This window comes from Rutidosis leptorrhynchoides, chromosome 3, assembly GCF_046630445.1.
Source record: "Rutidosis leptorrhynchoides isolate AG116_Rl617_1_P2 chromosome 3, CSIRO_AGI_Rlap_v1, whole genome shotgun sequence".
Lineage (NCBI taxonomy): Eukaryota > Viridiplantae > Streptophyta > Magnoliopsida > Asterales > Asteraceae > Rutidosis > Rutidosis leptorrhynchoides.
This window is the reverse complement of record NC_092335.1, coordinates 173,161,411-173,233,499: the sequence shown is the minus strand read 5'-3', so window position 1 is coordinate 173,233,499 and position 72,089 is coordinate 173,161,411. Positions and strand designations below refer to the sequence as shown.

The 72,089-nt window shown below is 34.4% G+C and overlaps 3 protein-coding genes across 3 annotated transcripts; all 3 read right to left on the bottom strand.

The window, feature by feature from the left end:
- Positions 1-30,170: 30,170 nt before the first annotated feature.
- Positions 30,171-31,849, bottom strand: LOC139900616 (probable ascorbate-specific transmembrane electron transporter 2). The gene is made up of 4 exons (XM_071883382.1): positions 31,691-31,849; positions 31,465-31,513; positions 30,623-30,822; positions 30,171-30,434 (listed from the first exon to the last, which is right to left on the bottom strand). Exons 1-4 carry the CDS (start codon positions 31,847-31,849, stop codon positions 30,171-30,173), a joined length of 672 nt encoding a protein of 223 aa, XP_071739483.1.
- A 1,445-nt stretch (positions 31,850-33,294) lies between these two features.
- On the bottom strand, positions 33,295-37,563 carry LOC139897012 (mediator of RNA polymerase II transcription subunit 27-like). Its single transcript, XM_071879652.1, has 7 exons — positions 37,209-37,563; positions 36,365-36,530; positions 34,403-34,841; positions 34,246-34,305; positions 34,073-34,141; positions 33,822-33,865; positions 33,295-33,729 (listed from the first exon to the last, which is right to left on the bottom strand). Exons 1-7 carry the CDS (start codon positions 37,501-37,503, stop codon positions 33,570-33,572), a joined length of 1,233 nt encoding a protein of 410 aa, XP_071735753.1. The 5' UTR covers positions 37,504-37,563; the 3' UTR covers positions 33,295-33,569.
- A 4,330-nt stretch (positions 37,564-41,893) lies between these two features.
- On the bottom strand, positions 41,894-46,148 carry LOC139897011 (T-complex protein 1 subunit alpha). Its single transcript, XM_071879651.1, has 16 exons — positions 45,991-46,148; positions 45,835-45,899; positions 45,175-45,264; positions 44,969-45,055; positions 44,772-44,831; positions 44,638-44,688; positions 44,401-44,496; positions 44,168-44,233; positions 43,872-44,089; positions 43,687-43,783; positions 43,374-43,595; positions 43,160-43,264; positions 42,922-43,050; positions 42,745-42,848; positions 42,569-42,659; positions 41,894-42,211 (listed from the first exon to the last, which is right to left on the bottom strand). Exons 1-16 carry the CDS (start codon positions 46,061-46,063, stop codon positions 42,128-42,130), a joined length of 1,638 nt encoding a protein of 545 aa, XP_071735752.1. The 5' UTR covers positions 46,064-46,148; the 3' UTR covers positions 41,894-42,127.
- Between the last annotated feature and the right edge of the window lie 25,941 nt (positions 46,149-72,089).

The window sequence follows — 72,089 nt, the reverse complement described above, 5'->3', positions numbered from 1 at the left end:
ATTTTGTTCATTGGTTTGTTTCTGAGATGTGAAAAACTGCGTTTGAGTTTCAACTAGCTTCGTCATCATATCTTCTAAATTCGGCTTTTTATCATCGGTTTGTTGTGGTGGTTTGTTTTGAAAATTAGGTCTTTGCTGATTATAAGTATTATTGGATACTTGTTGATTGCTAGGACCTTGTTGGTTGTTGTATGGAATATTTCTGTTATAATTCTGGTTTTGATTGTAAATCGGTCTTGGCGGTTGATAATTATTTCCAGGCCTTTGGTTTATGTATGAAATATTCTCTCTTTGTTCCATTGTTAATTCAATACTGAGACAATCTTTTGTCAAATGTGGTCCTCCACACTGCTCACAACTAATTCGTATTGAGTGAATATCTTTAGTCATCTTTTCCATTCGTCTCTCCACAGCATCTATCTTTGCGGAAATGGAATCTAAGTCATGGCTAGAATCGGCTCTAGCTGCTTTAGATGATCTAACGATGTCTTTTTCTTGGTGCCACTCATGTGAGTGGGAAGCAGTATTATCAATAATTTTGTAAGCATCAGTTTCGGTTTTCTTCATAATAGAACCACCAGCTGCTATATCTATGTCTTTTCTTGTAGTGATGTCGCATCCTTGGTAGAATATTTGTACTATTTGACAGGTGTCTAAACCATGTTGCGGACATCCTCTTAACAACTTTCCATATCTAGTCCACGCCTCATATAGAGTTTCATTTGGTTTCTGTGTGAACGTAACAATTTCTGCTTGAAGTCTTACGGCTTTAGATGCAGGAAAGAATTGTTTAAGAAATTTGTCAACTAAAACGTCCCATGTATCAATCGCCCCTTCAGGTAACGATTCCAACCAATCTTTGGCTTCTCCCTTTAAAGTCCAGGGAAATAACATGAGATATATCTGTTCATCCTCCACTTCTCGGATTTTAAATAGTGTGCAGATCCTATTAAAGGTACGTAGATGTTCATTTGGATCTTCCTTCGGCGCACCACTAAATTGGCATTGATTAGTCACCATGTGTAGAATTTGTCCTTTGATTTCATAATCTGGCGCATTAATGTCTGGATGAGTAATTGCGTGACCTTGGCCAGTGCGTTTAGCTCTCATTCGGTCTTCCATACTTAAAGGTTCCAGATTCTCCATAATTGAATTTGTTGAATCGGTATCACTAGATGATTCTGATTTAATGGTTCGTTCCTCAACAATCTCTGTTTGAATAATTGGTGGCTCCGGAGGAAAGTTTAATGGTTCAGGATCTACGAACCGTTCCTGAATATTTTCCGGATTCTCAATTGTGAGGTCGGGTTCAAAAAATGGATTATCGGAAATTTGAACTGAAGTACTTGGTCTACTGGATGACGATTCTAAAGAAAAATCAACGGCGGTTATATTTGCTAAATGTCTTGATCTAGTTACAGGTGGTGAACGTACAAAAGGTGGTGAACGTCTTGCTCGGTGCATTCACTGAATATCCTATTAGTTTTTAAAAGGAAAGAAAAATTATAATAATTTATCCAACCAATAGACTTTTCTGATTTTGCCCACGTTTCGAATAGCCAAAAGATGCAGCAGAGGGGCAGGATTCGTTTGGTCTCACTATAATTGAGGACTGTTTGGCTCCAATAACCCGGTCCACGTACAAATCCAACTATTACTACGAACCAGAAAATTTTGATGTCTATTAATTTAACCACTCAAAATAAATTTTCGTAATTTTAAGAAATTTAGATAAGAAGTAGAATAAAAATCTATGTCCTAAAACTAGAATAGCGAGAAATAAGAAAGAAAAAGAGTTCGTCGAAAAAGGTCGAAAAAGAAAAATGGTTGAAAAATAAAAGGTGACGGAAAAATAAAAGAAACTTATAAAAACTTAAAAATACTTGACTAACCTAACCTTATTACTACAACTAACTTAAAATTATAATCGCAAATTGATATTACTAATTGGAATGATAATTGATACATAGGTAAAAGTCGTCTAAAAATATTAAAGCTTACAGGAAAAACTATATCCCAAATGGAAATAACTTAAAAAGAAACTAAAACTTAAAAAGGCGTCGCAAAATTCTAAAGTACCTAAATCTTAATCTAAGAAAAAGTACTTAAGGAATTCTACGGCAAAGCCTAAAAATCTAGGAGTAAAAATAACTATAGCAAAAACTAAGTTTAAAATTAAATATTAGCGAAAAATACAAATATTACGTTAAAACGATTGAAAAGGAACAAAATATAAAAATATACAAAAAGTTGTAAAAAGTACAATTTTTATAAAAATATTATTTTTATATTATTTATTTTATTAAACTATTAATTTTACAATTTAATTAAACTTAATAAACTAAAATATAAATTAAATTAAACTTAAATTAAACTAAAACTAATTATAATAATAATAATAATTAGGGTTTATAATAATAATTAATTAATAATTACTCCGTGATTAATTGCAGTAGGGCTTCTGTCGGTGTCAGAATTACTCCGCGAGTCACGGTATTTCAAACAACAAACCCCGCGAGTCGCGGGGTTTCAAAATTCAACCCTGGAACAGTTTAAAACTCGACGTTTTTTTTTTTTTTCTGTTTTCTGTTTTTATATTTTCTGTTTATATTATCTTATTAAAATATTTATGTAATCTAAATAAAACTTATCTTTAATAACTAAGATAAAAATAAAATACTTTATAACAATAAAAAAAAATAGATTTATATATATATATTTTTTTTCTTTTTTTTCGGTTTTTTATATTTATAAAATATATTTATAAAATAAATTAAATAAAACTCATATTTTTACAAAATAAAACTTATATTTATCAAACTCCTAAAAATACATAAATTTTTGTTTTTCTTTTTATATTTTCGAATAATTAAAACGTATTTTTACAAAAACGAATTTTAATAAAAGTTAACTAAAATTTTTTTTTTTTATTTATATTAGTGTTGCGCTTCCGGCTTTTAAGAGAGTTCCCCGGCAGCGGCGCCAAAAATACTTGATGTCGTAGCGTGGGGGTACGAAATAGTTTATATTTTTACTAGGAAATACTATTAAATACGATACAATTTTACACAAGATATTTATTTATTTAGAGAATGGATATACTTAAACCTTGCTACAACACTTATAGGCAGTGTACCTAATCGTACAGTAGTGTAGTTTTTAGTAAGTCCGGTTCGTTCCACAGGGAAAATCTTTAAACAAAGCTTAACGCTATATTAGTTTACTTTTATTAAAATACAAATATATATATATATATAAGTAATATTATTATTATAAAGGGGGGTTTTTACCGTTTAATGACCGGTTTGTCGATTTTAAAACTTTAGTCGCAGTTAAAACCAAATGTAAAATATTAAAAATGAATACAAGACTTAAATTAAAGCATAAAGTAAATAACGATAATGAAATTGCGAATAATAAAAGTGCGATAAAATAAACTTGCGATAATTAAAAAGTACGATAATTAAAAGTGCAATTAAATATAAAATAAAGGAAATTAAATATGAAATAAAAGAATTATGCTTATTTAAACTTCCGTAATCATGATGTTTGACATGTTGATTTTTGTTTTATGCCCATGGGTTAATTGTCCTTTGTCCTGGATTATTTAATATGTCCGTCTGGTTTTTGTCCATAACAGTCCATCAGTCATAAATATAAAGTGCGAGTGTCCTCGTCAAATTATCCTTATACCCGAAGTAAAATATTCCAACTAATTGGGGACTTAAACTGTAACAAGATTTTAATACTTTGTTTAATAATTACACCAGGATGTCGACTGAGAGTAACCCAAGGTTTTAATATTTTGTTATCAATTATACCAAGTGTCCTTGTACATAATTTCACCCCTGTTTTAATTATTCTAGTGGCTATTAATCCATTCCCGTGTCCGGTTAAATGAACGATTATTCGTACATATAAATACCCCGCCCATCGTGTCCGATTGAGTGTATATGGTAATTTATAGGGACGCCCAATTGTAAATCTTTATATTAACATTAACAAACTATCATTTAGTTAAACAAATATAAAGCCCATTAATAGCCCATAGTCAAATTTCCACAAGTGTCGTTCTTTTGTCCAAACCCCAATTATGGTACAAAGCCCAATTACCCAATTTTAGTAATTAGCCCAACATCATGATTACTTCGTTTTAAATAAGCATAATAATAACTTAGCTACGAGACATTAATGTAAAAAGGTTGAACATAACTTACAATGATTAAAAATAGCGTAGCGTTACACGGACAGAATTTTGACTTACACTCTTACAATATTCGCTAACATACCCTTATTATTAGAATTATAATTAAAATTAAAATATAAATTATAAATATATATATATATATATTTTACGTATGAGAAGAAGAAGAAAAAGATGATATTTTACGATCAGAATGCGCGAGCTTTATAGGGGGTTTCTGAATTTGGGGCTCCGCGACTCGCGGCCTTTTTGGCCTTCAAACTCCGTAAGTCGCGGAGTTTACTTTTACAGCTCAGAGGAGTTTGGCTCTTTGTTTACCGACGGTTTAAATATAAATATAATATATTAAATAATTATAAGAATTATTTAAATATTATATTATATTTATGTGCATAGTTGACTTGTAATTTTTAGTCCGTTGCGTCGAGCGTTGAGAGTTGACTCTGGTCCCGGTTCCGGATTTTCGAACGTCCTTGCGTACAATTTAATATCTTGTACTTTGCGTTTTGAATCTTGTACTCTTGTAATTTCGAGACGTTTCTTATCAATAATTGGAACCTCTTTGATTGTCTTTTGTACTTTTGAGCTTTTTGGTCGTTTGCGTCTTCAATTCGTCGAATCTGTCTTTTGTCTTCACCTTTTATTATTTAAACGAATATCACTTGTAAATAGAACAATTGCAACTAAAAGCTTGTCTTTCTTGAGGAATAATGCTATGAAATATATGTTCGTTTTTAGCATTATCAGTCCTCGCGATCCAAGCCGCATGACAAGAAGGAAGATAAACCAACACAAACTCTTCGGGCTCCCAAGTAAACTCGGAACCCTTACTCCGTCGCCATTGAACTTTGAAGGTCCTAACCTCTTTATGCCTCAACTTTTTAACCTTCTCATCAAGTATAGCAATCGGCTCCTCAATATACTCTAATTTATTATTTAGCTCAATCTCGTCTAATCGCACCCAAGATGAATCATCCGCAAGACACTTACGGAGATGGGAAACATGAAATGTATTATGGATCCCCGCAAGCTCTTCGGGTAATTCCAACCGATACGCGACTTCACCAACGCGAGCTAAAACTTTGAATGGCCCAATAAACCGAGGATCTAACTTTCCCCGTTTTCGAAATCGAATAATACCCTTCCATAGCGAAACCTTAAGCATTACCATGTCGCCTTCTTGAAATTCGATCATTCGTCTACGTTTATCGGCATACGAATTTTGTCTATCTTGAGCCTTCCTCAAATGATCCCGAATAATATCAATCTTGTTATTCGTCTCCAAAACCAAATCGGTACTCCCGATTTCCCTTTGACCCACTTCACCCCAACAAATTGGAGTTCGACACCTTCGTCCATATAGCATCTCATAAGGTGGCATCCCGATACTAGTATGATAACTATTATTGTACGAGAATTCCACCAAAGGTAAGTGCTCATCCCAACTACCACCAAAATCAATAATACACGCCCGTAACATATCCTCCAAAGTTTGATTCGTACGTTCGGTTTGACCGTCCGTTTGAGGATGATACGCCGTGCTCAATTTCAATTGTGTGCCCATATCTTCGTGAAACTTTTCCCAAAACCGAGATGTAAAACGAGTATCTTGATCCGAAATAATAGATATAGGAACTCCGTGTCCAGAGATGACTTCCTTGATAAACAACTTAGCCAAGGTCTCCGACGATATTGCTTCCTTAATGGGAAGAAACAAAGCACTTTTCGTCAATCGATCAACTATAACCCAAATTGAATCAAATTGGGTCCTCGCCGTTTTAGGTAACTTTGTGATGAAATCCATGGTAATGTGCTCCCATTTCCATTTCGGGATTTCTAACGGTTGTAACTTACCATACGGCTTTTGGTGCTCAGCCTTAACTTGCAAACATGTAACACATTGTTCAACATATTTTACAACATCACGTTTCATGCCCGACCACCAATAATCTTTCCTTAAATCAAGATACATTTTCGTCGTGCCCGGATGAATGGAATACTTTGACTTATGTGCTTCATCAAGTAGCACTTGTCGATAATCACCCATCTTCGGCACCCACACTCTTCCTTGAAAAGACAACAAACCACGCGAGCCCATAGTAATGAACTCCGATTGCCCCACTATTCGTTCCGCATGCTTGTTGTGAACGTAAGCCTCTATTTGAATCACACTAAGTTTTTCAAGAAAATCGTTAGTAATAATCATACGTAACAATCCCAATCGTAACGCCGGGTGATGACTCTTTCGACTTAATGCATCCGCGACCACATTCGCCTTGCCCGGATGATAAAGTATTTCACAATCATAATCTTTTACCACATCCATCCACCTACATTGACGATAATTTAAATCTCGTTGATTAAAGAGATGTTTCAAACTCTTATGATCCGAATAAATCGTACTCTTGACACCATACAAGTAATGGCGCTAAATTTTCAACGCATGCACAACCGCCGCCAACTCAAGATCATGAGTCGGATATCTCGTTTCGTGTTCCTTTAGTTGTCGATAGGCATAAGCGATGACCTTACCTCTTTGCATTAGAACACACCTGAGCCCATTTAACGAAGCATCACAATAAACCGTCATGTATTCCACTCCTTCCGGCAAAACTAACACCGGAGCTTGACACAACTTCTCTTTTAGCAATTGAAAAGCAATTTCTTGCTCGTTCTCCCAAGTAAATCTCGCGTTCTTCCTTGGTGTTAAAGCTAAGGGGTATAAAATACTATTAAATTTTAGCAGGAAATACTATTAAATACGATACAATTTTACACAAGATATTTATTTATTTATAGGATGGATATACTTAAACCTTGCTACAACACTTATAGGCAGTGTACCTAATCGTACAGTAGTGTAGTTTTTAGTAAGTCCGGTTCGTTCCACAGGGAAAATCTTTAAACAAAGCTTAACGCTATATTAGTTTACTTTTATAAAAATACAAATATATATATAAGTAATATTATTATTATAAAGGGGGGTTTTTACCGTTTAATGACCGTTTGTCGATTTTAAAAACTTTAGTTGCAGTTAAAACAAAATGTAAAATATTAAATAAATAAAAGACTTAATTTAAAGCGTAAAGTAAATAACGATAATGAAATTGCGAATAATAAAAGTGCGATAAAATAAACTTGCGATAATTAAAAAGTACGATAATTAAAAGTGCAATTAAATACAATAACAATAAATAAAAATGTGATAATTAGAAGTGCAATTAAATATAAAATAAAGGAAATTAAATATGAAATAAAAGAATTATGCTTATTTAAACTTCCGTAATCATGATGTTTGACGTGTTGATTTTAGTTTTATGCCCATGGGTTAATTCTCCTTTGTCCTGGATTATTTAATATGTCCGTCTAGTTTTTGTCCATAACAGTCCATCAGTCATAAATATAAAGTGCGAGTGTCCTCGTCAAATTATCCTTATACCCGAAGTTTAAATATTCCAACTAATTGGGGACTTAAATAGTAACAAGATTTTAATACTTCGTTTAATAATTACACCAGGATGTCGACTGAGTGTAACCCAAGGTTTTAATACTTTGTTATCAATTATGCCAAGTGTCCTTGTACATAATTTCACCCCTGTTTTAATAATTCTAGTGGCTATTAATCCATTCCCGTGTCCGGTTAAATGAACGATTATTCGTACATATAAATATCCCGCCCATCGTGTCCGATTGAGTGTATATGGTTATTTATAGGGACGTTCAATTGTAAATCTTTATATTAACATTAACAAACTATCATTTAGTTAAACAAATATAAAGCCCATTAATAGCCCATAGTCTAATTTCCACAAGTGTCGTTCTTTTGTTCAAACCCCAATTATGGTACAAAGCCCAATTACCCAATTTTAGTAATTAGCCCAACATCATGATTACTTCGGATTAAATAAGCATAATAATAACTTAGCTACGAGACATTAAATTAAAAAGGTTGAACATAACTTACAATGATTAAAAATAGCGTAGCGTTACACGGACAGAATTTCGACTTACACCCTTACAACATTCGCTAACACACCCTTATTATTAGAAATTAAAATTAAAATTAAAATTAAAATATATATATATATATATATATATATATATATATATATATATATATATATATATATATACTTTACGTATGATGAAGAGAAGAAAGATGTGTTTATTTTGGCCAAAACGCGTTGAATTTATAGGACCTGGGCTGGATTTCAGAGCCATGCGATCGCATGGCTTTTGTGCCTCCAGGCCATGCGATCGCATGGCCAGCTGGGAGAAGTCACATATCTTTGTTTTCTTTCTTGCCGACGTTTATAAATAATAATATAATATATAAATAATTATAAGAATTATTTAAATATTATATTTTATTTATGTGCATAGTTAACTTGTAATTTTTAGTCCGTTGCGTCGAGCGTTGAGAGTTGACTCTGCTCCCAGTTCCGGATTTTCGAACGTCCTTGCGTACAATTTAATATCTTGTACTTTGCGTTTTGAATCTTGTACTCTTGTAATTTTGAGACGTTTCTTATCAATAATTGGAACCTCATTGATTGTATTTTGTACTTTTGAGCTTTTTGGTCGTTTGCGTCTTCAATTCGTCGAATCTGTCTTTTGTCTTCACCTTTTATTATTTAAACGAATATCACTTGTAAATAGAACAGTTGCAACTAAAAGCTTGTCTTTCTTGAGGAATAATGCTATGAAATATATGTTCGTTTTTAGCATTATCAAATATTCCCACACTTGAGCATTGCTTGTCCTCAAGCAATATAGTCTTGAAATACAAGAATCACTTCTTTATTCTTCACACTTTGTACATCAGTGATTTCTTTACGGCGGTATAAACAATGGTAGTAACGATGTGGTTTACAGTCCCACATGACTATAAAATTTAGATCCATTAAGGAAATTGGATCTTTATGAAAACATTTGATCTTTTAAAAATTAAATCTAGTTTTTACCCTAGATAAGTTTTCCGAAATAACCCTTCACCGGTGTTTGCAAAATATTTTTGTGGGCTTGGTGGGTTTCAGATTTGAAAATTTTAGCTCAAAACTTGCGGTTTTGTGTCACCCACTTGCTAACCTTGTATTAGGAAAGCAACACGTCCAGTTTACTTGTCCCGTATATTACCTTTCAGTAAACTACCGTCCGGTTGTAAAGGAAAGCGTTGAACAAGCAACTGTTAAGGCAATGTCCCCTGACATGCTTTTAATTATGGTCCATAACGTGTCGGACGCAATTACTATCCTTTGTAGGAGCAATAGTAAAGCTCACCCTTATAATTTGTCGGTCTGGCACAAGGTCCTGTCTTTGACCATGCTATGCAACCACCGTTCTTACGGTTGACACCCGATTTGGTTCAGATGACCTAATGAATTCCCGGTGAATTCCTAGGATTTTACGTTCAATGGTAATGAACGCATTGAAAATGGGTTTTCAGAAAACAAATCGGTTTATAATTTTATCAAAATATTTTCTCGTTCAAGCTCGAGTTTAGATATCATTGAATTCCATGAGTTTGAATTCTCAATCTTTAAGGTCAATCTATAGGATTAAGTAATATCAGGCTTAAAAGCTGATTTTTAATCTTTAAGGAGATTATCCTTTCTGGGGATCTGATTCATTAGTCTTATCCAGCTAATTTGCACGGTGCCCTCCCCATTTTACAAGACAGATCCTCTCATGGTTAGGATAAGTCTGACCACTTGGCGACCCTGTTTGATGCTGAGGTCCGTGGATTTCCTGCTGATTTTAGTGATGACTTTTCTAGGTTTTTCGTCAACCTACAGCTGGTCTGGACGACAACTTCATGACCTAAATCAAGAAGCGCGTTTCTTTTTCGGAAGACTTTACTTCCTTTTAATGATGAAATTGATTCATCGTGTAGATCCATTTCTTCTTTTCTTTCATCGGGTAAAATAGTTTAGTTTAGTCCAAAGCAAAAGTATTTTCAGTTATTTGTTACAGAAATATGTGACATATGTTTAAGATAACTTGGTAATTTTTCCCACACTTGGCTTTTATTTTCCTTTTTATTGTCCTCTATTCCATTTTAAATGAATTTTAACATTTTGATTTGTTTCTCAATTTATGTCCTTTCTGAGGTAACAATAATTTCGGTGTTAACACCTAGTTTTATCGTTCATAAATATGTATAAACATGATTTTGACTTCATTTAATTGAAAATTTTGAAAATGAGTTTTACTAGAATTGGGTAGTCAGTATATAAGACTAGGGCTGTTCTTTATCATCAGAGAGCACTAGATTCTAATACAACTACTACGTTACTAGTATTTTTAATGGTAACCAAGTGTTTAAGATAAAAATTTTAAAAAATCCAAAAGAATTTAACCCCTTCCCACACTTAAGATCTTGCAATGCCCTCATTTGCAAGAAATCAGTAACAATTTAAATTATTAAGGGTGATTAGCGTAAAAATGATTAAATTTTACCAAAGTTTCCAAACATATTGGCGTTTGGTTGCTGAATGATAAATGTGCATATCATTTGTTCATTTCCGTCTATTGTTACATCACATTTATTTGTCATCTTGTCGTCAAAATTAGTAGCTTTTGCTGAACTTAATGCCAGTCTTTGAAAATGCGCTGTTTTACCCTGTTTTGTACAATTTACAATATACATACATACAAATATAAACATGCATGGCAATTTGAAATGGGACTTAATATCCCACTTTCAAATCCTAAATGTGAAATATTAGTACACAATAATAATAAAAATGATAAAGATTACATAAGTATATTCAATAACATAAGTTTAAACATGAATAAACAAAAAGATAAAAACATAAAAATCATATAAATAACCAAATGGAACTAAATCAGTCTGGATATGAGTTCCAGTTCATCTCGTCAGGTGGGTTCCATTGTTGGTTATAGGTATTCTGATAGGCTTGGTTATAGTCATACCAGTTAAAGGGTGGTCGGATATCGGGGCTATGTGGCGGAAAATGAGCAGGTCGAGTAGGTACATAGTTATTTGGTACCTGATATGATAGCTGGCTCATGATTTGGTGCTGATGAACTAACCAGCTATCGTATTGGCGTTGCCTATAATCCTCGTATACTGGTTCGGAGTTCCACTGCTCATACATACTATGTCTGGCCGCGTTCGTCATTGCTTCCTCATCTATACGAATGTGGACGTCAAGAATAGCATCTCGAAAGACATCCCTAATGTCTTCCGCCTCCTCCATTTCCTCGTCTGAGCCTCTCTCTACCTGAGGATGAGATCCCTCATAGGGTACTGCCTGGTTACGTCTACTTTTCAATACCTTAGCACCCACATAAACTTTCAATCCTAAGGGCTCAACCTGTTCTCTACAAAGCTGTAATGGACCCCCTTGGTTCCTATCAACACCTAAATACTCTCCATCTCCTATCAAATCTCAGATTAGGATGCAGAGTGTGCTCAGGAATCGTTGGGAATTCTACTGGCAGCCTCATTGGGAATACTATGAATTCATCAACAAACTGTACCGGATCATAATAAGGTATGTGCTGATCAGGCTGTTGTTGTTGTTCCTGTTGTGGTTCTTGTTCGTGTTGCATTTCTGGTTCTGGTTCTGGTGCTGGTCGTCTAGATGATGATGCTCCTGAACCTCCAGTATCGGCTTTCTGCAAAACATATTAAACACAAAATTTGTGCATCCAAATATGCATTAGTGTTAGCAAAATAACAACTTAAAACAATCACTATAACATGTTAAATCAAAATTAAACTTATACACATTTTCACAATTTTTCACAATTCTACACTTTTCAAATAAGCACATATGAGAATGTATACAAAATTCATAAGCATTTAACTCAAATAACATGTCAAAATAGTCATTACTAATAATTAAACAAGTCTCAAATGGCAAATATATCAAATTAATCAAGTTCATGAATTTTGGACTTAAAAAGTCCACTTTAATCTCCAAAAATCATGTTTAGGATCAATGTTTGGATCATTTAACTATCTAAACATGTTACACTACTCAATTTAGCAATAATTCATGACAAAAATCGGCCATAACCTGTTTATATCAAAAAGCCCCAAATTGCTCAAGAACACAAACCCTAAATTTCTAAAAATTTTGAAGTTTTTGGCTTCAAATCATGTTAAATAGCATAAATCTAGGTTATACATGCATAAAATACTAACAATTTAACACTAATTACACTAGAAATTAACAAAATTGCATTAGGTAAAAAATTGATAATTATCACAAAAACTAGGAATTTATAGAGTTTAGGGGTGTAATTTTTACCATTTTGCTGAAGAATGAGAATCTAGGCATGATTAGAGCAAGAAAAATGACGAATTACGGTGGAAAATTGATGAAATTTGGTGAAGATTTGAGGTATTTTCGTGAATGTATGTGTGTTGTGGTGAGGAAGACAGCTCGCTGGCTGTTTTGTATCAGGCCTGCATTTGGTCCCCATGCGATCGCATGGGTTCCAAGTGCAAACCCCATGCGATCGCATGGGGTGCCGGCTACAGTGATTTCAGGTTTTTTTTTTTTTTTTAAACCTTATACTTTATAAAACTTATAATTAATTAAATTTTAAAAATTTTGTTTTCCTTTAGGAGCGAGGGCGTTTCGGATCGTTGTCCTAGTCTGTCCCTCGACAAAATTTTAAAATTTGTCAAATCAAAGTGCGGTTTTTTAAAAAAAAGATTTTTGAGTTTTTTTTAAATGTTTTTGGCATACTTTAATTCAATAAGATTAAAAATAATGATAATTTCGGTTCAATGACCTAGTCTTCAACTTACGACGAATTTTAAAAATCATTTTTTTAACTTAATGAGATAAAGTAAATTTTTGTTTTTAAATTCACACCAAACTTAAAAAAATACATAAAATTCAAAATTAATATTAAAAATTCACACCAAACTTAAAAAAATACATAAAATTCAAAATTAATATTAAAAATTCACACCAAACTTAAAATTTGAAATGCATAAGATTAAAAATTCATATTTTAAAAATTAAAAATTCACACCAAACTTAATTTAAAAAATTCATATTATAAAATCACGCCAAACTTATATTATATTTTTCAAATATTTACAATTTTAATTATATTGTTTTTACAAAGTTTACAATATTAATTTAAGATTTATATATTAATTTTAAAAACATGGTAAAAATAAAATTAAAAATCTTTTTGGCTTTTTATCCCACTTTAATCAATCAAATATTATCAAAAATATGCGCCCCTCTTTTCGGTAAAGTAATTTCGGTTCCAAGACCTAATTTAACTCATGACAAATTTTTGAAATATTTTGGGTTGATTGATTAAAGATATTTATACCTTAAGAATAAACGTTAAATTTCGCAGTGATGTAATAAATTTTTGTATGATATCAATAATTTCGGTCGCCAAACCTGATTTTATTCAATACCAATTTAATACTTTATAGCGAACAAATTAGCGTTTATTATCAAAAGGTTAAAAATAAAAATAAATAAAAAATAAAAACTGTACAGACTTACCTGTGAGATAGTATTCTTAGTTATATGATCTATCCCATTCATAAGATAGTCGGTTTAATTGGTTTTCCATGGCTACATAGGCGTAACCTCGAGCATTCAGTGTTTTTTCTTCTAAACATATGAACGGTCCGTCTCTGCATAAAGTAACAAATTCGGTATTTGAATAGGTTTGATTATTTGAACATTTACCTCCATGTGACCATTTTCCGCATTTGTGACATCTTTCTAGGTGTCGTGCTCTTCTTTTCACTGCGGATTTTGATTTTCCTTTACCAAATTGTAACTTATTATCTTCGCATCTAGATTCTTTTCTTACTCCGTCCAATCTTTCTCTGATTACTGATACTATTTCACTCGGTAGTGTGTCATTATTACGTTTAGTGATCAAAGCGTGTAGCATTAGACCATGGTTTAGTTCACAGGCAGTCTTCATTTCCTAAAAAAATAAAAATTCAGAATAGGGGGAGAAGACTAGTTCTTTAGGGTCTGCTAGGGAAAGACCATTCGGGTTCCATTTTCGAGAACTACACGAAAACAGACAATCTAACTCTAACAGAAATACATATTATCCTTTAAAGACTTGATTTTCCCCACACTTAGTTAGCTGTGGTATCGAAATCGTGATTAACTTCATTGTCGAATTCCATCGGACTATCTATGTAGTGTTTAACTCTGTGACCATTAACTTTAAATTCAATCCCATTTGAATTTATTAATTCTATCGTTCCGTATGGGAAAACTCTTTTGACTATGAATGGTCCAGACCATCTTGATTTCAATTTTCCAGGAAATAGCTTGAATCGTGAATTGAAAAGAAGAACTCTGTCTCCTTCTTTAAATTCTTTTAAACTTCTGATTCTTTTATCATGCCATTTCTTCGTTCTTTCTTTATAGATTAACGAATTTTCGTATGCTTCGTGTCTTAATTCTTCTAATTCATTTAGTTGACTTAATCGTAGACGTCCAGCTTCATGTATATCAAGATTACATGTCTTCAAAGCCCAAAATGCTTTTTGTTCAATTTCTACTGGAAGATGACATGCTTTTCCATAAACAAGTCTAAAAGGTGTGGTTCCAATTGGAGTTTTGTAAGCTGTTCTAAAAGCCCAGAGTGCATCCTCCAATTTAATGGACCATTCCTTCGGATTTGATCCTACGGTTTTCTCTAGAATACGTTTTAAAGCTCGGTTGGTATTTTCAACTTGTCCACTTGTTTGTGGATGATATGCGGTGGAGATTTTATGAGTTACTCCATATCTTTTAAGAACTTTCTCAAGTTGATTATTAAAAAAATGAGTACCCCGATCACTTATTAAAGCTTTCGGTGTTCCAAACCTTGCAAAAAGACGTTTTAAAAAGTTGACTACAACTCGTGCATCGTTAGTTGGGAGAGCTTGTGCTTCCGCCCATTTAGATACATAATCAATGGCTACGAGAATATAGAGATTATTATGAGATTTTGGAAATGGACCCATAAAGTCAATACCCCAAATGTCAAATACTTCGCATACTTGAATGATATTTTGTGGCATTTCATCACGTTGACTTATTTTTTCGGCCCTTTGACAAGCATCACAGGATTTGAAAAGAAGGTGTGCGTCTTTGTAAATTGTGGGCCAATAGAATCCAGCTTCATAAACTTTTCTTGCTGTTAGTTGAGGCCCATAATGCCCTCCTGTTGGTCCTGTGTAACAATGGTTTAATATTTTACTGGCTTCATCTCCGAATACACATCGGCGTATTATTCCATCTGGACAACTTTTAAACAAATGTGGATCTTCCCAGAAATAGTGTTTTATATCACTGAAGAATTTCTTTCGTTTTTGGTACGATAATCCTTTTTCAAGGAATCCACATACTAAGTAGTTTGCATAGTCTGCAAACCATGGTATTTCATTATAATCTATCTTCAATAGATATTCATCAGGAAAGTTATCTTGTATGGCCGATTCATTTAGAACTTCTAACTCAGGATTTTCAAGACGAGAAAGATGATCAGCGGCGAGATTTTTTGCTCCTTTTTTATCTCGGATTTCAATATCGAACTCTTGTAAGAGTAAGATCCAACGGATTAATTGTGGTTTAGCATCTTGTTTCGAAAATAGGTATCTAAGAGCAGAATGGTCGGTATAGACCACCGTTTTTGCTAGAACGAGATATGATCGAAATTTGTCAAAAGCAAAGACAATAGCAAGGAGTTCTTTTTCAGTAGTTGTATAGTTCGTTTGTGCTCCTTGTAACGTCTTACTAGCATAATATATAGGTTGAAATTGTTTTTCAATCCTTTTTCCTAAAACGGCTCCCATTACAAAATCACTTGCATCGCACATTAGTTCAAATGGTAGATTCCAATTTGGTGTTATCATGATCGGCGCATTAGTGAGTTTCTCTTTAAGAATATTAAAAGATTTGATACATTCATCTGAAAAGATGAATGGAGCATCCTTTTCTAGGAGTTTATTCATAGGAGTGGCAATTTTAGAAAAATCTTTTATGAAACGTCGGTAAAAACCGGCATGCCCTAGAAAACTCCTAACTCCTCTAACATTGGTTGGATGTGGAAGTTTAGCAATTACATCTACTTTAGCTCTATCCACTTCAATTCCTTCCTTTAAAATTTTATGTCCAAGAACAATGCCTTCTTTAACCATGAAATGGCATTTCTCCCAATTAAGTACTAGATTTGATTGTTCGCATCTAATAAGCATTCGTTCAAGATCAACTAGACATGATTCAAATGTATCACCGAAGACTGAAAAGTCATCCATGAAAACTTCCATGCATTCTTCTATCATGTCGTGAAAAATCGCCATCATGCACCTTTGAAAGGTTGCAGGGGCGTTGCAAAGTCCAAATGGCATGCGTTTGTAAGCAAAAGTACCATAAGGGCACGTGAATGTGGTTTTCTCTTGATCTTCGGGTGCTATTGGAATTTGAAAATATCCGGAAAATCCATCTAGAAAACAATAGTAACTATTTCCGGCTAATCTTTCCAACATTTGATCAATGAAAGGTAAGGGAAAGTGATCTTTTCTGGTGGCGTCATTTAATTTTCGATAATCAATACATACACGCCATCATGTTACAGTCCTTATAGGAATAAGCTCATTTTTTTCATTTGTAATGACAGTCATGCCACCATTCTTAGGTACGCATTGAACTGGGCTTACCCATGGACTATCAGAAATTGGATATATTAAACCTGCATCTAGCAGTTTAATAATCTCTTTCTTAACTACATCTTGCATATTAGGATTTAGTCTTCGTTGGCGTTGCACATACGTTTTATGACCTTCTTCTATAAGGATTTTATGTGTGCAATACGAAGGACTTATTCCTTTAATATCATGAATCTTCCATGCAATGGCTGGTTTATGAGCTTTCAACACAGAAATGAGTTGTGATTTCTCATTTTCAGTAAGAGAAGACGATATTATTACAGGTAATTCAGATTCACCATGTAAATAAGCGTATTCCAAATGGTTTGGAAGTGGCTTTAACTCTAATTTCGGAGGTTCTTCAATCGATGATTTATATCGATATCTGTCTTCTTCTTTTAGCATTTGAATTTCTTCTGTTGTTGGTTCATATCCATTAGCTATTAGTGTAGCTAACATTTCAGCTTCATTAATTGGTTCATTACCTTCTCCTAAAGAACATTCTCCTGTTCCTTGTAATTCTGGAAATTCTTCTAACAATTCTGCATGTGAATCTATAGTTTGAATATAATAACATGTATCATCTGCAGATTATGGTTGTTGCATTGCTCTATCAACTGAAAAGGTAACACTCTCGTCCTCTATACTTAGGGTCAGTTTCTTACCGAACACGTCTATCATTGCTTTAGCCGTGTTTAAGAATGGTCTTCCTAATATGAGAGGAACTTGAGAATCTTCTTCCATGTCCAGAACAACAAAATCTACTGGAAATACTAAAGTACCAACTTTAACTAGCTTGTTCTCCATTATCCCTCTAGGATATTTTATTGATCGATCGGCTAGTTGTATACTTATTCTAGTTGGTTTCAATTCTCCAAGGTCTAGTTTAGCGTATAGTGAATACGGCATTAAATTTATACTAGCACCTAAATCTGCTAATGCTTCGATTGAACTAAGACTACCCAGAAAACATGGAATTGTGAAACTTCCTGGATCAGATAGTTTTTCTAGTATCTTATTCAACATCACTACTGAACAATTAGCATTCATAGTAACAGCCGAGAGTTCTTCCATTTTCTTTCTATTCGTGATCAGATCTTTCAAGAATTTAGCATATCTAGGCATTCCTGAAATCACATCAATGAAAGGAAGATTTACATTTATCTGTTTAAACATATCCAAGAATTTGGATTGCTCGGCTTCAAGTTTCTCTTTCTTCATTTTACTCGGGTAAGGAAGTGGTGGTTGGTATGGTTTAACATAAGGTTTAGCCTTAACCGTGTTATCTTCATTAACCTTCTCAACTACCGGTTCTTTTTCCTTATCTTGATCAGGTTGTGGTTCTTGTGGAGTAGGAATAGCTTCATCAGAAGTTACAGGTATTTCAGGTGGTTTAAGTGTTGTACCACTTCTTGTGGTAATAGCTTTAGCTGTTTCATTTCGGGGATTAGCATTTGTATCACTAGGTAAACTTCCCGGTTTTCTTTCACCTATTAACCTTGCTAGGTTACTTACTTCTTGTTCCAGATTTTCAATAGAAGCTTGTTGATTTCTAAATGCTTGAGCATTTTGTTCATTGGTTTGTTTTTGAGATGTGAAAAACTGCGTTTGAGTTTCAACTAGCTTCGTCATCATATCTTCTAAATTCGACTTTTTATCATCGGTTTGTTGTGGTGGTTTATTTTGAAAATTAGGTCTTTGCTGATTGTAAATATTGTTGGATACTTGTTGATTGCTAGGACCTTGTTGGTTGTTGTATGGAATATTTCGGTTATAGTTCTGGTTTTGATTGTAAATCGGTCTTGGCGGTTGATAATTATTCTGATAATTATTTCCAGGCCTTTGGTTTATGTATGAAATATTCTCTCTTTGTTCTATTGTTAATTCAATACTGAGACAATCTTTTGTCAAATGTGGTCCTCCACACTGCTCACAACTAATTCGTATTGAGTGAATATCCTTAGTCATCTTTTCCATTCGTCTCTCGACAGCATCTATCTTTGCAGAAATGGAATCTAAGTCATGGCTAGAATCAGCTCTAGCTGCTTTAGATGATCTAACGATATCTTTTTCTTGGTGCCACTCATGTGAGTGGGAAGCAGTGTTATCAATAATTTTGTAAGCATCAGTTTCAGTTTTCTTCATAATAGAACCACCAGCTGCTATATCTATGTCTTTCCTTGTAGTGATGTCGCATCCTTGGTAGAATATTTGTACTATTTGACAGGTATCTAAATCATGTTGCGGACATCCTCTTAATAACTTTCCAAATCTAGTCCACGCCTCATATAGAGTTTCATTTGGCTTCTGTGTGAACGTAACAATTTCTCCTTGAAGTCTTACGGCTTTAGATGCAGGAAAAAATTGTTTAAGAAATTTTTCAACTAAAACGTCCCATGTATCAATCGCCCCTTCAGGTAACGATTCCAACCAATCTTTGGCTTCTCTCTTTAAAGTCCAGGGAAATAACATGAGATATATCTGTTCATCCTCAACTTCTATTATTTTAAATAGAGTGCAGATCCTATTAAAGGTACGAAGATGTTTATTTGGATCTTCCTTCGGCGTACCACTAAATTGGCATTGATTAGTCACCATGTGTAGAATTTGTCCTTTGATTTCATAATCTGGCGCATTAATGTCTGGATGAGTAATTGCGTGACCTTGGCCAGTGCGTTTAGCTCTCATTCGGTCTTCCATACTTAAAGGTTCCAGATTCTCCATAATCACTAGAGGATTCTGATTTAATGGTTCGTTCCTCAACAATCTCTGTTTGAATGATTGGTGGTTCCGGAGGAAAGTTTAGTGGTTCAGGATCTACGAATCGTCCCTGAATATTCTCCGGATTCTCAATTGTGAGGTCGGGTTCAAAAAATGGATTATCAACGGCGACAATATTAGTTAGATGTCTTAATCTAGTTACAGGTGGTGAACGTACAAAAGGTGATGAACGTCTTGCTCGGTGCATTCACTGAATATCCTATTAGTTTTTAAAAGGAAAGAAAAATTATAATAAGTTATCCAATCAATAGACTTTTCTGATTTTGCCCATGTTTCGAATAGCCAAAAGATGCAGCAGAGGGGCAGGATTCGTTTGGTCTCAATATAATTGAGGACTGTTTGGCTCCAATAACCCGGTCCACATACAAATCCAACTATTACTACGAACCAGAAAATTTTGATGTCTATCAATTTAACCACTTAAAATAAATTTTCGTAATTTTAAGAAATTTAGATAAGAAGTAGAATAAAAATCTATGTCCTAAAAACTAGAATGGCGAGAAATAAGAAAAAAAAGAGTTCGTCGGAAAAAGATCGAAAAAGAAAAATAAAAGGCGACGAAAAAATAAAAGAAACTTATAAAACTTAAAAACACTTGACTAACCCAATCTTATCACTACAACTAACTTAAAATTATAATCAAAAATTGAGATTACTAATTGGAATGATAATTGATACATAGGTAAAAGGCTTCTAAAAATATTAAGGCTTATAGGAAAAACTATATTCCAAATGGCAATATCTTAAAAAGAAACTAAAACTTAAAAAGGCGTCACAAAATTCTAAAGTACCTAAATCTTAGTCTAAAGAAAAAGCACTTAAGGGATTCTACGGCAAAGCCTAAAAATCTAGAAGTAAAAATAAATATGGCAAAAACTAAGTTTAAAACTAAATATGAGCTAAAAATACAAATATTACGCTAAAACGATTAAAAAGGGACAAAATATAAAAATATACAAAAAATTGTAAAAAGTACAATTTTTATAAAAATATTATTTTTATATTATTTATTTAATAAAACTATTAATTTTAAACTTTAAATAAACTAATTAAACATAAAAATACAAATTAAATATAAAAACTAAATTAAATTATAAAATATATAACCCTAAATAGGGTTTTAGATTAATAATAAATAATAATACACGTAATAAATGCTGGTTCAGTCAACTTTGGCGTGTCAGACGGGCTCATGCGATCGCATGAGTCCTAAGTTGCCCAGCCATGCGATCGCATGGGCTAGGGTTTCTTGCCACAGAATGGGCTGCTACAGTACAGGCCGAATTAATTTTTTTTTTTTTTCTGTTTTTGCTGTCAAATATATTTATAAAATATATTTATAAATTAAATAAAACTTATATTTTTACAAACTAAAAAAATAGAAATAAAGAAACTTTATAAAACTTAAATATTTACCAAACTCAAAAAAAAATTATATTTTTGTTTTTTTTTTATATATTAGCGTTGCGCTTCCGGCTTTTAAGCGTTTCCCCGGCAGCGGCGCCAAAAATACTTGGTGTTAAAGCTAAGGGGTATAAAATACTATTAAATTTTAGCAGGAAATACTATTAAATACGATACAATTTTACACAAGATATTTATTTATTTATAGGATGGATATACTTAAACCTTGCTACAACACTTATAGACAGTGTACCTAATCGTACAGTAGTGTAGTTTTTAGTAAGTCCGGTTCGTTCAACAGGGAAAATCTTTAAACAAAGCTTAACGCTATATTAGTTTACTTTTATAAAAATACAAATATATATAAGTAATATTATTATTATAAAGGGGGGTTTTTACCGTTTAATGACCGGTTTGTCGATTTTAAAAACTTTAGTTGCAGTTAAAACAAAATGTAAAATATTAAATAAATAAAAGACTTAATTTAAAGCGTAAAGTAAATAACGATAATGAAATTGCGAATAATAAAAGTGTCGATAAAAGAAACTTGCGATAATTAAAAAGTACGATAATTAAAAGTGCAATTAAATACAATAACAATAAATAAAAATGCGATAATTAGAAGTGCAATTAAATATAAAATAAAGGAAATTAAATATGAAATAAAAGAATTATGCTTATTTAAACTTCCATAATCATGATGTTTGACGTGTTGATTTTAGTTTTATGCCCATGGGTTAATTGTCCTTTGTCCTGGATTATTTAATATGTCCGTCTGATTTTTGTCCATAACAGTCCATCAGTCATAAATATAAAGTGCGAGTGTCCTCGTCAAATTATCCTTATACCCGAAGTTTAAATATTCCAACTAATTGGGGACTTAAACTGTAACAAGATTTTAATACTTTGTTTAATAATTACACCAGGATATCGACTGAGTGTAACCCAAGGTTTTAATACTTTGTTATCAATTATGCCAAGTGTCCTTGTACATAATTTCACCCCTGTTTTAATAATTCTAGTGGCTATTAATCCATTCCCGTGTACGGTTAAATGAACGATTATTCGTACATATAAATATCCCGCCCATCGTGTCCGATTGAGTGTATATGGTTATTTATAGGGACGTCCAATTGTAAATATTTATATTAACATTAATAAACTATCATTTAGTTAAACAAATATAAAGCCCATTAATAGCCCATAGTCTAATTTCCACAAGTGTCGTTCTTTTGTCCAAACCCCAATTATGGTACAAAGCCCAATTACCCAATTTTAGTAATTAGCCCAACATCATGATTACTTCGGATTAAATAAGCATAATAATAACTTAGCTACGAGACATTAAATTAAAAAGGTTGAACATAACTTACAATGATTAAAAATAGCGTAGCGTTACACGGACAGAATTTCGACTTACACCCTTACAACATTCGCTAACACACCATTATTATTAGAAATTAAAATTAAAATTAAAATTAAAATTAAAATATATATATATATACTTTACGTATGATGAAGAGAAGAAAGATGTGTTTATTTTGGCCAAAACGCGTTGAATTTATAGGACCTGGGCTGGATTTTAGAGCCATGTGATTGCGTGGCTTTTGTGCCTCCAGGCCATGCGATCGCATGGCCAGCTGGGAGAAGTCACATATCTTTGATTTCTTTCTTGCCGACGTTTATAAATAATAATATAATATATAAATAATTATAAGAATTATTTAAATATTATATTTTATTTATGTGCATAGTTAACTTGTAATTTTTAGTCCGTTGCGTCGAGCGTTGAGAGTTGACTCTGGTCCCGGTTCCGGATTTTCGAACGTCCTTGCGTACAATTTAATATCTTGTACTTTGCGTTTTGAATCTTGTACTCTTGTAATTTTGAGACGTTTCTTATCAATAATTGGAACCTCATTGATTGTATTTTGTACTTTTGAGCTTTTTGGTCGTTTGCGTCTTCAATTCGTCGAATCTGTCTTTTGTCTTCACCTTTTATTATTTAAACGAATATCACTTGTAAATAGAACAGTTGCAACTAAAAGCTTGTCTTTCTTGAGGAATAATGCTATGAAATATATGTTCGTTTTTAGCATTATCATTCCTCGTCAATTTCGTCAATGAAGAAGCGATCTTGGAAAAGTCTTGGATAAACCGACGATAGTAACCGGCCAATCCGAGAAAACTTCGGATTTCCGTAGGCGTAGTCGGTCGTTCCCAACTCTTCACCGTCTCTATCTTCCCCGGATCTACTTGAATACCGTCTTTGTTCACAATGTGGCCAAGGAATTGAACCTCCCTTAGCCAAAATTCACATTTGGAGAACTTAGCATACAACATCTCCTTTCGTAACGTCTTCAATACTTCGCGTAAATGACGCTCATGTTCGTTCATACTTTTCGAGTAGACTAGTATGTCGTCAATGAACACAATCACCGACTTGTCCAACATAGGTTGGCACACTCGGTTCATCAGATCCATGAATGCCGCCGGTGCATTTGTAAGACCAAAAGGCATAACTACAAACTCAAAATGCCCATAACGTGTTCGAAAAGCCGTTTTCTCGATATCTTCCTCACGGACCCGCATTTGGTGATAGTCGGATCGTAGGTCGATCTTAGAGAAATACGTTGCACCTTGGAGTTGGTCAAACAAATCGTCAATCCGAGGTAATGGATAACGATTCTTGATCGTTACTTTATTTAACTCCCGATAATCGATGCACATTCGCATACTACCATCCTTCTTCTTTACGAATAAAACCGGAGCACCCCATGGCGAAGCACTCGGTCGAATGAAAACCTTCTCAAGTAACTCTTGGGTTTGATTTAAAAACTCTTGCATTTCCGTCGGTGCTAAACGATAAGGAGTTTTAGCAATGGGAGTAGCTCCCGGAACCAACTCAATGCGAAATTCAACTTGTCTTTCCGCCGGAACACCCGGTAACTCATCCGGAAAAATGTCTTCGAATTCACTTACCACCGGAATTTCACGAATAGGTGGTGGCTCATCACGAGTATCAAGAACATGGGCAAGAAAAGCCATGCCACCACTAACAAGAAAACGACGTGCCCGTGCAAAAGAACATATCGGCACAAGTCTTCTTCGTTTATCACCGTGAATAATTAACTCTCCCCCACTCGGGGCCCTCACCCGAATAGATTTTTCATGGCATGCAATATCGGATCTATTTAGATCGAGCCAATCCATACCAACAACGATATCGAAATCACCGAAAGTCATCGGGATTAGATCAATTTTAAAGTTTTCAGCACCAAATACAACATCACAATTATTACACACATCAACCACTAACACCATCTCTGCTATTTCGACTTCTACCGGACGACTTAACTTAGCTAATGGTTTATTAAGTTTAGGCACGAATTTTGGTGACACGAACGACAAGTTAGCACCACTATCAAAAAGTATCCTTGCCAGATTAGAATTAACCATGAAAGTACCTGAAACAACTTCGTTCGATTGTTTGGCTTCATCATTGGTCATCAAGTAATTGCGACCCCTAGCCGTACCCGCCGCTCTCTCCAACTTCTTCACATGGTCATTATTCAAATCGGGACATTCCGGCCTCTTGTGCCCCTCCTTCCCACAATTAAAACACGTGACCGACTTGGTCAAACAATCACGGGCGTAATGACCCGACTTCCCACAACTATAACAAGTATGCGCAAAAGTATTTGAACCACCCTTCTTCTCACTTCCGATGCTTTCGGACCCCTTCTTGTTCTTTTTGTGGGAAAAGCTCGATTGACTCGAATTCTCGAACTTCCTCTTTTCAAAAGTAAAACTACTTTTTCTCAACACAAGCGCTTCAAAACCCTTTGCCATATTGAACAATTCATCAAAGCTCTTCACCAAGTTCACACTAATTTTCTCTTGATAGTTATCATTCAAGATTCGATAGAAATCTTCTTTCAACATTTTATCATTCCCGACATACTTCGGGCAAAATTGGATCTTGGACAAAAACACGGATTTGAGAGTGTTCAAATCCATCGACCCTTGCCTCAAGGAACTTAGTTCATCCTTAAGCCTTGTAAGATCGGCCGAAGTTCGGTATTCATCGAAAAACTCCGCCTTGAATTCATCCCATGTGAACTCCATGCATTGTTCTTCGCCATAAAGTCGGATCTTCGCGTCCCACCACAATTTAGCATCACCTCTTAACATGCTACAACCATATCTCGTCTTTTTATCAAGAGGGCATTCACACGTACCAAAAGCCCCCTCCATGTCAGAGATCCAACGGGCACTCTTAAGTGGGTCCCGTTCACCATCGAAAGTGGGAGGTTGAGAGTCCTTGAAATTCTTATAGAAGAAGTCCCGTCTCCCCACATTATTCTCTTGAAGAACGGCCTTCACTTACTCCTTGACTACATTGACCAATTGCTCGTCAATCGTAACTAGAAACATTTTCTTAACATCCTCGAGGAACTCCGCCTTTTGACGTTTAAAGATGGCCTCAACTTTGGCCGTGAACTCAACGCCCTCACTCGTACTTCCGTCATTGGTGTCGTGTCTATTTCTCATCTTCATTCTATAAAACAGAAAAGATTTAAACAACGAAACGAAAGGACTTAACACATATGTATATACATATACACCACACTACTCCATCTTGCTCGACAATCGTCGTACATTACTTGTTTGACACGATTTGCACCCATAACAACGGTAGCTAATCATTGTTACGCGAGCATGTCGCATTAACTTGCTAGTACCACGTCCATCTCGCTTGATGATTGCTAAACATAACACAAAATCATTAGCACAAGGTTAGTTCACATAAACCAAAGTACTAACAATTCCCGATTAGACCCAAAGTCCTACAAGTCCCGCATAAAGCGTACACACAATAAAGTCTAAGTCTAGGCACCTATCTCAAGTCGCCTAAATCCCTTAGACCATGATCTGATACCACTTGTAACAACCCAAACCAAACCACGAACGACCCTCGTTAAAATCTCAAAAAAAAAAAAATTTTTGCTGGGACAGCATATGGCGCGGCGCGCCAAACTGGTCTGTCCCAAAAGTCATGAAATGCAAAAAAGATCGGCCACTTCCCGACATAATTAAACAATACGCTTTTAACAACATATTCAAACATGTAAAACTAACTCAATTCAAACATAAAATAAGTTTTACAAAGCGGGGCCCACTTTAGCCGTTTTACGAGTTTAATACATAACGTGAGTTTCGACCATCAAAAAGTTTAAGTACCAAACGACACGATGAGCATGGTGTTTGGGATTAAACTACCCAAGTCATGGTCAAACTCCAAAAGCTAACACATCCAAGAGGCGTTCCTTAACAAGCGGGATCTCTAATCCAACCGTATGCCCTTACCCTTATCCACGCCGGAACCTATAAAATGGTAAACAACGAGAGGGTAAGCTAACGCTTAGTGAGTAGAATAAATATATACATTCATATAAGACTTACCTACTCGCATCCACGATATCATATAACGCATACAAACGCATAACGCCTCAATAAACAAGCTAGTACCATCAAATCGTACAACTAGCAACATCAATAGCATAATATTCATAATAATAATTTAATGCTAACGTCAACAACTATAAACCATGGTTAACCAATATCTTCGCAAGGGAATGACTTCGCGAAACAAGTCATCGATGTTCATAACAACCATTAGCTCCCAAAAACGGCTATGGTATGCTAACCCCCGAGGTGTTCCAAAAACGGCTATGGCATCACCCCCAAGTGTTCCCCAAAATGGCTATGGCATCACTTGATCAACGTGTGAGTAAAATACGGCTATTACTCACAATCACGTACACAAACACCGCTATGTGCACAATAACTCGGATAATAATGTGGGAGTAAAACACGGCTATTACTCGCCACTATATGCACAAACACGACTATGTGCATAAATATAAAACGTGGACAAAACGGCTATGTCTCACAACTACGGTCACAAAACAACTATGTGACACCATTAATACGGCACGTAAATCATATACATACATATATAGATTTTTCACTCACCTCAAAGTCTTGATGAGAGATAGACAAGCTCGGAAATCTTCAATGTAACGTACCTATTACATTATACATAATATCAATCACAAACTCAAGTTGGTCAACCAACTCAAACTCCATTCTATAGTCATTTTGACCCATGGTGCAATCTCGACCCATTTGCACCCTTAACCTTAATATTTGGGTCAATCATAACCAAAACCCTAACACTTGCCAAATTAGGTCTTAAAACACTTTTCAACACAAGGTCTATGCATCTTAAACATATACTAACTATCTTAGGTCCATTATGACCCATTTGACCACTTAAAAGTCAATACACCTATTTCGGGTCATCCACTAACCCACTTAACACCCATTTACATATATATAAGTGTGCTAGTACTTTAACTAACCAATTTAGGCTCATAAACATAGTTTACTACTTTGAAAACCCTAGTTAATCATCTTTGAGTCAACATAACCCAATTTCACCCAAAACACCCAAATTCACTAACAAATGGGTTTTAGTGTTCATTACCTACACAAACCCTAACTCTTAAACAATTAAAACAAGGAAATTAGGTTTAGGGCTTACCACAACTATCAAAACGTAGTAAATGAGGAGATGAACAACTTTAGTGCTTGCACTTTGACCCGATTCGAGTTTCTTCTTCCTTAATATGAGCTCTCTCACTCTAGAATCTAACTCTCTCTCTAGAATTAATTGGAAGATGATAAGGTGGGTGAATATGGAGTAAATGACACTCCAAACAACTGATCCAAGCCTTAAAGTCGGACCTTAAGTGATTTTACCAAAATGCCCTTAAAATATCTAATTTAAAAAGAAAAAGGAATCTGTCAGCCCGTAATGGCGCGGCGTGCCATAAGGCCGCGCGGCGCGCCAAATGCCCAGTTCAGCTTCTTTTGCCTTTTAATTAAATACAACCTAAACCCCACAACTTGAATAACTTACAAACATATGTACAATGAAATATTCGGGTCTTACATGAATATGGTTGTCGGTTAAATTAATTATGTTTGTCTAGACTAATAACTTTGGTGTTGGGTGTAATATTGGTTAACTGTTTATCTTTTGTATGTAATTTGAAGTTTGGATGATTGAATGCTTTTAGTTAAAGCTATTGTTTGATTTAATTGATAATTGTGATTGTCTAGTAGAGCGAGAACTCATTGGAGTCTATTGCATTTATTTATCGTTACTTAATCTTTGATTAATTGGTGTTTGTGACTGTCTAATTTAGCGACGTTTATTGAAGTCTATTGCCACAATTTTAATTGACTATTTAGGGTTGGGTAATTGTGCGTTAACCGGAGACGGTAACGAATTATGTTAAAACCTTAGTTGATACTAGGGTGGATCATACACAACGAGAGCTGGTGTGATTGTTGATGATTACCAGAGTAATGTCACTTTTCAAATCTTCATGTTAGTTGAATTGTTTAGTCGCAACTAGGAGGTCTTAGGTGACAAGGAGACTTGCACCCCTGTAAACTTGATTGTTGTGTCTGCATTGGGGAATTCCAGGTAACCAACTACATTATTCTCATACGTTAGTTTTCGATTGGGTCTTTATTTAAACGCATCCAACACTAATGGTAAAAGGCGCTAGACGAACATATTGTTCTCATCTGAGTACACATTATCTTTAGTTGTTTTTTTACGGTTAACCTGAATATACAATAACATTATCTTAAATATTATTACCATCACTTGATTTGCCGATCGTTAAACGGAAACCTCCAATATGTTACTTGTTTTATATTCATCTAGTTAATTAAATTAATTACATTTTAGTTTATACAATCTTGAGTTGTGCTTAGAATGGTCGTGAGGACGATCACCGGACTTTATCAGTTTTTGTACTACCTGTACGATTAGGTACACTTGCCTAGTTGTGTTTTAGTCTTTAAATCGGTACATTTCCATTAGTAAATTACAACTCAGTTTTACATATAAAGTTTTTAGCGCCGCTGTCGGGGACAATTGTGTCATTTTGAGATTGTCCGCTAATTTGTGATTAGTTAGCTTTATTTTATTTTTCTTTATTATTTGTTCTTATCTTGTTTAGTGTCGGTGCTCGTAATCGGTTTAGTGTTTGTGTTTTGACAGATTACAGGTAGTGTATGCACCGACCCAATAAGTCTCCACTTTTTTATCTGTTTTCAGATCCGTAGAAGCAGTTTTGGAAACCATCGCGTAAGAGGCTAGAAACATTCGAGGTTGAAGTGGATCAACCATCTTTCATTTGAGACTCTAACCAGCTCTCCTAAGTCAATTGATTCAAAAATGGCGGATCAAAAATCTATGGCATAAGGCCACCTGAACCAGCCAAGGCAATGCCATCACCCAACCTGTTGTGAGGGATGACTTTGAAATTATGGGACACGTCCTTTACATGATCACCAGTCAGTGCCAATTCAGTGACGGTAAGAGATTAATTCCGTTAAGACTGTGTACATTAAAATTAAAATAAATTATTCTTTTATTTTAAATATGTGTTTGTGATCAAATCCTCACTACGAGGTTCAGTTGAGACCCTCAGATCTTTGCAATATATAGGTCTCGGATTCAAAAAGAGTTTGGAAACAGTAAGAGATTAATCTCGTTAGACTCCGTACACTAAAGTAAACATATTCATGTTTCATGGTAACCTGAACAGAAAAGCTTATCATATGTGGTTTAGTGATCAAAATCATCATAGGTTCAAATAATATTTATCTAAGGCTTTCACAATCTATGTTGAGAACAAAGTCGAAATGGTCAAAAGTTACCGATATGCAGCTACTGAGTGTCTCTTTTAAACAATTTTGACTAGGAAACAATATCATATTACCACCTTATATCGGCTTTTATGATAGTTACCAGTTTATAAACGGCTCCGACTGTTTTGTAAAGTTAAACTATTGAAAATGGAGTTGCCAAAAAATAAAACAAGTTGGTTATTGGTTAACTTTATAATAGGATTAAACCCTTCATTTGCAACATGTTAAACAACTCTAAAGGACTGAAACTATATAACAAATCCATTACGCAGAGTCGGAATATCTTAACATACATTTATTTGGACGAAAAGACTATTTCCTCCTTAGAGAAAGGACCGAAGTAAGGCCAACAGCTACCCCGAAAAGTAGTATCAATAATCCTATAAAGTTGACCATGAGTGCTTCTTGACCATGTTGCAGCTTTTTAAAGATGAAGTTCTCTGATAATCCAGTTTCAACAGTCACTATTGCCATGTAAAATATGACTACACCGAAGAAAACATGCCATGGAGCGAACCTTGCCCGCGTTGCTGACTCAGCACCCGGGTACACAAATGTGACAAGCCCAATTAACAACTTGCATTTTTCATAAATGTGTGTTAGTACATGTGGATTTGTAAACACAGAGTAAAATAATAGGATTCAAAATAAAGAATCTCCAAAGGAGACCCAGGTTCAATCCCCACCAACTACGCGGCTTGAGGCATTGGCTTTCAATAGAATAAAAAATAAATATAAAATAAATAAAAGGATTTAGTGATTACCTGCAGAGCGAATAAGCAGATAGTAGACAAGCCGATCCAGGAATGTAAGGTGTACATATGTGCAATGGCAACTTCATTGTGAAATTTGAAGACCGCATAAACGCCCAAAATTCCAGTTGTAAGCGCAATCAAGTGAAATATGAAGTGAATTAGTTTTAGAACTGGTCTTGAAGCCGGTATCGCCTTGTATGTGAGTATTGCTGATCCAATATAGCATTAGCTCATAAGTTTTGGCTACAACTCATAAAAAGGTTATATGTAAATAGAACTCATCAGTTCGACTCTCGTGAGTCTCGTGGGGTGCATCATTGCAAACAAGGTTGTCCATTAACCTTTGAATTCCACCCAAGGGTGGCTTCCACACATCGCGTTGTGGGGGCAGTGGGGGAGGGGGTTTTTACCGCCCATGCCCTCGGATTGAGGCGAGTTTCCTCCTAGACAACAGTTGGGGCGGGTTATGCCACTGCGGGAGATAAACACGTGGGTGATTTAATCCTCCCTGGTTGATCCCAATCTGCTGTTAAAAAATAATGTAAAATAGAATTTTGAGTGAAAGTTTATTTTGGTTATTTAACCACAATTTGAAATGATGCAACTTTTATTCCTTTTAATGTCTATATGTTTTCTTAACAAAGCCAGAAAGGGAACTAAATTGATGCCTTTACCCTCACATGCTAGGCATGTGGGGATTTAACGAGATTTTTTAACGGTAGTTAGCCATTGAAACTTCTCACGTAATTCTGACAAATACGAGGACTGTCCATGTAAGAAAAAAAGACTACGTGTAATTCCGTGTAATTTTGTCTTAAACAAGTTGAATAGTATTGTAAACTACTACTTACCTTCCCCTGAGAAAACTATGAATCCAAGAATCGTTAGAAGCGGATGCAACTGCAAATCAAACCAACAAAAACTACTTAAAACTTGTACAACAGAAAAATATTAGATCAAAACATGAAAGTTATAATTTTTAAAAATCTAAAAGCGGACGTATGTGCGATCTAATTACATACTCTTCCTAGCAATAAGTTTAGTGGCAAATAAGATAAGTTTACTCATAAAACTTACATTAAAAATCTTCATTTTGATATCTGATTTCAAAGCAAAACCTTCCCTTAATTTGATGAGCCAAAATAGCACAAGTGTAGTAATGGATACTACTAACAAATGCGCAAATACAGTCACGTATAATGCAGACATCCGATACCTCAAACGTTCATTTGCCATTACACAAACGTGAGGTGTTTGAAAAACAAGTGATTAAAACTTATGTATAAACAATCCTTATGTAATACGGAGTAATATTGTATCAAAAATTATTATATATATTTTATACATATATGTAATGTAATAATAGTTATTTCATTTAATACTTGAAGAGCATTCATTATTAAAGAATATAATATAATATGTAGTACATAATAAATATATTAGTTGTATCAACAAATATTAATGGTAACATAATAAAGTCTTTTTTTAGTTATAATAAGAAAGTTATTAAATATAGCATTTATTACAATTATAATGAATTTTATTATAATTGTAATTATAATTATAATTATAATTATAATTATAATTATAAATTTATATATTAATATTAATAAGAAAAGAGTTGTGTGATTGATCCCTTTGGTTTAGGGGTGATGATCCGTACACAAACAAATTTTATCCGTACACAATTATACATGCATTAAAGTGTTGTAATATACATCATAAATAAAGCATGTGTGGTTGTGTACGAATAAAATTTGATTGTGTACGAATCACTTCCATTTAGTTTACGACTTTACACTGCCCTAAATTAACAGAATGATCCGTGTACTTTCTTTTGACATGGTTAGTCATCATAGTTTGCACAAGTTACATTGATGGTCCTCGTCACGAATGGTAAAAATTCAAATTCTATATGTATATATATTTATAAAAGTGAATAATTAATTCAGAACAGTTCAAATATAAATACTAGACAATAAAATTAAATTGAAATGGAGTAAGTAATCAAATTCAGTAAAAAATAGAAACAGAACATTTCTATTGCCTTCATAGAATAAGGACAACAGTAAGGCCAACGAATATCCCGAAAAGTAGTATTAATAATCTAGTCTGAATTTCAAAAAAAGAGCTTATTAAAATTTGATTGCAAACAAAAGGCTTTTTTTATAAGGTTGTAGCTTAGTCGAATAAAGTTATTAAACATTCCTGATGTTATTATTAGAAATTCCATATAGGATATCTAAATGATGTTTAGTCCGTTTTTTAATTGAAACTCTTTTGATATTCAAGTTCAACATAAAATTATAACGCCCTTGATCTCCTAGTCCTAGATCATCGCCCATGCAGTCCGGTACCAATGCTGGCCCGGTTATTAATCCTATAAACAGTACACTTTTAGTCCAAATAAGATGGAAGACAAGCCAATACAAGTCTCTTTAGTGTACAAATGTGGGACGTTGTGTTCCATATGAAACTTGAAGACTGCACAAATGTCCAAAATTCAATTCGAAGAGGAATCAAATGAAATATGAGGTTGATTAAGGACCTCTATTGTTGCAGAAAACACATCGTAGTATGTAATTATCGCTTATCCAGAATTGTGATATGCTTTAGTTTGTATATAGGATCATGGTTATTTAACCAGAGCTCAAATAATATGACTTACTACTCGTATATAACTATGATTAAGTTACAATCACAGTTTATTTCTTACCTCTCTTGACAAAACAATGAACCCAAGTTATTACAATGAGAAGCCGATGCACCTGATATTCAAATCAGGTGTCTTGATTCAAGTTATCACAAAATTAGAATGCTGTCACAAACAGATACAAAAACAGGCTCTACAACAAAGTAGTTTGCCTTTGTTAGTTGTGAAAAACTAGATTGAATTGATAAAAGGGAGGGACCTTCTAGTATCTACAAATCTAAAGTTCATATTACTACATCTAAACTATAATGCTTCTTGGGGAAAACAACCAATGTGATACGCTGGAATATCATTGATGCCCTTATCTTTAGTTGACGAATGTTTAAAGTTTCGGTATGGGCGTTGAACAGGAGGTAAAAGCAAAGCTATTTCTTTGTCCATTGATAGTAGCTTCCCACATTTACTGCACCAAATATATATATTTTAATATATTCATCTCATCTTCAACATTATGTATATGTTATACTAAAGAAAGAAGATTATGATATTGTATACCTGCAGACTTTTGTGAATAGAGTATGATAGCTGCATATCCAATGCTGCAATAATATTTAGGCATAAGATATTAAAAAGTTAACATAGAGCATCTCTGTTTCATAGTATGTATTAGAGCTATGTGGTATTCCACAATCTTTGTACATAGTGTATTATCTCTTTTTTTTACTTAAAAGTTATTTACTGGGGTAATATTCTTCACCCAAATAAAGTAAAAAAAAAAAAAAAATGAACATAAATGGAGAATATACCAGTAAATTATATAGTGCTGTTTCGGCATTGATACCAAGAAAATGTTGTGGAGCCATGGCAGCATGTTCCTGCAATCAAAAACAAAAAAAAAAATTTAAAAATATGTTACATATAGTTGAAGCTTAAATGATGTATCAACATATAATGTGTGAAAATATCTTAAATATTCTACCGTGATGTTCCTAAACACGTGAAAGGTTGAAATCCCTCTTGCATGTACATAGCTACCACCCTTCATTAAAAGTTCAAAAAGATCATCACAAATTTTTCATATATAAAGTACAATCAGTCAACTACAATTAATCCTTATAATGATTAATGATTAATACCTCATCTGGTGAAAAGAAAGATACTGCATCAGGAACAATTGAACCAGTTGGATGTAATGCAATTACTGCTCTAAAAACAGAAGGAATCAACAACTCAATTACAGCAATTTGATCATTTACATGTGCACCACCAGATCCTGATCTCATATGAAAATCATTATCATCTTTCACTAATTCATCCAAAGTTTCACCAGGGAGTAATGAGGCTCGTTTTAACCAATCCAATCGTTGATAAGTAGCAGTTTTAGCTTCTGGAACTTCTTTTTCCAGCTCTGTTAAAACATCTAACACAGTTCTCATTTCACTGAACTCCTCTTGATGACTCACGGTTGGGGTTCGGGTCCCACGATGCTTTTTTAAGACCGGCCCGTTTAAAGATTCCTCATCAAGATGAGGAAAAAAACGTCTTTTTTGATCAGTAAACGCCTTCAGAGCTAGCCTAAATATCAATTGGACCAATGTTAGGTTTTGAACTTGAACACAACAGATATATATATAGGTTCAGATATTGCACCCACAAGAGTCGTTTAGATATCTAGGTTCGGTCCTCCACAAATCGGGGAGGATAGACGAAGACGTGACTCATCGTATTAAGGTAGGTTGGTTGAAGTGGAGAGCGGCGAAAGGGGTCTTGTGCGACAAGAAGATCCCACTCAAATTAAAAGGGAAATTCTTTAAAGTAGCTATTAGACCTGCCATGTTGTACGGATCAGAATGTTGGCCAATGACGAAGGCCCAAGAGAGAAGGATGGAAGTAGCAGAAATGAGGATGCTTAGGTGGACGTGTGGTAAAACCATGTTAGATAGGATCCCAAATGGTGTGTTTAGGGAAAACCTTGGAGTCTGTAGCATCATCGACAAGCTAAGGGAAGAACGGCTTCGATGGTTTGGGCATGTGATGAGGCGACCTCGTATTGCCCCGGTAAGGAGAGTCGAGGCACTCACGGTCGATGGCGTAAGGAGAAGGGGTAGACCTACACGTAGGTGGATGGATAGACTTAGGCTCGACATGAGGGAGCTTTCGCTGACTGAGGACATGACTTCTGATAGGGGTGCGTGGAGGGCTAGAATTAGAATAGTCGAGTAGGGTTACGTCCTATTATGTTATTTTTTATTTTTAATAGTATTTCTCATTAGGTTTCTTACTTTTGCTTTTTTTTTGCTTTTTATTACTTTTTTTATTATTATTATTACTATATTTATTATTATTATTATTATCTCTATATTATTATTGTTAGTTTTTATTATTATTATTATTTTTATTATTATTATTTTTATTATTACTATTATTTTTATTATTATTATTATTATTATTATTATTATTATTATTACTATTACTATTAGTATTATTTTTATTATTGTTACTACTACTATAATACTCTTGGTATTACTAGTACTGGTACTATTACGACTACTACTATTACTTTTATTATTATTATTTTTATTATTATTATTATTATTATTATTATTATTATTATTATTATTATTATTATTATTATTACTATTATTGTATTATGGGTGTGTTAATATTAATTATTAATATTATTTGTGGTATTAATATTATTACTATTGCTTTTAACTATTTTTTACTAACACTAGTACTAGTATTAGTATTTTTTAGCCGCTTAGAGCCTAAATTGATTTTCAGGGAGACTTTTAAACCCATGAAATTTTTTTTTTTTTTTTTTTTTTTTTTTTTTTTTTTTTTTTTTTTTTTTTTTTATAAATAAATAAAAAAAGGCCGGAGGTCCACTCGGAAGCAATCTCTTTATCCGCCGAATAAAGAGAGGGATGACTTTCTCTACTTTTCTGGGTGGAGAAATGACTTGTTTTTATTCTCGGATAAGGGAAGGATTGTCTACATCTCACCTCCCCCATACACCACTCAAGTGGTATTGGGTACTGTTGTTGTTGTTGTTGTATATATATATATATATATATATCCTAGTAAGTTAGTCAAACCTGGTCCGGTCAACAGCAGATGCACCAGCTTGACCAGCAAGTTGCCGTTTCCAAGCGTATGCAACAACAGCACCATCTGGACAAACTAAAGGCATGTGAAGCCCCCATGAATTACTTCTTGACTTAAGTGATTCGTTAAGAACACCAGAATCTTCCAATTGCCTTCCTACCAAAAGCAAAAAGATAAGAAAAAAATTTCAAACTTTCTCTAAAACAAATTCTCATGTATTGAAATTCAATACACATTAAGGCACAAACCTATAGTTACACTGAATAATTCTAACGTTGAAGGCATATATCAAATATTTGACAATTTGGTGAACAGAAATGTATACAACTCATCATGTATTGTATGCAGTGTATCAACAAACAATCGAACATGGGTATGTATCTCATATCTACCTCGTCAACAAATAAAAACGACAACTTTTAACATATAAGCTGTCACGTAATCCTAATCAAACATCATCTAAAGCTAATGAGCTCATAATCTGTTGAAACTGAGCCTATTAATTACGGAGTATTTGTTTTTTTAATTTCATTTACCCCATAAGTATATAAGCTTGCCCAAATACCTGCTACGTCATCTGTTTACAGATCATAACAGGTCAGATACACTGCAATAGCAAAGCATAAGACCTTTTGAAGTGCACTACATACAATATAAGTTGGATACAGTTACGTGCACCTAGTACTACTTATCGTATACAAACTAAATCTCACAGATAATACAAATTTCAATTTTTCAAACTAAACATTGAGTCAACAAGTCAACTGTACGGTACTCATTCAAAATACAAACCCTAGAAACTGAAAATTTGATAAACTGAGATTAATTAGTTACCAATCGTTCGTAGATCCTGCATATACTGACGCATAGAAGCACCTTCTTGAAGGATCAACTGCACAGGTTTATTATTATTGTTAGATAGATGTGGTTGTTCACCGGCGATAAATAGGGCTTCGAGAAGACGATCGGCGCCGAGTCTAATATCGGCGATCAGACGTGCAGCATCAGCTAAACGATCCATTGCTAGTGATACTTGTTTTGGCGGTGCGTCTTTTTGAGATTCCGGCGAAGATACGGTAGGGTTTCCGGTGAATAGTAGTGGTGGTCGTGTGTGTTGTTGGTGGTGCATTTTGTGTGTGTTGATTTTCTTCTTGTTGCTTAATTGTAGGTGCCACGTGCACCAGTGGCGTTCAAAATTAATGAAATAAGAATTGGCTTGTTTACTTTTTGTTTTTCTAATGTGTGTTTTAGTCGATATTTATTTATTCTTAATCCTTGAGCCTTAAGGGAGCTGATTCTATTTACACTTATTTTTAATCTATTTTACCGTTAATTATAGGGAGACTGTCTTCACATCACTTTTTGATCCATTTACACATAATTACATATTTTAACCTTAATTATACATGTAATAATAATATACGTTCAACTTCTTAAGGGCAGAAATGTGATTATATGTCACAAAAGTGTACATGGATCAAAAAGTGGTGTGTGAGAATCACCTCCCTTAATTATATTACACTTATAATTATAATAATAATATAAGTTCAATTTTCTAGAATTTAGAGGCGTAAGTTTGAGATAAAAGTGTATATAGATCAAAAAGTGGTGTGTCAGGATCACCTCTCAATCATTAAACCTTAAATAGTTACTCCCTCCATCACATATTAACGTTCACTTCACAAAAATATGCCGTTTTAGAATATGATCATTGAATTATTTTTATTTATACATTACGGTTTTACCACTTACCTTTTACATATATATCTTACATACATACAATATAAGTATTTCTAAATTCTTATCTATTTATAGAAGTTATAACTAATTTAGAACATTCAATAAATAATGGACAATAAACATATAACGGATCAAATATAATTATTGAATATGATTAACTTGGAAATTTGCTTGAAATTATATGTACACTATTAAGTGAGCATTTTTTGGTCGTTACATGTGTTGTGAAATGTCGTTTGGGGTTAATCGACAAAGTTCTTACATTCCAAACACTCAATCACCACCAACCACAACGCCACCATATCATGGAATTAGCAGACAATAATCTCAGCAACCACCAAATCAGAGATCCAAAGTGCCAATGGGGTATTCGCAGTGTTGTAAATCTCATTATTTCTTCCCGGGATCTTCCCGAGATCTCGTTTTTGAAAGGTATTTCTCAGTCAATGGGGTAAAACATGGTCAAAGTCACGATTCCTCAAATTTTCTCGCTCATTTCTCGAATTTTCTTGTAAAATCTCGTATAAGTGTATACAATTATACATATATTTAATTATTTTTATATATTTATATTTAAAAAAAATAAAAATAAAAGGTGAACGTAAGAGATCTCTCAAAAAAAATTTCAAAGATGTCGAGATCTCCCCAAAAATATTTAAACGAGATCTCCATCCTTGGATACCCGTCTCCTAGTCAAAGAAAGCAGCGCCACCAGAAAACTAACTCCGGTAATAAGAGCACAATTTTCGACGAAGCAACAAACTAACCGGAGAGCCACAACAAGCTCGGAAACGTGACAGAGGAGGAGAAGCATTACGGTGAGACCCAAGAGAAAGAGAAAACGAAGGCAAAATGAAGGGAATCCGCATGCAGCTAAAGGAGGAAAACAAAAAAGGAGAGGCGGTCATCGAGTGAAGCCGTTGAGCCTAGATCGGTGATGAGTATTTAGACGAACATTATTCATGTAGACTTGGAGATTGGAAATGTGGGGGTAACTTGATAGACTACGAGCAAAACTTGATAGACTTCTCGTCCAATCCGAATTAGATAAAAGAGGTGTTGACCAACATTCGGTACTTTGCCCTCTTTGTGACGATAGCAAAGAGTCGTTTGATCACGCATTAGTATTATGCAAACACACTTTTGAAGTATGGGGAAGAGTATTCAAATGGCGGGGGCTCGAAATGGTGTCTAATCTTAGTATCGTTGAAATATTCAACAGACATTCGGCTCATTCAAAATTTAGTTGCACACGTGAACTGACTGCCTTACAAAGATGGATTCGCCATTGCAACCACATGTACTGGTTTCTAATTTTGTTGTACACGTAACTGACTGCCCATCCGATTGGCTAATTTTAATAGTGTAAATTCATCTTTATTAGCCAGCTACAAGTCATCTTTTAGTAGCCAACTGTTGTTCGCCGGGTTCACTTTTGATATCGAATATCGACGAATAAGACTAATGAGATAAAATAGTTCACCAACCATCACAAGATAAGTTAGTTGTGATTTTTTTTCTTTCTTTTTTTTTGGGAAATTAAGAAACATTATTTACAAATTGAGGACTTCATCAAATGAAGCCCTAGCAACCAAATAGACTACCGAACTCTATTAGAACATAAACCTAACAAAAGCTCACGGCGAAACCACAAGATGTACGGAGTAAATAACAAAATGGACAACAAAATAAACACTAAAGAACTAACCTAAAGAATAAATAAAGAGAGTAATCAATCAAACGTGTGGTGAAAAATTAGAAACCATCTTCATCACGACAACATAAAAGCCAACGAACTATCACGCATCCTTGATGAATTTCGAAAATTTCTCCATCTCGGCACCTTCCACCCGACGTTTTCTTCTTGGATTCTTTACTTTAGTTGAATTCTTAAGCAAGTCGTCGGAATTAATAAGAACGGCTTCAACCTTTTCAAACCCAACCACCATGTTTGACATCATCTAGTCAAAAACAAAAGGGGAATTCGGGAAAAGGACTCACGTCATCCAAATCCACAACCAAAGGTAACTTGTTTCGAGAATCATTAGATTTGTCAAATTTGGGCACGAAGGTCTTGAAATCATTCGGACTCTTATTGACAAAATTATCAATCACCACATTGTTTGAAGCCGAATCCAAAAAAGAACGTTGAAGAGGATGACCTTTTCAACACGACAGAAGGAACACAACCTCTGCTGGCATTTTCACATGAGCTCATAAATTCAAACTTGTCTAGAAGCAAGCCACACAATGTAGACAAAAAAAGTCAAAAAGAGTTGGGAAGGGTCAAAGAGAGAACATAAATGTTCTCGCATCAGAAGATTGTTATCGACATTTAAGCTTCAGCTATAGATGTATAAGAGGCTTAACCAAATAATCTTCAAACGCATGTTATAAAGAAAAATATATATACGTTATCCATTCACGTTCTAATAGACCAGCCAAATGGACAAGTAACACGGTTAGAAAATAGAGATCATCTCATTTTAAGATATTAATATCGATCGATATGTACTGTTTACCAACTACGGAGTAATAAAAAAGAAAAACTCTAACGTGGTGTTTGTTTTTTGCATTGAAGACCTTATTATATCTTATGTCTGCGGGCGGGAAGACGTTTTTTTCCGAAGACATAAGATGAAATAAGATCTTTATATGTCTTCAAGCAAGAAGAACTAAATTATTGCTTCTAACATTAGAAGACATTTTACCCTGATTTATTTACACCTTCTTCCCTAACTGTCCAAACATTCCCCACTTACTAACACCTTTCAAATACTACATATTAAAAAACATACCCATACACACATCGATTGTTCAAAATACAATTACGTTTAAATTGTATTAATTTCTTGAATGGACCAGTTGTATGAATTTTGAGGGAAAGCTCGTATGGTTAACTAATTGAGAGACCAATTATACAATTTGAGTAAAGCTCGTATGGTACTTTGTTACTGAGAGACCAATTACAAATTTATATATATGAATTTTTTCTTACTAGTATTATCGAGTAAATCGAGTTGGCAACCATCAAATTTTAAGAATAGTTGATCCCAAAAGAGGAAGCTAGATGAGCTGATTTTTGATTTTTTTTTACTTTAAGTTGTTTATTCTCATTGAGTTCTTATTAATTAGTAATGGTTTAAAAAGTACTTAATTTAAAATCCATATTATCACTTTATAATAACTCGCTATTTTAAATACTACTCCGTAGTATTTAGCAGACAAAAAAACAAACAGTCTTCAATGTTCATTTTACAGACCTTCAAGCCACATCTTCTTTACAGATGTGGTTTGCAGACTTCAGACAAAAACATCTTAAAAAACAAACAGCACCTAACCATCCAAACCAACCCTTAAGCCTCAACAAAGAAAGGCACGAATACAACCAAAATTAAAATGCATACACTACTCCGCAGCCGTTGCGCATTTTAGTAACCGTCTTAACTCCGTCTCGACGTCTAATAAGTAAGTCAAAAGTCAAACGTCAGGTCACGGAGAAGGTCATGCCGGACAAATGTCGAAAAATCGGATAAAGTCGATCAAAGGTTGACCAAATCAATCAAATTGACGTAGTTTGGCCGTTTTTGTATTATATAAGCGGTAATAGTAATTATAGGTACAAATTAATCAACGAAAGTTTTTTAACTTTAATATGTGTGTGTGTATTTAAAAGTCAACGCAGCTTCCATCTCGACCCCGTCTCGACCATTCAAACCCGTTTCACACCTTTTTCAACCTCGCTCTTTGAGAATTAATTTCAGGATAAATTCACCAAGAACTAGAACGTTTCTCAGCTACCATTCCAAGTTTCCACATAAAACAAGAACCGTCTCAAAATCCAACAGTACAATACCATTGATCTACATCTACTTGAAGAAAGTTAAGACTTGTACTACAAACATCAATATCATCAAAACTTTCCCAAAAAAAAAAAACAAAAAACAAAAACAAAACATGAAGCAATGAAAAGATAGTCGGAGTCTAGCAAATATCATATCAAGAAAAATGAATTATTCTTGACCATCATTCTCATCCTTGGCCAGTTTGATCATGTCATCAATTCGAAGTATTGTTATAGCTGCTTCAGTTGCAAACTGTGACAAAACAACATTTTTTTTATAATTCAAGTATTAAAAGTACACCACCATCTATGAGATGGAAACATAGGTGAGTTAAGTATCGAGCCAAACGAGTAACCTCTATTTAAGCATAACTGAAGTCTTGTACTACTTAAACAAACAAAAAAAAAATCCTTGAATATAGAAATTATATCATTTGAAAACCAGTGACTTTTAATAGCTTGAAATGTTTCGATTAGAAAGATTTTTTATTACCCTTCTGAGATGTAAGACAGAGTACCCAATTTAAATCGACCCATTCATAAGAGTAAACGGGTCAATAATGCCCCAATAAATAAATTATTAGTTTTAAACAATTATCTAATAACTTGCCTGCAATATCTTCACTTTGCTCATTGAAGGTTCAATTACACCAGCTTCTAGGTTGTTACGGACTGTGCCCTTTACTAGGTCGAGACCCATGCTGCAAACAAAAAACAACATCAAAATCAAAATCAAAATAAAATCCAGAATGATCAACAATCATCGACTCAATGAGAAGATCTTACCTAGTAAGATGTTTCTTATCAGCATTAGTTTGTGCAATGTGGTGATATGCACGCAGTTTGGCTACCAAATCAGTTGCATCTTTTGCAGCATTTACTGCAAGAACCTGTATATAATAGAAGTTAATATAAAGAACAAATAACGTAAAATTACAAATGCAAAATTGGACCACATCACACCTTGGGGATAATCAACAACGCTTCGGCAAATTCGGCTAGTGCCAACTGTTCACGTGATCCCAAAGTTGTAGCAAGATATTCCAAAAAGACAGATAGCGCAGCCTCAACCGCACCCCCACCCGCAACCACCTAATCAAACATATTACCAAACGTTAGTACACATAAGCATGTATATATACATGTATACATACATGTATACATATATTACTTTTGTAACGATAACAAGTGGAGATATTACAGAATTGGATTCAAGGGTTCTCTTGACGATACATAAAGCATCATGCAAAGCTCTATCCATCTCATCAAGCATATAGTCATTAGCGCCTCTGAGAACTAAGGAAACCTGTTGACATTATAACAAAAAGAATCAGTAATATATAACATTATATGATTATTACTTATACTAAATACCGACTGTTTGAATCTGAAAATGAATGAATAATATCACATACTGCACTTGTTGTTTTAGTTCCTTTTATCAATATGACATCATCATCGGCAATGCGTTCTTCCACAACTTCATCTGCATATCCCAGGAATGATGAATCAAATGTTTCCTCTCCTTCCATGTCAGCAAACGTTGAAACCGCAGTTGCACCTGTTGACTTGGCAACATGGCGTAAATCCTCCTTACGCACACGTCTCACAGCAATTGCACCAGCCTCCACAAAATACTGAGGTGGAAGAAGATAAATCATTAGAAATTTGATCTATTTAGAACATGTTCAGCAAACAAAACTATACCATTCACAATATCCCACTTACCTTGAGAGACATGTCATCAATTCCTTTTGTGGTTAAAACAACATTAGCACCAGCCTTTAAAATCTTTTCAATGCGTTCTTTGGTCACATCAGCTTCTCTGTAAAGTATTAGTTAGCAACCATAGTAACAATCGACTCAATTTCTTTTCTTAAATTTGTAGTTTTAAATGCAAGAAATTTAATTACCTTTGACGGATCTTCTCCAACTCACGAGGGTCGGTCACTAAAACCTGAACCCCCAATTGCATTTTTGTCTTTTGAAGATTAAAGTCAAGACATGCGATTCTTGCAGGGGAAACTCTCATTGGCATTCCTTGAGCTGCACGCCCAGTATTAAGAGCATAACCTTTCATCAAGTAGCTTTCTTTAGCACTTTTTCCATGAGCTTTAAGGATATTAATTCCCTATTAAACAATATTCAAAAATTAACAAGTCTGCACCACAAAGAAAGAAGAAAAGTAATGACAATACCAAGAACAAACCTTGATTGGATACTTGACTTCACCTCGTGCATTGGTCATTTTAACCGATTGTACTGCCTCAACAGCCTGAAGATGGAACCAAACGCAAGTTATTTCTTCAGCATTAAAAACTAAGAATATTAGCAACAATTTTCACGATGCAAGAGCGAAATAATCCTGTGAAACGTAATCATTTTCCCACATACGAGTAAAAAAGAGCTTCTATTTTGGAAACTTTTTTAACAAAAGCATACCAGATTAGCAAAGAAGTCGGAGTCGCCCGATAACAACTTCGAAGACATGCTTGTCTTTGCACAGTTGATAAGAGAATCCTTTCCAAGCTTGTCAACCTATTAAAAAAACATAATACAACTTAATATAATATCAAGAATACAGGGTCTGAAACCATCCATGTCAATATGTCATTACACATTGATTCTAGTTAAAGATAACTTTTGGTAGGTTGCTATAATACGTATAAAGAGCATTACCTTAACAGCCAGCTTATCTTCAACATATTTGCATGCTTCTCTCATTGCAAGCTGTAAACACAAAAAATTATCCAGGAGTACAAAAATGTTTGCAATCATTTAGCCTTAATCAGAATATATTGGATAGCACTCACTCTGTAGCCACTTATTACAGATGTTGGGTGAATCTTATTCTTGACAAGATCATTTGCTCTCTGCAAGATATTTAGAAACATGGGATTAATAAATATTTTTCAGCAGGACACAAATACATACACATATGTACATAACTATGTCTTCAGAATCATATCATATGCAGATCAAAACAAGATGTATACACTTGATAGAGTACCTTGAGTAACTCAGCTGCTATAATGACCACTGAAGTAGTACCATCTCCTACTTCTCTATCTTGAAGCTCAGCCAATTCAACAAGAACCTATTGAACCATAAGTTACAGCACATCCAACATACAAACAGGCAATAAAATAAACATACAAACAGGCAATAAAATAAAAAACAATAAATGAAATAGAAGATGGAATATTCATGTCATACCTTGGCAGCAGGATGCTCAACATCTAACATCTTGAGAATCGTAGCACCATCGTTCGTAATGGTTACATCCCCAATATCGTCGACCAACATCTAAACACACACACACACACACACACACATGAAATACACTCGGTTGATTCATTTTAGCCAGATATTGAATTAATTAAAAGAATATGATTTCAATCTAGGTAAACTGAAAATATTATGCTAAAACACTAAGTAAACTAACAAAAGTCCTGAATAGCAACTTTATGTGACGAGAAACAGATGCTATGTAATCAGGGAAAATGATGACGGTAAAAATATTATCTTCATCCAAAACTCAGATTCTTAAACAAAGTAATCGCTCTAACCACTAATCAATCACTCTGTACCAGAACATTACTTCAAAATACTAGGGCAATGCTAAAATATCCAAATTTATATAAAACAAATCTCATCAAACGATAACATAAAGGATACAATATAGACTTAAGTACTAACCACCATAGATCACAAATCTCGTCCCTTCATTTTGCCTATTGAGCTCAAGAAATACATAAATACCATATGTAATACACAAAAAGCTTCTAATTAGGGCACTAAAATACACAAAACCCTAACTTAATTAACACCAACGAAACAGAGTATTTCATATCAAATTAATATCAGATAAATTACCTTGTCAAGTCCAACAGGACCTAGTGAAGTCTTCACGATATTTGAAACAGATTGACAAGCAGTAACTGCAACGAAATATATACATATTCTTATAGGTATATGTCTAAAAATATATGTATATGAAGAAATTAGGGTTTAAGAAAAATAGATACTTACTATTTTGAGTGCGAACATCTTGACCGGATTGACGATCTCCGAGTATATCAAGCGGCTGCGATCCAAGAGCCATTGTTTATTTTAAATTTGATTTGAATTTTAAGCTGAAAATGTGTTTTTATAAGAACCCTAATTTTGTGATGTGAGTGTGTGAAGTGTGTACGCTGGCTGTGTTATGGAGGGTTTTCTAGCCCCCGGGTTATTTATATATCGATAAATGAACCGGATCGAGCTTCTAACCCGGTTTATTTGGTTACATCAACTCAATTCCACCTTTGTTTTTAAAGGAGTTAATTATAATTATAATTATATTTATAATTATTAATTATAATATAATTATAATTATTAATTATAAAATTAGAATTATTAATTTTAATTATTAATTATTATAATTATTTTATTTTATTAAATATACTAGTCTAAGGCCCGCGATTTCGCGGGCACTTTTGTATGAACATTATGAAAAGTGTGATGATTTAAGTAAAGTAGCTTAAGACCCGGGGGTTTCGTCAATAACAATTACGAATATAATATATTATATATGAGCACATCAATGTAATCGACAAAAATTGTGAATAAGAAACAAAGCAAAAACATTTAGTTGAATTAAATTGTAGTAATAAATTAACTATTTATAAAAAGACTGAATATATGTAAAGTTCAAACTATAAAACCAGATAAATTATACACATACATTACTCCATGTCGGCGTTACAAAGTTGAATACATAAGATAATATAATGTATAAAGTCCCCTACACTCTTATGCTACATAATCTTCTATAAAAATTTCAAAAAAAAAAAAAAATAGAGAAAAAATGCAAAACAGCCCTTCTAAAGAAATTCTTAGTTTTATAATGTAATTACTCTTCAAATTTCCAAATCGATATCCATGTTGGTTACTGTCATGACTCCTGAAGTTGACAACACATATAGCATACAAATATGAAACCTGAAGTACGACGTAAGTATATCTAACCTTCCGTGGTAGTTGTAATATTATTATGAGAAGATGTACTTCAGGAGTCATTCGTAGCATGCACTGACTGTTGTAACAACTGATAATGAATAACACTAATAACATATGACCCATCTACAATAAAATAAGATAAGAGACAATCAAATAACCTATATTACTTTTAACCATAGATAAATTGAAAGCGCATTACTCTACATTACTTTGAAACTGAAGTACAATAGAAGTATCATAAACATCCGGTGTTAATAGTAATTTTCTAATGATAAGATACATGTCTGCAATCATTTGCATCAGATGCATAATGCTGTAAAAGGTGTTCATCAGCAACGCTAACAGCAGGTTATATATTTAAATTAGATTAGATTTGTATAAGAAAAGAGCAAGTCACTAAATGAAAGGTCTTAAATGAAGTATATGAAAGGAGTTTATAGGTACTTGAATGTTACTAATAACTACCATCACTTTGCGTAGCTTGTTCCGGGAATTATCACCTGCAACAGATTACCAAGTCACTATAACAAAGCACTTACTAACCAGTTTCCCAAAAAAAATGCAATAAAACATTATGATACGTTGGTACTTGTGTTTGAATAACATTAGGACACAAAGGAATTTCCATATAAAAAAACGATTTGTGAAGGGTATTACTATTTGGGACAGCACCAAATCAGAATATATTTGCATAAGTAGTTGGGATACTTTTACACTTGTATAGACTAATCAACATACATACGTTATTTGAAGTACAATTCGCGAATAGTATCTTGACTTGTTACTGCTACGGGAAGGGAAAAAAATCATTTCAGTGGTATGGATTGTCATTGATGGGTACCTTTTGAAACCTCGGTGGATCATATTGAAAGTTAAATATGTATTTTTGTTTCATACTCAGATGACCCGCCCAATTTACCCATCCTTATAAAAATTCAAATAATGTAATTTTGTAAAAGAAAAGCAAAGAGAACCTCTTTTGAAACCACACTTAGTCGTTCCTACTCGCTCTTATTGTCACGAACATCACCATCCCGCGTAATTGACTTGGTTGTGAAACTGAAACCACCATCCGACTTAAAGTGCCTGAAACAACTACTCTTAAAAACTAAGGTTAGATTTAGCACTTTCTTGATCGGGAGCGATGTCATAAACCTCATCTAGTATGAACGCTAGCGTTGCACTTCCGGCCACACCTAAAGCAATGAAAGATATTAAAAGCTGTTAATAATAAATACAAACAGTATACAAAGTGTAAATTGTTAGAATTTTAAAGAATATACCGCACAATCCCAACTATAGATACAAAACAACAACGAAAAAATAAAGAACAATAACCTTTAATCAGATGGTCCTCGATCGAAGTTGTGGACAAATTTTGCACATTATTTAAAGTCTCTGAAGTGTCGACACAACAACAGAATCCGGACATAACATGTCACACATACACCTTTAAGACTAAGAGCATACATAAGACAATAAATTAAATGGAGAAATCCGATTTTATTCAAGCAGAAACTGTAACAACCTCACTTTGGGCCTAGTAGGTAATGACCTATTTAACCTTATGTGTTATTAAAGTGATTTTAATAATTATGTGCTTTATAATTACTGTGTATGGGATTATGTGCGTTTTGTGACAAGGGTCACAGAACATATTTACATTTGTGAATCGGACTTAGAATGAATGAGTTATTAAAGATTTTGGGTTTCAGATAACTGGTAAATACCAGTGTGTTAGACGGAAGAGTTACCTATGAGTGAAGAAACCCAAAATATATGTATTGTACGTTTCATTACTTGCCATATTTAGCATATTCAAACCCTAAACACCCTTTTTGCTCTCAAAATCCATAAAATTAACAAGTTCAAATTGAAGATAGTGATTTCGTGTATCTAATTCTCAGTGATTTCAGAATCAAAACAAGGTAAACATCTTCAATTTTGATGAATTAAAATGGGTTTTATGTGGGTTTTGAAAAAGTAAGCTTTTGATGATCAATTCTTGCTTGAATGTGTTTGTTATGCTTAATTGATGTTAGGAATAGTTTATATAAGTGTTATGTGATATTCTTGAGCCTTTGAATCGACCAAAACAAGCAAAAATTGAGTTTTGGGTGCTAAAAATGCGAAAACAGCGTGCTGGAACTGATTTTCAGCACCCACACTTTTGACAACTCAACTGTACGTGTGACCACACTTTTGAGGCTCAACCACACGGTTGAGGACTCACTCGCACGAGTGAGACCTCAGCCATGCGAGTGAGCAGTGGCCAGTTTTTGGAAAAATTGAAAGAGCTGTAACTTTCAAACCGTAACTCCGTTTTCGACGAATAAACTATCGTTGGAATCATCTTGAGGTGTAGTATCTAATGATAAGGTTTTATAACACTAAATCAAACTTTATGTTGGATGGAAAAAGCTAAAATTGCTGTTATGCTACTGTTCTTGCTCAACCGTGCGAGTGAGGCACTCACCCGTACGGGTAGGTGTTCAACCGTGCTTGTGAGCTACTAAATCATACAAGTGGACTTTAAAGTCACTCGTGGGTGTAGTTTGTTAATCGTACGAGTGAGGATACTCATCCGTACGAGTGAGACCCCACCCGTGCGAGTGACAGTGTTTGTATGTTTGGGTCAAGTGCAATTCTGACCCATTTACTATATTGCTGTGATATTAATACTAATAAGTAATGTGATTGAAAAGTATACTAACTAGTGAACCGATAGTCTCAGGTGATAAGCGGAAAGGTGAAGGCTCAGTGATATAAGACAACTGAGTACTTGTGCTTCCAGGTGAGTGGAATTATCTTTATGGATGTGATTATACAGTGACAAGTATAGTGATCTGTGTCATGCTTATAATTAGACTGTGTAATGAGTCTGTGACCAGTGCAGTGACTATATGTGATTATGTGCGCACCCAGTGAACGTCGAGGTGTTTTGTGCGACGTAAGAGGTCGATTGTGTTTACCTCATTTGGGGTAATAGAATTGGGTCCAAGCGTTACTGATTAGTGATATAGTATGAATGACGAGTGCTTCACGTCTGGAAGACTATACAGTGACTCAGTAGTGTGGGCTATCGGTATATTCCAGCTTGATCAGCTACGGGTTGCCGGTCCTCTTGTTTATGGCTTTAAGTGTTTAGTGACCAGTGCCTAAAAGCTGTGCTTGATGCTTGTAGTGATGTCCACCTAGATATTGCCATTCACTTGGCGTTATGCTAATTCCCCCACAATGTTTTGCCCTGCAGGTGTGTATTAGCAGCTTTTGGTGGGTTTTGTCGGGCAGCTGTAGATGTTTGACACAGTGTCACTCTGATGTGTTTTGTAATAAACTATATGGTTAAAGGGCTTGTATTAATAACGTAACACCTGTGGTTTTATGTAATCATATAAGTATGTGCTTATATATGATATGTAATTAATAAGCCTTCCGCTGTGAGTATCTTTTAAAAAAATAAAAAATTAGTCAAAAAGTACGGTGTTACAAGTTGGTATCAGAGCATGGTTTGGCAGTATGTGCACTGTGTACGTGACCTACTCCCAAACTTATGAATGTGTCGTGTCAAACATCCGAGTGGGGAATAAGTGAATGTAGAGATATGTGTCTAGGTGATTATGCTTAGAGATAGGTGCTAACAGGTTATCAACTAAGCTTTTGTGAGATGATGTGTTTGCAGACAGGTATGGCTGACCAGACAGGAAATAACAATGCCCCTGTGACACCTGGACCTGGAATATTTAGAGCGCCATCAGTGGATCATAGTCCCGAAAGTGATCCAGATGAATATGTTCACCAGCTAGAAAGTCAATTACAAGAAACTCGAGAAAAGGTAAAGGAATTGGAGGCCCACATCAGGCATTCAGCTGTGGTGTCTGAAGCTAATGATCCACCAATACCTTCAGGTTTTACTGGTTCTCAGTATACATCTGGCCCATCGGGTAGTGCTTCCCAACCGCCTCAGTTTCAACCTCAAGTTCAACCTCAAATGCCATATCAAACTCCCCAACAATACCAGTACCCTCTTCAATATCAGTACGCGACAATGAATCCATTTCAAACTCCTATGTTTCAGTAAGTAGTAAAGGAGAAGAAGAAGTGTACGTTCAAGCAGTTTATGGACTGCAAGCCCTCTGAGTTTTCGGGTCATCGTGATCCGATTGTGATAATGAATTGGCTAAGGGAAGTTGAACGGGCACTGAAAGCCTGTCAATGTTAACCAGAATTGCGAGTAACTTATGCCAGCCGAATGTTAAAGAATCGAGCTATGGTTTGGTGGGATACAATTACTGCTCTGTTGTCTAAAGAGCAACTCAATTAGGTCACATGGGAACAGTTTGCTGCAAAGGTTCAGGAGTAGTACTGCACCGCATTTGATTATCAATCGATTGAAGCAAGAGTTCATGCAAATGATGATGACTGAAGACATGACTGTCGATGAAGCGTTTGAGTAGTTTATGGACAAGTTAAGGTTTGTGCATCAGTGGATACCTGACGAACATTCCAGAGTGTAACGGTTTGTAGATATTTTGCGACCTGAGTATCGCACGATTGCAAGACTTGCTACTACTTTGTCACAAGCGCATATGTTGGCAAAGATAACCGAAAGTGATCTTAAGGCGGCCAGAAGTGTGAAAACTGAAAGTGTGTCACAAGTGAAACCAGCGGCAAGTCAGTCTAGCCATCAATCAAAGAAATTAAGTCGGTTTAAGCCAAAAGGGCAATTTAGGTCAGTGTCAAGTGGTCAGAAGACATGGTGTAGAACGTGTAAGTCTTCGCATAGTGGGCAGTGTACAACCTTGACGAAACGTTGTTTACGTTGTGGTATAGTAGGACATGAGCCTCAAGATTGTTCGTTTAAGAATAATGTGTGTTGAAACTGTCATAAAGAGGGTCACAGATCTGCAGAGTCTCCATATGTAAGAAAGAGTTATTCCGGGGCGGGGTCCGGGTCAGGGGTACGTGCTGTGTCAGCTGGGGAATCATCTGCTTCCTCTGTGGGGCAGAAGCGCAAGAATCCTCCACCACCTGAAGCTAGAGCCTTTCAGATGTCAGTAGAAGCTGCCACTGCTACTGACGATGCAATCACCGGTATGTCCTTAGTAAATTCTGTGCCGGCTCGTGTACTATTTGACTGTGGGGCAAATTGCTCGTTTGTGTCAACTGCATTTTGTGCTAAGTTAAATGTGCATGTTAGGGTAATAAATGAACCCTTAAGTGTCGAAGTGGGTGACGGTAGAACTGTTCCAGTCACAAAGTTTGTGTCTGGAATTACTATTGACATAGAGGGTAGTCTTTTCCCTGTGACTTGCCTTGTGATGCCTATACCAAGTTTTGATATAGTGTTAGGCATGAATTGGCTTAGTGACCACAAGGCTGATATTAAGTGCGATAGGAAAGTTATCTATTTCTCGGTGGCCGATGGAAAACGGGTAATAGCTCGTGGTGATCGTGGCGGGTTCCATTGTCCATTATTGTCAATGATGAAAGCTCATAAATCTTTGGCCAAGGGCTGTGATTCTTTCTTAGCCTATGTGATTGATGCGTTGAAACAGTACCTTTATTTATGAACGGATTTGAGTTATTTTGTTACACGAATTGATTTATTGTATATATGGTATTTTAATGAATTTAGGTTGGTTTCAAACATATATAGGCAACTAGTCCTGTCCGTGTAGTTTAGTTTGTTGGTAAATCCGGTTCGTTCCACAGGGAGACAGTGTTCAATGGTTTTTTAATAGTCTTTGAAGTTAAACTTATTTTAAGGGGGTTTTGGATTAGGAATTGATAAAACTACATAATAATAAAATATAACTTAATCCTAATTTAATTGAACTACTTATTAATTTATACGAATACATTATTTATAATTATTAACTTAAAAGTGAATTAATTGAAATTATACTAATAAGTTTATTACTAAATGATAATTAATAAGATAATAACTTTTAATAAAACTAATTGATTAGAATTTTGTTTTGAGCAATTATAATATAAATTTATTTAATTTAACTAAATAACATGTTTTAACTAAATTAATATAAATTAAAAAGAATTATAATAATTAACTAGTTATAAACTAATTACTAAATATAAATCAATAGTAATTATAAATTAATAACTTAATTAAAATAATAAAATATTTAAAACCCTAGATTTTAACCTAATTCGCTACAGTACTCGTATTTGTACTTACGCGTTTCGCGTAATGATGTACGCGTTCCGCGTATGATTTGAAATGTACGCGTATCGTGTAGAATAATACGCGATCCGCGTATGTTATAATCCAGGTGACAAAACAGTAACGAATACACTGAGTTACAATGTTGTGTATATATATTTTTTTTGTTTTAACTTTACTGAATAAATAAACGTAAATAAAAATAATAATAATTAACAATAAATAAATGGGAGTGTTTACTTAAATGTGTCACCTCTAGATCCATGGATTGTTTTAAGTTTAAGCTCGTATTAAAATGTTTAGTATAAAACTTATATTTTCCTTTCGAATAAATAATAAGTTTTGACTAACTAAATTAAATCTAATTTTCATTGGATTATATTTAGATAGTTACTAGTCCTTAAGTATTTAAATTGAGACCCAACCCAGTTTTGACCTTCGCCAAAACCCAAATCATAACGGTTTCCCTTTTTACAATTTCATTATTATATGACTCGTGATATTACCCAAACCACCGAACCTTACTTTTTAATTTAGTGTTAGTAAATTAGTTATAAGTTCGTCTAGATCACTTTTAATGTTGAAGCTTAATTTATATAAATAAAAATAACTTTCGTTATTTTAATCTAACAAATTAAGTGACAGGGTTAAATATCCAAATACATAATAATGGTTCTTTTAATTAGGCTCAATGTTAAAAATACTAAAGTTACATTTTAATTTTTTACAAGTGATACAATCCATTTCACTAGGGGCTCTACATCTAAGCAAACACTAGGGAAATTAGCTACTCATTATACTGAGGGAAACATAAAAATATAAATATACAAACATAATAATAATGATAAAAACTGATAACGATAATTTTAACAGAATATACTTACGAAAATCTTCACTCTCATTTACTTTAAATGGTAGAAAATTACAATAATAACACCCCTTTAGAGCGTACAATAATACCCTTAATCACGAACAATACCCTTAAAAACTGAAACTATCCTAAAAATTGAACCTTGAAGCTGAAAATAATACAGATTACAAAATATACTCGAAAATAAATTTGATGTGTACTGTATTAAATTGTATGTGTGAAAATATGTCTCTTGAAATGTGTACTGAATTCTCCTCTCTCTGTATCTCTCCTCCTTACTCTTTTTTTTGTGTCTCTCTCTCGTACTGTAAGTGTACTCCGTATTATAACATTTGAGAGTTTGTGTAGTAGGTCAAAAGTATCATCTTTGCTGTACCACTTGAAAAAGAATTGATATTAAAACATAAAAGCAACCGTCCCATTTGCATTTGAATCTGGACTGGATATTACACGTTTCGCGTAGGAGGCCACACGATCCGCGTAAGAGAAAATTACTACGCGTTTCGCGTAGGTAACTACACGATACGCGTAAGAGTAAACAGCAATTTCTTTATTTTTATTTTTTCGTTTGTTCTATGTTGATCCCGTGTTGACGTTTATCGATTTGGAACTTTTCATTTGAACTCTTCTCTTCGATCATCTTGAACTTGCATTCGGGTAAACATTATCTTGATACATATTTGGTTTAAATCCGTCGTTTTATCGTTGTTTTATCAAACTTCAAGCTCGTGTTTATTTTTGTCGTTTTTCTCGTGAATAATACCTTTGAATGTCTTCGTTTCGGTAAAAGCTGATGAAATATAAATGATATTGCGTCGGAATATATGTATGTTTAAAGCAATATCAAAATACCCCACACTTGAACGTTGCTTGTCCTCAAGCAATTACATCTTCTAAATAGAACCGGAACATTACATATTTTTCCATATCGAACATTAAATCACACAACACACACTACACGAAATGAAACACACGCTATATGGAATAAGTTGGACACACTACACAATTTTTATTGGATCACACGCACACCACACGAAATGAAATTCTGACAACAGAAACAAAGTTGAAACTCGTGATTAAGGTTTTAAAAATTTGGATCCTTAAGGAAAATTGGACCTTGTGAAAACGTTTTATGATTTTATAAAATGTCATGCTAGTTTTTACACTAGACACGTTTTCCGATTTTAACCTCAAATTCCTGTCGAGGGTAACTGAAAACCGTAGTCTCAGTCGGCGATTAGCAAGCTATCCGCTCCCATAATTGAAGTATCATGGAACTTGAAACCGAATGTCCTAAAAATGATTTTACACAATATAATTCATAAAATAGCATAAGTTTTAGAATAAAATTATATCATGTCCAAATATCATCGGTGAACCATGAGTTTGCACACCTCAATTTGTTATGGCATATGTATGTTGACCGCAGTCAAACATAGATGCGGTTGATCTTTACGGAGATCATCCATCTGGGGATTAGATTCATTAGTCTTAAAAGCTAATTTGCAATGTGCCCCCCATTGTACGAGACAGATCCATCTCATGGTTAGGATAAGTCTGACCACCAAAAACCCTGTTTGATGCTGAGGTGAGGTGGATTTCCAGCCGATGATAGAGATGACTTTTCAAGATTTTTCGTCAACCTACAGCTGTTCTGGACTACATCTTCTAACATAAGTTAGCAAGTATGTCATTTTGGAAGACTTTACTTCCTTAACGAGATATTCAGGTTTATATATTCCAAAGCGATGATATCTGCAATAAACTTCATAGAAACATGTGATAAATGGTTCTAAACATATGGGTTTATAAATTCCTTTATACTTGGTTTTCTTTTATATATTTCAATCAAATAAACTTATGTATTTTTAATGTATGGAGACAATAATTTCGGTTTTTGACACCTAATCTTTAATTGCTAGTTATTACATTAAAAATTGATTAGATATATTTGTTTAAAAATTTTCAAAATTTTTCATAAAAACCACTAAATTATAAGTTCTCGAGAATTTATATACTCCCACCCCACACTTAAGATTATGTAATGCCCTCATTACATAAAATCAGATTAAATATATAAATTTGAGAGGACAAAAAGTGTACAGTATATAGAACTTCCTTTGTTAAGTAATTGGATATTGTAAAATGTTTATTGTATGAACATATCCAATCCCTTTATCACAATATAAATCTGGTGTTTCGTTATGTCGAATGCATCATCATCATAAGTACCTGTCAACAAATATGTCAAACACAAACGAGATGGGGTTGTACTTTAGTAGTACAAAAATTTTACCCCACACTAAAAGTTTTTGTAGAAATAAAATAAATAAAGGTAAAAGTAAATTAGCACACCATAAAAATCATTTTATACAAACAAATACAAAATAAATAATTCTAAAAATAAAAAGAAAAACTAGAAAAATGACCACGCAGGGCCTCCCTGATCTTCCTGTTCTCGCTCCTGTTGCTGCCGTTGTTCATTTAGGCGTTGTTCCTCGTAAAAACGCCTATAGGCTTCCTGACTCGTGGCTAGGGCAGTGTTGGGATCATAAGGTGGAGGTAGAGGGTCACCGTGTCCTTGCCATTGGGGGTATGAAGGAAAAACCGAGGGTGCGTATTGTTGTGGGTTAGCTGCGTATAAATATGCCTGATGATGCGCCCACTCTAACTGTGCTCCTTGGCCCCTCTGATCGTAGCGGATGTTTTCTAACATGTTATCCTGAGCCAGTTGGGTATGCCTAATTTACCCTATTTGCCTAGACAAACTAGTGTATTGTTCTTCTAATCTCCGTCCCCAATTATCATACGAGTTCCTTAAATCTAAACTCAATGATTCAAACGAATTTTGTAGCCTATCAAAATCAGAAAAACCTGCATTAGACGTACTAGCCTCATCTGGCTGTCTTCGTCTCCTCCTAGTTTCCCTAACGGGTTCCTCATCCTCCTCCATAAGAGCGTGAGCGATAACTTCTTGTCGTCTTAAACTAATTACCCCACCCCTCACGGTTATAGCCTTTGCCGTCCTATACACCTCCAATCCTAAAGTTTTAACAGCATGATCTACAGGATGGATTGGAGGTTCTGATTCACTTGGGTTGAGTCTGAACCAGTTTCCTAGACACGTGATATAGTGACCCCCCTGACATGTCACTTGTCTCTCGAGCACCCTTACCAACATGGGCCAAAAAGTAAGCAACTCCATAGGGTATACTAATAAATGTATCCCTATCTCTGATCGCATCCAAGTACCAAAGGTCAACATAATTAATTTTATCTGTATTAGTAAATGACCTTTGGTTTATCGTGTTCGCTATAAACTTATGAATTATTCTAAAGCGAACATCAGTAATCTTTAGGTAAGACTCCTGGCCTGGCTCATAGGTATTTCTATTAGTGAAAGATTGCCAAACTAAACCAGAATTATAGTTACCTGTATATCTAGCCCCTGTAAAAATATACTCTCCAAAACCGGGAGCCAACATCTCCTCAACGGTGTAAATCCCTAAAGCGTCAGTCACGTTGCTTAGGGACATGCTTCTATCTACCCCACCCAATCGAAATTGTAGAAAATTAGGGTCATTGATAGTTTCTGGGTGTAAACTTATTCTAACGGTAGAATAGAACTCTAAACACCATTCTCTATATACAGGGCTATTTAAACTAAACAATCTCTCAAAATCATTAAAAACCAAAGTCATTCCAAATTCGTTTGTAAAACTTTGGTTTAAAATTCCCCTTATTTGCACATCTAAATTGACTGGGGGTCCTAAAGGAACCCAGTCCACAACGTATACTGGAGAGATGTTTCTATTGACCAGAGAAAGTAAGTCCTTAACCTTTTGTAATCGGTTAGGTACATCATCAGGAAATCTCAGGTTTGGGTGTAGATTCTGAAGTTGTTGTTCCATTTCCGGTGTTACTTGTTCTTCTCCTTGCTGTTGGTTTACAGCTCTCATTCTAAATAATCCCTGCATAACATTTTAAAACAAGAGAATTGTCCCAATTGGGTATGTTAATGCCAGCAGAGAATTTATCCTTGACATACAAGCTTGTTTCAACACCACATGAATCAATATCTTAACAACAAATAAAAAACAAACAAAAATAAATCAAAAAATTCCTAATCAAAAATCAAGTTTCAAAAACAAAGTTTAATTCACAAGTGAAAACACGCAATGAGCTAAGCATATATAATCCAATTCAATCACATTGTGTATAATCCAGCTTCTAATCATCATCACAATCTATACTTGATTCATGACAATTAAAAAAAATTATCAAATTTAGACGAAAATTAAAATCACAAAATCAATCAATCAAACTTAAATTCAAAGCTTCTACTACTATCAAAACATCTAAAAACATCTAATTAGACCCAAAATAACATAATTCAATAGCAATTCTTCAATTTCCCCAATTTACATAAACCCTAACTTTTCAATAATCAATTAAACATCAAATTCTTATGCTAATCGGGTTTAACATCACACTAACAACATAGCCTTAGCAATAATCAAGCAAAATTCAACAATAGAAAGCTCCAAATTCGGATTAAAACTAAACCAATAAATAATGAAAAACTTAAAGAACAAGGTTTAAATTGGGTTTAGGACCCTTACCAATCTCGGCATGTTGAAAGGTAGATGAATTGGAGGAGATTGATAGTGTTAATTTAGTGTTTGGGTGTGATTTTTGGGGTTTTTGTGTTTCTTCTTCGTCCTCAGAGAGAAAAAAAAATAAGGGAGTGTGAAGAACAAGCTGCTGCTCGATCTGATATCTGGACTGATTTTAAACTCTACGCGTTTCGCGTAGTACTACGCGTTTCGCGTAGCTATTATTTCTACGCGTTTCGTGTGGATATCCCCACGTTTCGCGTAAGTGTTCAGGACTTTTTTTTTGCCAACTTTATAATTAATCAAACTTATAAAATTTCTTTTTATAAATTTATATTTGTTGCTACGGAAATTTCGGTTGTTATACCCAGTCTTTATCCGTTTATAAATTTTAAAAATTAATTTATAAAATTTAATAATTTAAAAGTTAAATTTTTAATATTTTACGAAAATAAAAATAAAACAAAACATTCTATTTATTTATTTAATTTTTTTTTATTATATATATATATATATATATATATATATATTTTTTTTCAACTTTATAAGTACTTAAATTTCAAAATATCAATTTTAAATTTATATTTGATGTAACGGAAATTTCGGTTGGTATACCTAGTCTTTATCCATTTATAAATTTTTAATTTCAATTTATAATTTAATACTTTAAAAGTTAACGTTTTAATATTTTACAAGAACAACTTAAAAACAAAACACTCTATTTTTTATTAAATTTTATAAAAGAAAATTAATATTTAAAATTATAAACAAGTACATGAAAAATAAAAATTAAATGAATTTAAAATAACCTCTATTTTTTTTAAATTTAATATATACTTTTAAACCAACTAATTTTCAAACTTAAAACTTTGTTTCCTATCAACTAGGTAGAGACAATCTCGGTTGTTACACCTATCATTACCCACGACAAAGGTTTACAAGTTATATATCTTTACGGTTATTGATAAAAAGTATATTTTTAGTAGTTTAAATTTTTTATTTTTTTTTGGTGGTTTACCATTTAAAAGATATATTATGAATCCAACAATAAATTTCGTGCAATTTGAAGAACGACAATTCAGTTATTACACTTAGCATTATCGTTTTCAATGAAAACAGGTTAAACTCAAGGTTTATCAATTTTAAATGGTAGACCCTTTTTAATAAAATCACAACAAACAGTTACAAACTAAAACACACCAAAACATAAACACACAAAAATTCAAAAATACAAAAATGCGCAAAAAAATACAAAAAATGCACAAAAACACAATTGGCGAGAAAAAGACTTAGATTGTGAAACCGCGTCGATTTGCCTCATAGTGGAGTCGTACCATTTCGCCCCACATGGCTTCGTAGGCGTAACCTCGTTGGTTTAAGAGGTTTTCCTTTGAACATTTAAAAAGCCCTTCTCAGCATAAGGTTACGTACTCGAAATTAGAGTCCGTCTGGTTCTTTGGACAATTTCCATAATGAGCTGGTTTTCCACATTTTACACATTTGCCCAAATGACGCGCTCGACGTTTCTTAGCTGATTTTGATTTTCCTTTGGCATAATTTTTCTCGTTAAGTTCTTGCCTTATTTCTTTACTCGCCTGATCGCATCTTCTCTTTATATCTAACACCACATCTCTCGGTAAAATTTTATCGCACATTAAAAAGAAGTGGTTGTAGACATATTGATTGCGCATCTTGAAAATAAACAATAAATAAAAACGAAAAGAAGAAAATAAAAAGGTAGAATTGAAGGAGAAGACTAGTTCTTTAGTGTCTGCTAGGGAAAGACCAAACAAACCCCACTCTTAATGATGAAAATAAAGTTTAAGAATGGAGTTAACAAGCTTTAAAATTGCCCTGAATTTACTTGTCCTTAGGGTAGAATGTGATCTCATCTCTTTCCGTAGTATTGATCCCTTCAAAGTATAATTTGAGTCGATGACCGTTCACTTTGAAAGTTCCACCGTCTTTGCTATATAATTCTGCATATCCAGATGGAAAAACTTGTTTTATTATATATGGTCCAGTCCATCGGGATCTAAGTTTCCCAGGTGAAAACTTAAAACGTGATTGGAATACTAATACTTTATCCCCTTGTTCAAATTCTTTCTTTTCTTTTAACCGTGCATCGTGCCATCTTTTAGTTTTCTCCTTGTATGTTTTAGAGTTTTCATACGCTTGTAGTCTTAATTCATCTAATTCATTTAGTTGCAAGAATCGGTTTTCTCCGGCTTTTACAAGGTCGGTATTACATTCTCTCAGAGCCCAGTATGTCTTGTGTTCAACTTCGACAGGTAGATGACACGCCTTACCGTAAATCAATCGGAAAGGTGTAGTACCGATGGGCATTTTGAATGCAGTTCTAAATGCCCAAAGCGCATCATCTAGCTTTCGATGCCAGATTTTTGGATTATTTTTAACCGTTCTTTCTAAAATTCGTTTAAGACCTCTGTTCGTGTTTTCAACTTGGCCACTCGTTTGAGGGTGGTAAGAAGTTGAAAAACAATGATTAACTCCGTACTTTTTTAGGACTTTCTCGAGTAGTTGATTTGTAAAATGAGTTCCACGATCACTGATTAATGCTTTTGAAATCCCAAAACGTGAGAAAAGATTTTTAAGAAAGTTGACAATAACTCGAGCATCGTTAGTGGGTAGGGCTTTTGCTTCAGCCCATTTAGAAATGTAATCAACTGCCACGAGAATGTATTTGCATTGGTTAGAAGCGGGAAATGGACCCATGAAGTCAATACCCCAAATGTCGAATACTTCGCACACTAATATGCCTTGTTGTGGCATTTCGTCTCTCTTGGAGATATTTCCAGATCTTTGACAAGAATCACAAGTTTTTACCATATTGTATGCATCTTTAAAAATTGTAGGCCAGTAAAAACCTGAGTCAAAAACCTTTTTGGCAGTATAGCTTGGTCCGAAATGTCCACCAGCCGGTCCTTCATGACAGTGCTCTAGAATTTGTTGCGCTTCTTTGCCGTATACACATCGACGAATAACTTGGTCAGCCCCTATACGAAAGAGGTTAGGGCTTTCCCAAAAGTAAAACTTCAGATCAGCAAAGAATTTCTTCTTTTGCTGATAAGTTTGATTTTTAACGAGAATTCCTGCGGCTAGATAATTAGCATAGCCCGCAAACCATGGAATTTCTTCTTCTATTTCAATTCTCATAAGGAACTCGTCCAGAAAAGTATCGTCAATAACAGATTCGTCGAGTGTTTCTAAGTTAGGATTTTCAAGACGGGATAAGTGATCTGCAGCGAGATTTTCAGCACCTTTTTATCCTTAATTTCAATGTCAAATTCTTGTAGGAGAAGAATCCAACGAATTAGTCTAGGTTTATCATCTTGCTTTTTGAATAAGTACTTTAGGGCTGAATGATCGGTACAAACAATTGTTTTAGATAACACTAAGTAGGATCTAAACTTATCGAAAGCAAAAACTACTACAAGAAGCTCCTTCTCAGTAGTCGTGTAATTCAACTGAGCTCCTGTAAGTGTTTTACTTGCGTACTAGATTGGTTGAAATTTGTTATCTTGACGTTGACCTAAAACAGCTCCCATCGCAAAATCACTAGCATCACACATTAGTTCGAAAGGTTTTGGACCAGTCGGGTGATACCATAATGGGTGCATTCGTAAGTTTATTTTTTAGAATGGAGAAAGCTTGTAAGCATTCGTCATTGAAATCAAATGTACTGTCTTTCTCGAGAAGTTTAGTTATGGGTCGAGCGATTTTGGAAAAATCCTTTATGAATCGTCGATAGAATCCTGCATGACCTAAGAAACTACGGATTCCTTTAACGTTAGTTGGAGGAGGAAGCTTTGAAATTACATCGATCTTAGCTTTGTCTACTTCCATTCCATCTCGAGAAAGCTTGTGTCCTAAAACAATGCCTTCCTTCACCATGAAGTGGCATTTTTCTCAATTTAAAACAAGATTTGATTCCTCACAACGAATTAACATTCGCTCGAGGTTGGAAAGGCATGAATCGAAGGAGTCTCTAAAAACAGAGAAATCGTCCATAAAGACTTCCATACTTCCTTCTATCATGTCATGAAATATTGCCATCATACACCTTTGAAAGGTGCCTGGCGCGTTGCATAATCCGAACGGAATTCGTCGGTATGCGAATGTACCAAATGGACAAGTAAATGTTGTCTTGTCTTGGTCTTTTGGATCAATGGGAATTTGAAAATAACCGGAGAATCCATCAAGGAAACAATAGTATTCTTTTCCCGCTAAACGTTCTAGCATTTGGTCAATATAAGGAAGTGGAAAATGATCTTTCCTTGTGGCGTCGTTCAAACGACGGTAGTCTATACAGGCTCTCCAGCCAGTGACTGTTCTTGTAGTAACAGGTTCATTATCATCATTAAGAACAACAGTTGTACCTCCTTTCTTGGGTACTACTTGTACAGGACTAACCCATGGGCTATCGGATATAGGGTATATTAACCCGGCATCAAGTAACTTGATAACCTCCTTCTTGACAACTTCTTTCATGTTAGGGTTTAACCTTTGTTGTCTTTGTACCACGGGTTTAAAATCTTCTTCCATTAGAATCTTATGAGTACAATAAGCGGGGTTAATCCCTGGAATATCGGTTGTTTTCCAAGCAATTGCTTTCTTATGAGTTTTTAGAACGGACATTAACCTACTCTTTTCGTCATCGGAAAGTTTTGATGAGATTATAACTGGTAATTGTGATGTACCTTGGAGATAAGCATACTCCAAATGTTCCGGGAGTTCTTTAAGCTCTAAGGTTGGCGGTTCTTTCAAGGAAGATTTTATTCGGAACCTGTTACCATCGGTAATTTCTTCAAAGGGTTCATCTTCCTTGGGAATTTCTTCCTCACAGCAATCTTCATCGATTACTACTTTCAATAATTCGTCAAGTTCAAGTTCTACATCGAATTCATCACCTTCACTCATTGAGGTGAAGTTCGAGGTGTCGATATTTAGTAATTCTTGCAATTCTTTTTCGACGCAACAATCAACAATATCTACCTTATAACATTCGTCATCGGAAGAGATAGGTTGTTTCATAGCTTTATCTATGTTTAGGGTAACTCTATCTTCCCCTACACCTAGACTAAGCTTTTTGTCTTTAACACGCACAATTACGTCAGCGGTATTTAGAAATGGTCGCCCTAGAATTAGAGGAACCTTACTATCTTCTTCCATTTCGAGAACAACGAAGTCGGCAGGAAAGATTAAATGCTTGACTTTAACTGGTAGGTTTTCGGCAATACCAATAGGATAGTTAAAAGTTCTATCTGCTAGGCGTATACACATCCTAGTTAGTTTTAGATCACCTAGGTTTAGTTTTAAGTATAAGGAGTGTGGCATAAGATTGATACTTGCTCCTAAGTCAGCTAATGCATCGTACATTACTGAATCTCCCATCAGACACGGAATAATGAAACTACCAGGATCTCCAAGTTTCGGTGGCATCTTTTGCTTTTGCAAAATTGCTGAGCATTCCTCATTGAGGAATGTGGTTGAAACTTCTTCATATTTACCTTTATCGGCTATGAGATCCTTAATAAACCTTCCATAATTTGGCATACCCCTAAGAACTTCCGCGAGTGGCATGTTAATGCTAATTTGCTTGATCATATCTGCAAATTTCTGATATTGGCTCGCGAGTTTGTCTTTCTTTAATGCTTTCGGGTATGGAATAGGTGCTTTGTGCACCTTCAATGGTGGTTCTTCACTTTTCTTTGATATGATCTCAGGTGGATCATCTTTTTCTTGTTCTTTTTCAACATGCTCATCTACATCAATGGGTTCTTGTAAAATAGGAGGAGATAAAGGAACTTCTGAGGTCTTACTAGTTTCTGGGTTAACAGTTAAACCACTTATAGTAGTTATAGCATTTACATGCTCATTCCTTGTTTGATTGTTGTTGGGATTCACTTGAGTGTTTGAGGGGAGAGCGCCTGGTGGCCTCTCTGATAGTAACTGTGAGATCCTTCCAACATTTCTTTCCAAATTCTGAATCGTAGCTTGTTAATTTCGAATTTGTTGAGTTTGAATTTCCGCAGTTTGCTCGTGCTTAACCATAAAATCTCTTAAGAGATCTTCTAAACCGGATTTCTTCTCGGGTTGTGGTTGTATAAGTGCTTGTGGTTGTGGTTGATTGTGTTGGAAATTATTTTGATAAATTCTTTGAGGTTGATTTCGGTTGTTTAGGTTATTGTAACCTGGTGGTGCATTTCTTTGATTTTGATTTTGATTTTGGAAATTTCGGTTATTTTGGTAAACCGTATTTCCTCCTTGATAGTTATTATTATTTAAACCTGAAGGTCATCCTGTTTGATAGTTGTTAATTGGAGGATATTTTCGATTATTTGCTTCTATCGCTGGAAAATCGTTGAAATTCATTTCACCCTTTCGCAAGTAACCTAGGAAATTTGCTTGCTCTTCCATCGTTGTTTTATCACAATCTCTAGTAAGATGGGGGCCTTGGCACATTTCACATCCTACCCTGATAGCATGCATTTCCTTGGTTACTTTCTCAATTTGTCTTGCTTGATTTGCCATTTGTACTTTTAAAGAAGCAATTTCATCATTGCTTTCGATATTAGCAACGGTTGATGATCTAGAGAATTCTATCTCTTGATGCCAATTATGGGAATGTGCTGCTATATCGGCAATAATTGTGTGAGCATCTTCCAGTGTTTTCTTCATTATCGAACCACCGGCTGCAACATCGATATCTTTTCTAGTGGCAACATTTACTCCTTTATAAAATATTTGGACTTTTTGGAATGTATTCAACCCGTGTTGAGGACATACCCTAAGCATTTTGTTGAATCGGGTCCAAGCTTCATAAAGGGTTTCGTTAAGCTTTTGTTTGAAGTGATTTATATCACTTGCAATTTTGCTGCTTTTGAAGCAGGGAAGAATTCTGACAAAAATTTGTCCATCATGTCATTCCAGTTTTCGATATAACCTTCTGGTAATGAGTCTAGCCAATCTCTTGCATCGTCCTTTAAGGACCATGGAAAGATTTTCAAACATGCGACTTCATCGGAGACATCCTTAATTTTGAATAGTTTGCAAATGCTTACAAACTTACGAAGATGCTCGTTAGCATCCTCATTTGGAGCTTCACCGAATTGGCATGTATTAGTCACCATGTGAAGGAATTGACCTTTAATTTCAAAGCCGTCAGTCATCGTAGGTTGGATAATTGCGTGGCCTTGTCCTGTTCTTGTCGCCTTCATTAATGCTTCCATCGTTAGATTTGTAACAGCCATATCTGGTTCTATGATTTGTTGAATATCTGGTTCAGAGTTAGAATCTAATGAAAGTGATTCTAAATCCTCAGCGAGAGATTCTACTTCTTGAGCTCTTAAGCGTTCGTGAAATTCTCTTTCGGGTTCAGGATATGGAGAAGTTAATTCAGTGTTGGAGGAACGTAAATTCATGCATTAATTTCTATCATAACATTAAAAGTTTTTCTAGGAATGAATTCCTATAAAAGGATCGAATAACCTAAAGTCTATTAAAATCTTTTAAACGTAACTGTTCCCCGACAGCGGCGCCAAAAAGTTGACGCGTTGAAACAGTACCTTTATTTATGAACGGATTTGAGTTATTTTGTTACACGAATTGATTTATTGTATATATGGTATTTTAATGAATTTAGGTTGGTTTCAAACATATATAGGCAACTAGTCATGTCCGTGTAGTTTAGTTTGTTGGTAAATCCGGTTCGTTCCACAGGGAGACAGTGTTCAATGGTTTTTTAATAGTCTTTGAAGTTAAACTTATTTTAAGGGGGTTTTGGATTAGGAATTGATAAAACTACATAATAATAAAATATAACTTAATCCTAATTTAATTGAACTACTTATTAATTTATACGAATACATTATTTATAATTATTAACTTAAAAGTGAATTAATTGAAATTATACTAATAAGTTTATTACTAAATGATAATTAATAAGATAATAACTTTTAATAAAACTAATTGATTAGAATTTTGTTTTGAGCAATTATAATATAAATTTATTTAATTTAACTAAATAACATGTTTTAACTAAATTAATATAAATTAAAAAGAATTATAATAATTAACTAGTTATAAACTAATTACTAAATATAAATCAATAGTAATTATAAATTAATAACTTAATTAAAATAATAAAATATTTAAAACCCTAGATTTTAACCTAATTCGCTACAGTACTCGTATTTGTACTTACGCGTTTCGCGTAATGATGTACGCGTTCCGCGTATGATTTGAAATGTACGCGTATCGTGTAGAATAATACGCGATCCGCGTATGTTATAATCCAGGTGACAAAACAGTAACGAATACACTGAGTTACAATGTTGTGTATATATATTTTTTTTGTTTTAACTTTACTGAATAAATAAACGTAAATAAAAATAATAATAATTAACAATAAATAAATGGGAGTGTTTACTTAAATGTGTCACCTCTAGATCCATGGATTGTTTTAAGTTTAAGCTCGTATTAAAATGTTTAGTATAAAACTTATATTTTCCTTTCGAATAAATAATAAGTTTTGACTAACTAAATTAAATCTAATTTTCATTGGATTATATTTAGATAGTTACTAGTCCTTAAGTATTTAAATTGAGACCCAACCCAGTTTTGACCTTCGCCAAAACCCAAATCATAACGATTTCCCTTTTTACAATTTCATTATTATATGACTCGTGATATTACCCAAACCACCGAACCTTACTTTTTAATTTAGTGTTAGTAAATTAGTTATAAGTTCGTCTAGATCACTTTTAATGTTGAAGCTTAATTTATATAAATAAAAATAACTTTCGTTATTTTAATCTAACAAATTAAGTGACAGGGTTAAATATCCAAATACATAATAATGGTTCTTTTAATTAGGCTCAATGTTAAAAATACTAAAGTTACATTTTAATTTTTTACAAGTGATACAATCCATTTCACTAGGGGCTCTACATCTAAGCAAACACTAGGGAAATTAGCTACTCATTATACTAAGGGAAACATAAAAATATAAATATACAAACATAATAATAATGATAAAAACTGATAACGATAATTTTAACAGAATATAATTACGAAAATCTTCACTCTCATTTACTTTAAACGGTAGAAAATTACAATAATAACACCCCTTTAGCGCGTACAATAATACCCTTAATCACGAACAATACCCTTAAAAACTGAAACTATCCTAAAAATTGAACCTTGAAGCTGAAAATAATACAGATTACAAAATATACTTGAAAATAAATTTGATGTGTACTGTATTAAATTGTATGTGTGAAAATATGTCTCTTGAAATGTGTATTGAATTCTCCTCTCTCTGTATCTCTCCTCCTTACTCTTTTTTTGTGTGTCTCTCTCTCGTACTGTAAGTGTACTCCGTATTATAACATTTGAGAGTTTGTGTAGTAGGTCAAAAGTATCATCTTTGTTGTACCACTTGAAAAAGAATTGATATTAAAACATAAAAGCAACCATCCCATTTGCATTTGAATCTGGATCTGGACTGGATATTACGCGTTTCGCGTAGGAGGCCACACGATCCGCGTAAGAGAAAATTACTACGCGTTTCGCGTAGGTAACTACACGATACGCGTAAGAGTAAACAGCAATTTCTTTATTTTTATTTTTTCGTTTGTTCTATATTGATCCCGTGTTGACGTTTATCGATTTGGAACTTTTCATTTGAACTCTTCTCTTCGATCATCTTGAACTTGCATTCGGGTAAACATTATCTTGATTCATATTTGGTTTAAATCCGTCGTTTTATCATTGTTTTATCAAACTTCAAGCTCGTGTTTACTTTTGTCGTTTTTCTCGTGAATAATAATTTTGAATGTCTTCGTTTCAGTAAAAGCTGATGAAATATAAATGATATTGCGTCGGAATATATGTATGTTTAAAGCAATATCAGTGATCGATGTAAAGAAGGAAAAGAAAGTAGTGTCCGATATTCTTGTGGTGTCTGACTATCCAGAAGTGTTCCCAGATGAATTGCCAGGCTTACCACTGATCAGGGAAGTTGAATATAAGATCGAGTTAGTGCCAGGGGCTACGCTGGTTTCTAAAGCTCCGTATAGATTAGCTCCTTCAGAAATTCGTGAAATGATGTCTCAAATTCAAGAACCCGTGGGTTCATTCGTCAGAGTTCTTCACCGTGGGGTGCACCAGTGTTATTCGTGAAAAAGAAAGATGGTACGCTCCGAATGTGTATAGATTATCGTGAACTAAATAAAAGAACAGTGAAGAATAAGTATCCGCTTCTTAGAATAGACGACTTATTTGATCAGCTTCAAGGAGCTTCATTCTTTTCGAAAATAGATCTACGTTCGGGATATCACCAGGTTCGTGTTGCTGAATATGATATTCCTAAGACTGCATTTCGTACTCATTATGGTCATTATGAGTTCTTAGTGATGCCATTTGGATTAACCAATGCTCCAGTAATTTTCATGGATCTCATGAATAGGGTGTGTAAACCGTTTTTGGATAAGTTTGTTATCGTGTTCATTGATGACATCTTAGTGTACTCCAAAACCAAATCCGAGCATGCTGAGCATTTAAGAAAAGTGTTGGAACTTTTGAAACGTGAACAATTGTATGCAAAGTTTTCAAAGTGTGAGTTCTGGTTACATGAAGTTCAATTTCTGGGTCATATTATCTGTGCAGAAGGTATAAAAGTGGATCCGTCTAAAATTGAAGCTGTGATGAATTGGAATTCACCAAAGAATCCGACAGAAATCAAGAGTTTTCTAGGATTGGCCGGTTACTACCGAAGATTTATTAAAGATTTTTCAAAGATTTTTCAAAGATTGCAAGTTCTTTGACAAAGTTAACTAGAAAGGATGTGTCTTTTCAGTGGGGTAATGAACAGGAAACTGCGTTTCAGACTTTAAAAAGTTTATTGTGTCAAGCGCCAGTGTTAGCCTTACCCGAGGGATCCGATGACTTTGTTGTGTATTGCGACACGTCTTTATCCGGTTTGGGCTGTGTACTAATGCAAAGAGATCGTGTAATTGCGTATGCATCTCGACAGTTAAAACCAAGTGAAAAGAATTATCCAGCTCATGATTTAGAAATGGTTGCAGTATTGTTTGCGTTAAAGTTGTGGAGGCATTATCTTTATGGTACGCATTGTGTTATCTACACCGATCATAAAAGTTTACAGTATATCTTTTCCCAGAAAGAGATGAACATGCGTCAGAGACAGTGGCAAGAATTAATTAAGGATTATGACTGTGAGATCGAATATCATCCTGGCAAGGCAAACGCCGTGGCTGATGCGTTAAGTCGTAAGAAATCCGCTGACAGCGTAAAGTTTATGCGAATTGAGATTGTGTCTAATTTAGTGGATCGACTAAAGATAACTCAACTCGAAGCATTAGATGATGAACATTTGAAATCTGAGTTAATGGTGAAAAGAAGAGTAGTGATATTGCCCATCTTTCATATATTTATCAGGGCAATATCTTTCATTTTTGGTCCTTCGGATACGGTTTTTAGCTACTACTCATGAGTTTTTGGAAGATTATTTTTTTGAGAGCCGAGAAGTGATAAATTGAGAGTTTTATGGTATTATTGTGCGTTTACAGCAGTTCATATGATAAGGGGTGATTTTGGTTATGTTTTTATCAAGTTTCAAGTCGACAGAACCAAGAATTGCTGACCCGGAGAGTGCGCGCCGCGCATATGGCTGCGCACCGCGCATTACAGTATGTTTTCAGATCAGGGATTTTAATATTCACGAGCCACTTTTGTATTACGATCTGCGCGCCGCGCAGATTTTGCGCACCGCGCAAAATGGGCCGCCCAGCTATTTTCTGCGTATAAAAAGGCTGCAAGTGTTATTTTCAAGGGTTATCTTTTGGCAGCCGATTTTTGGAGCTTAGAGGTGCGATTTTCTGCAACTTTTGGGGAATTCCAAGGTTCTTATAACGCTCCAATCATTACGATTTCAAGGATCGATCCAACCATTCTTCAAGATTTATCGTGTTAGGTTGATTCTTAATTATCCAAAGATGTTTTCTCTATTATTTATTACTTTGATTTTTATTGTTGCCATGATTATTGGCTAAGTTCTTTTATGCTTGTCTAGATTAATAACCTATGTATTGGATGCTATTTATCAGTTTATTATTCAATTTATGATGATTTGATGTTTGAATTAAAGAACCATTCTTATTGAAGCTAGACTTTTCGATTCAATTGGTTGTGTACTTGTTTGATAGGACGAGAGTTCATTAATTTAGTGCATTAATTTACAATTGGTTTGTCTTAATTGATTGTTTGCCTACTCGGAGACGAGGGTAAATTGAATTCAAAAGGCTAGACGAAATAGGGGTGAATTACACGCAACGAGAGTTGGTGTGATTGTGATTTAAGTCTTCATATCAGTTGAGCTGTTTAGTCACAATTAGGAGGTCTTAGGCTACGGGGAATTCCGTGTCGTGTAATCTTAATTGAAGTGTTTGCGCTGGGGAATTCCAGGTGAACCGATTAGATAATTCACACAAGTTAGATAATAACTGGGGCTTAATTTTAATGCATCCAATACTAGGTGAAAAAGGTCTAGACAAGCATTCGTTTCTCTAATTGTTTACAACTATCTTTACTTACTCTTTTGTTTGCTTTAAAGCTTTAAACTAAAAACACCAAAAATATTGTTATTTCTTGTTATTAATTGAAACATTCTTGATTTGGCTAATCGTTAAATAGCCAACAAAACAAATTATCTTGTTATTCAATTTTCTAGATTAACTTAGTTTAATTTCATTAGTTACAACCTTAATTTTCACGTCTAAACTGTCCTTGGAACGAACTTGGATTTACCAACTTAATACTATTGCACGATCGGGTACACTGCCCGTTAGTGTGTAGTAATCCTTTTAACCGGTATTTCCCATTATAAATTTATAGACGCGATTTTACACATCAAGTTTTTGGCGCCGCTGCCGGGGACAGTTGTGTTGAAAATTAAGTTTGTTTTTAGTTAATTTTAACTGTTTATTTTATTTTAATTCTAATTGAGTCGGTGCGTTTAATCGGTTTGTTAGCTGTGTTCTTGCAGTTACAGGTAGTGCATGCCACACACGCGTTCTTCAAGTTCTCCGATTTTAACACCATTTGACGAGCCTGAAAGAGAGTTGTTGAAAGCCTTAAGTCAAGAGCAAAAGTCTAAAGTGGATTCTTCACCGTCTTCGAGTGAAGTTGTAGTCAATTTGTTCAGTAACAACGATATTGTGGTGCCCGAGACACCACCAGAAGTTAACTCAGAAGAAGATTCTTACGTTCCGTCTGACTTTTCCGATACTGAAGAAATGGCCGAAGAACCACCTCGTCCTCAGACTATGGCAGAAAAGTTGAAGGCCACCCGAGGAGGCCAAGGCAATTCGATTACTCAGCCGAATATTACTCAGCCTTTTCAAATTACAGGGCC

Coding starts and splice junctions, on each gene's coding strand:
- LOC139900616 (XM_071883382.1), bottom strand. CDS start 31,849: ATGGCAAATGAACGTTTGAGGTATCGGATGTCTGCATTATACGTGACT. Junction 31,514..31,690: donor TCAAAATGAAGATTTTTAAT/GTAAGTTTTATG, acceptor TTTGATTTGCAG/TTGCATCCGCTTCTAACGAT. Junction 30,823..31,464: donor CATAGTTTTCTCAGGGGAAG/GTAAGTAGTAGT, acceptor ATATTGGATCAG/CAATACTCACATACAAGGCG.
- LOC139897012 (XM_071879652.1), bottom strand. CDS start 37,503: ATGCACCACCAACAACACACACGACCACCACTACTATTCACCGGAAAC. Junction 34,306..34,402: donor CTTTCTTTTCACCAGATGAG/GTATTAATCATT, acceptor CTTTTAATGAAG/GGTGGTAGCTATGTACATGC. Junction 33,730..33,821: donor CTATTCACAAAAGTCTGCAG/GTATACAATATC, acceptor TATTTGGTGCAG/TAAATGTGGGAAGCTACTAT.
- LOC139897011 (XM_071879651.1), bottom strand. CDS start 46,063: ATGGCTCTTGGATCGCAGCCGCTTGATATACTCGGAGATCGTCAATCC. Junction 44,497..44,637: donor AAGATAAGCTGGCTGTTAAG/GTAATGCTCTTT, acceptor TTTTTTTAATAG/GTTGACAAGCTTGGAAAGGA. Junction 43,051..43,159: donor GAACCCTTGAATCCAATTCT/GTAATATCTCCA, acceptor ATGTTTGATTAG/GTGGTTGCGGGTGGGGGTGC.